This window comes from Leucoraja erinacea, chromosome 23 (assembly GCF_028641065.1).
Source record: "Leucoraja erinacea ecotype New England chromosome 23, Leri_hhj_1, whole genome shotgun sequence".
In the NCBI taxonomy this organism is placed as follows: Eukaryota; Metazoa; Chordata; class Chondrichthyes; order Rajiformes; family Rajidae; genus Leucoraja; species Leucoraja erinaceus.
In genome coordinates this window covers 9,040,001-9,100,725 of record NC_073399.1, presented here as the reverse complement: position 1 = coordinate 9,100,725, position 60,725 = coordinate 9,040,001, and the positions used below count along the sequence as shown (strand labels likewise).

General features: G+C 49.4%; 2 protein-coding genes across 3 annotated transcripts; both read right to left on the bottom strand.

Moving 5' to 3' along the window:
• Window positions 1-28,600: 28,600 nt before the first annotated feature.
• mcrip1 (MAPK regulated corepressor interacting protein 1) lies at window positions 28,601-42,386 on the bottom strand. Of its 2 annotated transcripts, none has more exons than XM_055653805.1 (4): window positions 42,277-42,386; window positions 35,919-36,043; window positions 33,062-33,160; window positions 28,601-30,100 (listed from the first exon to the last, which is right to left on the bottom strand). In XM_055653805.1, the coding sequence occupies exons 1-4, from the start codon at window positions 42,282-42,284 to the stop codon at window positions 30,036-30,038; spliced, it is 297 nt and encodes a 98-aa protein (XP_055509780.1). In that variant the 5' UTR covers window positions 42,285-42,386; the 3' UTR covers window positions 28,601-30,035. The 2 variants fall into 2 exon arrangements, with proteins under 2 accessions (XP_055509780.1, XP_055509779.1); XM_055653804.1 differs by lacking the exon at window positions 42,277-42,386 and adding an exon at window positions 36,290-36,324.
• An 11,589-nt stretch (window positions 42,387-53,975) lies between these two features.
• LOC129708189 (protein phosphatase 1 regulatory subunit 27-like) lies at window positions 53,976-59,546 on the bottom strand. The gene is made up of 3 exons (XM_055653803.1): window positions 59,260-59,546; window positions 56,314-56,464; window positions 53,976-55,069 (listed from the first exon to the last, which is right to left on the bottom strand). The coding sequence occupies exons 1-3, from the start codon at window positions 59,438-59,440 to the stop codon at window positions 54,946-54,948; spliced, it is 456 nt and encodes a 151-aa protein (XP_055509778.1). The 5' UTR covers window positions 59,441-59,546; the 3' UTR covers window positions 53,976-54,945.
• Between the last annotated feature and the right edge of the window lie 1,179 nt (window positions 59,547-60,725).

Genomic DNA, 60,725 nt, shown 5'->3' with positions numbered 1-60,725 from the left:
TTTATTGGCTTGGTATAAGGTGTAAAAATTGTCCCTAGTGTAGGGTCGTGTTAGTGTACGGGGATCGCCAGTCAGCACGGACTCAGCGGGCCGAAGGGCCTCTTTCCGCGCTGTATCTCTGAAACTTGCAAACAGCCCACTTCAATCAGCGCCTTCACACAAACACTGCTCCTTAAGCTTCTCTAAAGCAGGGAGCAAAATTAATTAGAGACACCGAACATAAACACACAAAACGCTGGAGTAACTCAGTGGGACAGGCAACATCTCTGGAGAGAAGGAGTGGGTGACGTTTCAGGTCGAGACCCTTCTTCAGCCTACACATTAATTAAAGACACGGAGTGTTAAAGGCCTCGCAGGGTGACGCACATCTAAACGGTGTGTGACACTGTGCCGTACAACTCTACCCAGCAGGCTGTTATAAGCTGAAGCTGGATGCCTGCCTGTTACAGTCTAGGGGAACGTTAGCTCTCCCTGGGCCTACAACAGCTCGAGAGGTAATGGTCCGCTAATCTGACAATTCTGGCAGCCTGCTATACAAACCCGGGCAATTGTGTGCAATTTTATAGAGGAATTCAGTAGCGTTTATTGCCTTTACAGCTGCGGGTCCCAGTAAACCAAGCCAAGACCTTCACTGTGAACGGAACGATGAGGCAGTCAGAATGTGCAGGAAGGAACTCCAGGTGCTGGTTTAAACCGGAGATGGACGCAAAAAGCTGGAGTGACTCAGCGGGACAGGCAGCATCTCTGGAGAGAAGAAATGGGTGACGTTTCGGGTTGAGTCCCTTCTTCAGAGAGTCAGGGGAAGGGAAAACGAGATATATAGATGGCTATATTGAGAGAAATGGAACAAATGAATGAACGATATGCCAAAATTAACGATGATCAAGAATAGGTGGAGCCCACAATGGTCCATTGTTGGCTGTGGGCTAGGTGAAAGGACAGTGAAACTCTACAGAACGACAGTGAAACTAGCACAACGACTATAGAGGGGGGGTGGGAGGGGGGGGGGATGAAAGGGTTACTACTTGGTTAGAGAAATCAATATTCATACTGCTGGGTGGCAGTTTTCTTAGTTGTTAGAGATACAGTACGGAAACAGGCCCTTTGGCCCATCGAGCCCATGCTGACCAACGATCACCCCGTACACTAACACTGTCCTACACTCTAGGGATAATTTATAATCTTTACCAAAGCCGATTAACCTACAAACCTGTACGTGTTTGGAGTGTGGGAGGAAACTGGAGCACCCGGAGAAAACCCACAGAGGTCACGGGGAGATCGTGCAAACTCCGTACTGGCAGCAGCCGTGGTCAGGATTGAACCCGGGTCTCTGGCGCTGTCAGGCAGCAACTCTGGAGAGAAGGAATGGGTGACGTTTCGGGTTGAGTCCCTTCTTCAGACTCGTTTTGACCCAAAACGTCACCCATTCCTTCTCTCCCGAGACGCTGCCTGTCCCGCTGAGTTACGCCAGCATTTTGTGTCCATCTTCGGTTTAAAGCAACATCTGCAGTTCCTTCCTACATCCTGCAGATTCAGCCACAGTTTCTTCCCAACTGTGATCAGGCAACTGAATCATCCTAGCACAACCAGAGAGCAGGGCTGAACTACTATCTATCTCTATGGTGACCCTCAGACAATCCTCGATCAGCCTACACTGGCTTTACCTTGCACCAAACGTTATTCCCTTATCATGGTTCAGCACTGCTCTCCCTTCCCCTCCTCCCTCTTCTGTTGTGGGGTAGATTGACTCCCCTCTCCCCCCTCTCCCCAATCTTTGCACATCCCGAATCACTTCACTTTAAACTCATGTATCATGTAGTTTGTGCTTTTTATGACTGTTGGCAGATCAATTTCCCTCCTGGTATAAATATTCTATCGTATTGTATGTTTCTGCACACTTTAAATGGCTCGATTGTAATCATGTACTGTCTTTCTGCTGACTGGTTAGCACCCAACAAAAAAGCAATAAACTGAACTACACTGAACTGATTCTGATCCCGCGGGCGGCTCCCACACGCCACGTGTCCAAACACCCACACTCCACATGTTATATCCAGTGATTGGGTACACTGGAGCCCAGGCACTGGCTGCTTACATCAGCCTCAGCACGTCACGGCTCAATTATCAAGGACAGACACAAAAAGCTGGAGTAACTCAGCGGGATAGGCGGCATCTCTGGAGAGAAGGAATGGGTGACGTTTCGTGTCTTAAAGGGTCTCGACACGAAACGTCACCCATTCCTTCTCTCCAGAGATGCTGCCTGTCCCGCTGAGTTACTCCAACATTTTGTGTCCATCTTCTGTTTTAGCCAGCATCTGCAGTTCCTTCCCACACACTTCAGATTCTAACCCTGCCTCCATTCTCACCTTGCTGACAGATGAACTGACTTACAGACTGTTACCTGATCTTATAGAGGTGTACAAAATCATGAGGGGGAATAGATCGGGTAGGCACGCAGTCTCTTGCCCAGAGCAGGGGAATCGAGAACCAGAGGACATAGGTTTAAAGTGACGAGGGAAAGATTTAATAGGAACCTGAGGGGTAACTTTTTCACACAAAGGGTGGTGGGTGTATGGAACAAGCTGCCAAAGGAGGTAGTTGAGGCTGGGACTATCCCAACGTTTAAGAAACAGTTAGACAGGTACATGGGTAGGACAGGTTTAGAGGGATATGGACCAAAAGCGGGCAAGTGGTACATGTTGGCTGGTGTGGGCAAGTTAGGCCGAAAGGCCTGTGTCCACACTATATCACTGCTCCTGCTCACCAACACTCTTAAATTTATAATTTACAAATTTTACCAATGCCAATTAACCCACAAACCTGTACGTCTTTGGAGTGTGGGAGGAAACCGGTGCACCCGGAGAAAACCCACGCGGGTCACGGGGTGAAGTGCAAACTCCGCACAGACAGAGCCCGAGGTCGGGATCAAACTGGGGTCCCTGGCGCTGCTTGGTTTTGGGCCCTTGGCCGTTGCCCCGGCGACCTTCCCAAGGCCCTAAGATGGCGTTGCCTCACGGAGCGCTCCCAGGCCAGACGAGTCGAGCCAGACTCTGCTTTTCAATCCCACCCCGTTGCCACGGCGACCGGGCCCGGTATTTGTGGAAGCTTTTAACAGATTCTTTTAATTAAATCTGACGCGGGCCAATGGTTTTAGTGCCAAGCGGGAGAGATTAATGGCCGTCATCTAAAACAGTTGAGTAGCACTACGGTTTGGAAACTGCGCAGACTAAACAATATCTTCACTTCCAAGTTCTTCAAAGGTAAGCTGTGTTGTTATGGATACGGACCAAAGTAGTATCCTCATCCAAACCTATCCCTGTTTGTGGAGTGGACATGTTAATCCCTCTGACAGAGAGAGAGGGGGAGAGAGAGAATGTGAGACAGAGTGTTTAGATAAGGGACACAGCACGAAAACAGGCCCTTTGTCCCACCTAGTCCGCGCCGACCAGCGATCCCCGCACATTAACACTATCCTACACACACTAGCGACAACCTACACTTACACCAAAACCAATTGACCTATAAACCTGCAGGTCTTTAGGATGTGGGAGGAAACCGGAGCGCCCGGAGAAAACCCACGTGGTCACAGGGGGTAACGTACAAACTCCATACAGACGGCACCTGTGGTCAGGATCGAACCCGGGTCTCGGGCGCTGTGAGGTGACGGGTCTACCGCTGCGCCACCGTGCCGCCGCAGAGTGAGGCTTCTAATCTGACCTCCAACTTTTCATAAGATGACATTATAGGATATACAAGGTATAAGTTATTCAATTAGGCCATTCGGCCCATCAAGTCTACTCCGCCATTCAATCGTGGCTGATCTATCTCTCCCCCCTAACCGCATTCTCCTGCCTTCTCCCCGTAACCCCTGACACCCACACTAATCAAGAATCTGTCAATCTCTGCCTTATAAATAGGCGATGACTTGGCCTCCACAGCCTTCTGTGGCAGTGAATTCCACAGATTCATCAGCCTACTATGCGGAGAAGGCAGGAGAATGGGGTTAAGAGGGAGAGATAGATCAGCCATGATTGAATGGCGGAGTAGACTTGATGGGCCAAATGGCCAATTCCACTCCTATTACATGTTCTTGTGACCAGCCCCCTCTGACTAAAGAAATTCCTCCTCGTCTCCTTTCTAATGGAACGTCCTTCTATTCTGAGGCTGTGCCCTCTGGTCCTAGTCTCTCCCACTAGTGGAAGCATCCTCTCCACATCCACTCTATCCAGGCCTTTCACTATTCTGTAGGTTTCAATGAGGTCCCCCCTCATCATTCTAAACTCCAGCGAGTACAGGCCCAGTGCCGACAAATGCCCATCATACGTTAACCCACTCATTCCTGGGATCATTCTCGTAAATCTCCTCCATCTCGCTCCAGAGCCAGCACATCCTTCCTCAGACATGGGACCCAAAGCTGCTCACAATAAATGCAGTCAGATGGTGGGCTGCTGAGGATGTGGCCATATACACTCACACACAGGCACACACACAGGTGTACACACACAGGAACACACACACATATATACATATACACACACACTCACTCACACACACAGGTGTACACACACAGGCACACACACACATATATACATATACACAATCACACTCACACACACATATATACATATAAACACGCACACACACACACATATATACATATACACACTCATACTCACACAAACAGATGTAAACACACACATACATATAAACACTCACTCACACACTCACATATACATATATACACACACACACACACACACACATATATACATATACACACTCACACTCAGGTGTGCACACACAGGCGCACACACACACATATACATATACACACACTAACAATCACACCAGCCACACACACACACAGGTGCACACACATATATACATATATACACACATGCACACACACATGTGTATACACACACAGGCACACACACATACATACACACACACACAGCAGGTCGAGGAACACACACTAACAATCACACCAGCCACACACACACACAGGTGCACATACATATCATATCGTTTGCTATGTCGCTCTTCAAGGGAGATGCTAAATGCATTTTGTTGTCTCTGTACTGTACACTGACAATGACAATTAAAATTGAATCTGAATCTGAATCTGACACATGCACATACATACACACTCACACTCACATATACACACACTCACATACACGCTCTCACACATATTCACATACACACTCACTCACATACACACACACACACACGCACATTCACCCACACACCCTTCCCGACCCAAATAGTCACTTATCCATGTTCCCCAGAGATGCCGCCTGCCCCGCTGAGTTACTCCTGCACTTTGAGTTTTTTCTCCTTGTAAACCAGCATCTGCAATTCGTGGTGTTGGGATTACTGGCAAAGACAGCCTCCCTCCCACTCCTCAGCCAGAAAATACAGATGGTAGTGAGCCGTTAAAGAGCGGCACAGTGGTGAGGAATGCCAACAAGATGTGTGTGGCCCGCAGTGACTGCGGCCGCCATCTGCTCCCGGTCTCCCCTTCACTCCAGCAGCTGCAGCATCGTGTCAGCGTTCCCACCCGGCTCCGGGATAGAAACATCGAAACATAGAAAACAGGTGCAGGATGAGGCCATTTGGCCCTTCGAGCCAGCACCGCCATTCAATATGATCATGGCTGATCATCCACAATCAGTAACCCCGTGCCTGCCTTCTCCCCATACCCCTTGATTCCGCTAGCCCCAAGAGCTCTATCCAACTCTCTTTTAAATACATTTTAAATTGGCCTCCACTGTCTTCTGTGGCAGTGAATTCCACAATCTCACAACTCTCTGGATGAAAACGTTTTTTTTCTCCTCTCAGTTTTGAATGGCCTACCACTTTATTCTTGGACTGTGGCCCCTGGGTCTGGCCTCCCCGAACATTGGGAACATTTTTCCTGCATCTAGCTTGTCCAGTCCTTTTATAATTTTACAGGTGTTTATAAAATATGTCGGGGAATGTGGGGTGTGATTCTCTGGCTGCTCCCACAGAGTAGACTCCCGATCCATCACATCCTCCCCTCTCCTCTCGCCCCTCTGCTGTGGACCACAGTCCCAGCATTCCCGGGATAGTCTCACTGACTGGCTACCACCTCACATTCCCAATCTCATCCAGAGAGTTGTGAATCTGTGGAATTCTCTGTGACAGACGGCAGTGGTGGCCAATTCACTGGATGTTTTCAAGAGAGAGTTACTGTAGACCGAGCTCTTGGGGCTAACGGGGAGAATGGGGAGAAAGCAGGAACGGGGTTCTGATTTTGGATGATCATATTGAATGGCGGTGTTGGCTCGAAGGGCCGAATGGCCTACTCCTGTACCTGTTTTCTATGTTTCTAATCCCATCCCATCACCGGAAGAGGGTCTGAACAAGGGCTCGGACCTGAAACGTCGCCTCTCCATGTTCTCCACAGACGCTGCCTGATCCGCTGAGTAATTCCAGCACTTTGTGTCTTTTCTTTGTAAACAAGCATCTGCAGTTCCTTGTGTCAAGCCTGGCTTCCACCGGGTGGCGCCGTACGATGGCTGCCTCGCCAACGGTCTGTCTCGTCCTCATCTTCTTTCGTTGTTTTTAGTCTGCAGCCCGACATCATGGAGCTGGCGGTCCCTCTGCCGGGGACCGACTTCGGGAGCTCCAACCGGCGGAGCTTCGACCGCCTCGAACACTGGAGCTTCGATCACCCCGACTGCGGGAGTAACTGAGGGAAGAAGATAATACGTTATTGCCTTCCATCACAGTGGGGAATGTGGGGAATCCGCTGTGGTGGATGTTTATGTTAACTTTTATGTAGTTGTGTGTCTTGCTGCTTTTTTAGTCTGACTGTACGGCAAATCAAATTCCTTGTATGTTCCTACATACTTGGCTAATAAATGAATTCCAATTTAGTTTAGTTTAATTTAGCTTATCTTAACTTAGCTTATTTTATCTTAGTTTAGTTTAGCGTAGCCTTAGTTACATTTATCTCAGTTTAGTGTAATTTAATTTACTTTAAGTGTCACGGGGTGACGCCTGTTTGGTCGTGAGTAGTCGCCAAAGAGTTGTACCTTTTTCTTGTCGTCGATGCGTTTCCAACATGTTGAACATTTTTGGCGACCTGCTGTGATGGGTGTCGACAATCGCCGAAAAAAATCACGTAAGTGGGACATGCCCATTAGTCTAGTCTAGTTTAGTCTTGTTCAATTTAATTTAATTTAGTTTAGTTTAAAGAGACAGCATGGAAACAGGCCCTTTGGCCCACCGAGTCCATGCCGGCCGTTGATAGAAACATAGAAACATAGAAAATAAGTGCAGGAGTAGGCCATTCGGCCCTTCGAACCTGCACCGCCATTCAATATGATCATGGCTGATCCTCCAACTCAGTATCCCGTACCTGCCTTCTCTCCATACCTCCTGATCCCTTTAGCCACAAGGACCACATCTAACTCCCTCTTAAATATAGCCAATGAACTGGCCTCAACTACCTACTGTGGCAGAGAATTCCACAGATTCACCACTCTCTGTGTGAAAAATATTTTTCTCATCTCGGTCCTAAAAGATTTCCCCCTTATCCTTAAACTGTGACCCCTTGTTCTGGACTTCCCCAATATCGGGAGCAATCTTCCTGCATCTAGCCTGTCCAACCCCTTAAGAATTTTGTAAGTTTCTACCCGTTCACACTAGTTCTATGTTATCCCACTTTCCCACACACACTGAGACTTGGTTTCCGCGCCGTGTCTCTAAACTAAACCGGTACAGCACAGGAACAGGCCCTTCGGCCCACAATGTCTCCGCCGAGCACGATGCCAAGACATTGCATCCGTCCCCACTCCCCCTTTACCTTCAGCACCTGTCCAGGGACTTCCACTCACAGCTGCTCCATCGCAATATCACTGCCAGACCACACTAAGCCAAGTTCTAAATTGAAATGAAAATTAAATTAAAACGTGTAAAACTAAGCAGATGGAAGAAAACAATAAACTATAATCAGAACGTGGAAGAGTAGAGCGCAGGGGCCCACAATGTCAGCGCCAGCCAAACATGATGCCGTTAAACTCATCTCTGTCATCCCTGTAATCATGTCTAGTCTTCGACTGGATAGCATACGACACAAAGCTCTTCACTGTACCTCGCTCGGTACATGTGGCAATAATAAACTACACTAAACTAAACTAAAATATGGGATATGAACATGAAATGGGATATGGATCACGTGCAGAGTCTCATCTAACTGCACTAAACCAAATTCAAGTCAAGTTTTATTCGTCACTTGCATATAAAGTGAAATTAATTTGTCAGCAGCGGTACAATAAATAATGAACACACAATACACAATAACAATTAACACAAACATCCACCACAGCATTCATCACTATGGTCAGTTTGGCCAGTCCTCCATTTCCCCCCGTGGTCGGGACCTCAACCCTCCGCAGTCGCCGCTGCGGGCGTCCAGATGTACAGACAAGGTAAGTCCAGATAAGTCCTGAATCGGTGTCTCCCCACCGGAGACCGCGGCTTCAAGTTGGTGTAGGCCGCAGGCCAGCGGTCGAAGATTTAAAGTCCCCACCGCGCCGCAGCCAGAAGCATCGCAGACCGCAGGGCCGGCGGTCGGAGCTCCCCTCCAGGGATCCCCGGCGAGGGACCCCGCTCAGGATGGTAAATCCACGCCCGCGGACCGGCGGTCAGAGCTCTTCTCCTCCCGGGTCCCCAACGAGGGATCCCAGGCACAGGACGCCGCCGGCTGGAGCTCCGCAGACCGCGGCTTCAGGCTACCGCGGGCCAGCGGACGGTGCGCTCCCCTCCGGCAACCCCCGGCGAATCTGTCCACCCTCTCCATGTGACTGATCCTGGCAGCATTCTGGCGAACCTCATCCCCGCACTCTCCACAGCATCCACGCCCTTCCCCTATTGAGGTTGGAGGAGTTACATGCATCAACTGAACATAAAGGCTTGACTACAAAGCAGAGATTCAGATTGAGATGAAGTGCGGTGACGGTGGTGCAGCGGTAGAGTCGTTGCCTCACGGCGCCAGAGACCCGGGTTCGATTCTGACTACGGGCGCTGTCTATACGGAGTTTGTACGTTCTCCCCGTGACCCGCGTGAGTTTGCTCCGGGTGCTCCCACACTCCGAAGACGTACAGGTTTGTAGGTTAATTGGCTTCTGTAAAGTGTGTAGAATAGATACTGTGTACGCGGGGATCGCTGGACGGTGCGGACTCGGTGGGCCGAAGGGCCTGTTTCCGTGCTGTATCTCTGAACTAAAACTAAACTGAGCATCTCCCTTAGACTCTGCCCCTCTCACCTCACCACTCTGCCCTCTAGTATTTGATTTTTCCCATCTTTGGGTAAAAAGGTTCTGACTAAAATTAACTTTTGATTAGAAAGTCGACATCTTTAGTCTCGATCACAGTCTCTGCACACATCTGGGGTTTGGGGGCACATCTGGCCGCGGGGCGATGGCGATGGCGATGGCGTCCACGGGTGGAAACTTTGTGTCCTGGCCGCTGCTGCGGCAACAACGCACTGCCCCTGGCCCGCACGGATCCCCTCTGTAAACTGCGTCAGCAAACAGGTCTCGTCCACACCTGCCCTCCACGTCCCACTGTGAACCAGCAGTCGATGTGGACAGGCCGGGTGTTTCAACGGCATCTCCACACTAAACTCTGCCTGTATGTGATCCACATCGTGTTTCACGTTCATCCCCCACCGGCTGAAGAAACGGCATCCATTCCTTCTCTCCAGAGAATGCTGCCTGTCCCGCTAGGACAGGTGTGGAGGGATGTGGGCCAAACGCAGGCAGGTGGGACAGGATCTCTTGCCCAGAGTAGGAGCATTGACAACCAGAGGTCAAGGGTTTAAGGTGAGGGGGACGGGGGGGGAAAGATTCAATAGGAACCCGATGGGCAACTTTGTTACACACTAAGGGTGGTGGGTGTATGGAATGAACTGCCGGAGGAGGTAGTTAAAACAGGTACTGTCACAACATTCAAAAAGCATTTGGACAGGTACATACATGAGAAAGATTTAGAGGGATATTGGCCAAACACGGGCAGGTGGGACCAGTGTAGCTGGGACCAGTAAAGATGGGATTATTGTAGATGGGGCCAGTGTAGATGGGGCATGTTGGTGGGGCCAGTGTAGGTGGGACCAGTGTAGATGAGGCATGTTGGTGGGACCAGTGTAGATGGTACCAGTGTAGATGGGACCAGTGTAGATGGGACCAGTGTAGATAGGACCAGTGTAGGTGGGACCAGTGTAGATGGGACCAGTGGGCCAACCAGTGTAGGTGGGACCAGTGTAGATGGGGCATGTTGGTGGGACCAGTGTAGGTGAGACCAGTGTAGATGGGACCAGTGTAGGTGGGACCAGTGTAGGTGGGGCATGTTGGTGGGACCAGTGTAGGTGGGACCAGTGTAGATGGGACCAGTGTAGATGGGACCAGTGTAGTGGGACCAGTGTAGGTGGGGCATGTGGTGTGTAGGGGGACCACCAGTGTAGGTGGGGCCAGTGTAGGTGGGACGAGTGTAGGTGGGGACAGTGGAGATGGGGCAAGTTGGTGGGGCCAGTGTAGGTGAGAACAGTGTAGATGGGACCAGTGTAGGTGGGACCAGTGTAGGTGGGGCATGTTGGTGGGACCAGTGTAGGTGGGACCAGTGTGGATGGGACCAGTGTAGGTGGGACCAGTGTGGATGGGACCAGTGTAGGTGGGACCAGTGTGGATGGGACCAGTGTAGGTGGGACCAGTGTGGATGGGACCAGTGTAGGTGGGACCAGTGTGGATGGGACCAGTGTAGATGGGACCAGTGTTGGTGGGACCAGTGTAGATGGGACCAGTGTGGATGGGACCAGTGTAGGTGGGGCATGTCGGTGGGACCAGTGTAGGTGGGGCCAGTGTAGGTGGGACCAGTGTAGGTGGGACCAGTGTTGGTGGGTGTGGGCAAGTTGGGCTGAAGGGCCTGTTTCCACATTGTGTGACTGTCTACAACTCACCCCCCAGCATTAGACCCCGTCCCACTCACACGACCGCTCTGGCCTCTCTCACACATCCAGCGACCTCGCTGTCTCCTTCACCAGTTGGCCGAGGGACAAAAGTTGATTAACGAAAGCCAGGAAGGAATTTCCAAAGTCGTCTGGCTGGGATCGGCCGGATTCCAGAGGAAAGGGGGGGTGGGGACAGGGGGAGGTCAGCAGCAGTAGCAGAGTGGACAGTGATGGATGGGGAGAGGGGAATGAAGCAATGGCCGTGACGTTCTTGTGAGCAGGGGGGTGGGGAGCTGAGGAAACGGGTGGGCCTGGTCTCCTGTGATAGCCAGCGTTAACATTGCAGTGTTTGCCAGCACAGTCTAGGGACTGTGTCCTTCCACAGACTACGTGCTTAAAGGAACACAGCGGTCCGCTCCAACTAAACACACAACTGTAAATATCCCTCGATATCCCAGCGGCCGGACATGCAGCTGCAGTCCGCACCTGACCAACCAACATTCCCATTCTCCCAGACTCTGGGACAAAGGGCGGAAGCTCGGGATCGCAGACCAGACTCCTGCATCTCCCAAATTTCGCCAAACATATCGCAAAAGCCTCTTGGGAGCAGAAATTAATGTCGGAGGAGCAGAATGAGGCCATTCGGCCCATCGAGTCCACTCTGCCATTCGATGGCGGCTCATCCATCTTTCCTGCTCAACCGCATTCTCCTGACCTCCCCGCCCCCCCCCTCCCCGTAACCTTTCACTCCCTTAGTAATAAAGAATCTAACAATCGCTCTCGAGAGTCCAGAGTCAAGGGTCGGCGCGGTGGCGCAGCGGTAGAGTTGCTGCCTCACAGCGCTTACACTGCGCCAGAGACCCGCGTTCCGTCCCGGCCACGGGTGCTGTCTGTTCCGGAGTTTGCACGTTCTCCCCGGCACCTGAGTGGGTTTTCTCCGGGTGCTCCGGTTTCCTCCCACACTCCAAAGACGTGCAGGTTTGTAGGTTAATTGGCTTCTGTAAAATTGTAATTGCCCCTAGTGTCTGTGTGTGTGTGTGTGTGTGTGTGTGTGTGTGTGTGTGTGTGTGTGTGTGTGTGTGTGGGTGTGTGTGTGTGTGTGTGTGGTGTGTGTGTGTGTGTGTGTGTGTGTGTGTGTGTGTGTGTGTGTGTGTGTGTGTGTGTGTGTGTGTGTGTGTGTGTGTGTGTGTGTGTGTGTGTGTGTGTGTGTGTGTGTGTGTGTGTGTGTGTGTGTGTGTGTGTGTGTGTGTGTGTGTGTGTGTGTGTGTGTGTGTGTGTGTGTGTGGAAGTGTGTGTGTGTGTGTGTGTGTGTGTGTGTGTGTGGTGTGTGTGTGTGTGTGTGTGTTTTGTGTGTTGTAGGATACTGTAAAAGGGCCTGTCCCACTTGGTGCTTTTTTTCGGCGACTGTCGGCGTCATATCAGTGTCGCCAAAAGATTTTGAACATTTCAAAATCCAGCGGCGACAAAAAAAATGTTGCGATACTTGAAAAAACAGCGCGCGTCAATACATCATCACGCCGTGAGAGAGGGAGGGAGAGAGAGAGGGAGGGAGAGAGCGAGGAGAGGAGGAGGCAGTGAGAAGATGGCCATGTCAAGCTTAAATCACAGGGCCAGCAGCCAACTCTCTGCGGCTTGCTCCTGTTCAATTCCCACTGGGGAACATATTAAAAATAAACCTCAGCTTTTAGATGGGGGTGAGCGTGAAATTACTGCAGGTTGTCTGATTCACTGTCAACACATCAACATGTGGAAGACTTTCGTAATAAGGCCTGAATTTGTCCACGTTAAGGTCCAGCCATGACTGACCACAGCTTAAATCACCCCAGTACCTGCAGCATTTCAAAAGTCCTCTAGTCAGGCGAGAGGTACAGAGGTGTGAAAACGCACACCTCCAGATTCACGTACCCGACAGTTTACAGAAGCCAATTAACCGACTAACCTGCAGGTCTTTGGAGTGCGGGAGGAAACTGGAGCACCCGGAGAAAACCCACGCAGGTCACGGGGAGAACGTGCAAACTCCACGCACACAGACAACACTCGCGGTCAGGATGGAACCCGTGAGGCAGCGACTCTACCGCTGCGCCACCGTGCCGCCCATGTTCTTCAGGGATGCTGCCCGACCCGCTGAGTTATTATTCCAGCACTTTGTGTCCTCTCCTGCGGTTCCTTGTTTTCACGAGAGCACCGTTTTACATTGGGAGGAGACGGGACCTGACCTCCTCGGATGTTGTGGACAATGAAGCCACCCGCCTCTGTTGTGTAGATGTAAACATCTCCGTGCCACATTGTATTAAAGAGCGTGGAATCAACATAAACAAGACTCCTGTCGTCAACACACTTGTGTTTACCTACAAACATCCGCCGGGCCAGGCGACCCATTGTCTAATTTAACTTAGTTTAGAGATACAGCGCGGGAAACAGGCCCTTCTGAAAAAGTTACTTTTATAACAACTTAACCGGTTCGCTGCTTAATAAACAGACAACACACAACGTTTGGTAGACCAGTTCAAAACTTTATTTATTATCGGCCAATGGAAGGGAGGAAGAACTAGTCAGTGAGCAATTACAGACACTTCACCGTCCTCATCCACTTCCCTGAACAACAGAATTACATCGTATTATATAGTGTTTTTTTGACACCTTAGCACATTCCACAAACATTAGTCATCGTCAGAGGCTCCTCTATAATCTTTGGTCAGAGATACAGGAAAATAAAGGTTTCCACAGAATGCATCACATCAAAGCCATTTTGTCACATGGTACAAGGTATATTAAAAACATTGGACATCTGGTATTGCCCCTTAGATCAATCTAGCTTCTCTCTTGTCACCTCCTCCCTCATAAACATCGGACACTTGGTGCAAGGCATTTTATACCAAAGAGATCAATCGAGCTACTTCTCTGCTTCCTCTCGCGTCACAACGTTATAGTATTCATTATCTCACACAGCGCAACCTGAGGCAAGCCTAATTTGAGACTAAATATAAGCTGTAAGCTAGCCCAGGAACCAATTTAATATCTTCTTATATTTTTAACTTAATTCATCCTTATCACTTCAGCCCACCTGGTCCGTGCCGACCAGCGATCCCCGCACACTAACACTATCCTACACACAATAGGGACAATTTTGTTACATTTTTACCAAGCCAATTAACCTACAAACCTACACGTCTTTGGGGTGTGGGAGGAAAGCGAAGATCTAGGAGAAAGCCCACGCAGGTCACGGGGAGAACGTACTAACTTCGTACAGACAGCACCCGTGGTCAAGATGGAACCCGGGTCTCTGGCGCTGTGAGGCAGCAACTGTACCGCTGCGCCACCGTGACGCGCCTCAATCAAACTAAACTAAATTAAAAATATCTGTCAATCCCAGGGTTAAATGAACAACGGGCCTTGTAGGAGACAGTTGCAAGCACCCAACACGCTCTCTGCGTAAAACTGCTTCCTAATTCACTCCCAGATGGATGGGCTCCCAGTATTTGTTGGACTCTGTTCTCCAAATCTCAATTTCTCTGACTAGAAGTAGTTTCTTGGCTGCCATCCTGTCATCTCCCAGCAGCATCTGGAGAACCTCCATCAAATCCCCTCTAAATCTTGTTCATTCCAGTGAATCCTGCTCCAGTCAGTGTAGTACTTTAACCTGTTAGGGTGCAGTGTTACTCAAGCAAAACCCAGGGCCAATTAATTCACCCTCATTTTAATGCTTCAATAGACAACAGGTGCAGGAGGAGGCCATTCAGCCCTTCGAGCCAGCACCGCCATTCAATGCGATTGATCGTGGCTGATCATCCCCAATCAGTAACCCGTTCCTGCCTTCTCCCCATATCCCCTGACTCCGCTATCTTTAAGAGCTACATGACCTCTCCACAACTAGTTTAAAGCAAGTTGGCAGAATCAATGACTGGGATGTTTGCAGGGATCATTGGGACATGTAGAGGCAGCACAGTGACACAGCTGTAGAGTTGCTGACTCCCAGCGCCAGAGGCACGGGTTCCATCTCGGAGTTCTCACTGTGACCGCGTGGGTTTTCTCCGGGATCTCCGGCTTCCTCCCACACTCCAAACACGTGCAGGCTTGTCGGCTAATTGGCTTCAGTAAAAATTGTAAATTGTCCCCAGTGTGTGTAGGATAGTGTTAGTGTACGGGGATCGCTGGTGGCTGCAGGCTCAGTGGGCTGAAGGGCCTGTTTCCACACTGCATCTCTAAACTAAACTAACAAATGTACCTGGGCGCAGTGAAATTACTTTTTGTTCACAATTCAGTAAAGATCTTATAATCCAGAGCTGCCGCCACACAGCGCCAGAGGCCCGGATTTGATCCAGAAATCTATAAGACATTGGATTCGATCCATAAGGCATGGGAGCAGAGTTAGGCCATTCGGCCCATCTATTATATTACATAGGTGGGGTGGAGGAGAGGGGAGGGTAGGAGCGGGGTCTTTCGCCCCCGATGAAGTGTCAGGGCAGTCAGAATAGAAGGAGGAGTGAAAGCTCATCAGGGGATTAGTTCGATTTGTTCAGAGAGAGATACAGCGTGGAAACAGGCCCTTCAGCCCACTGAGTCCGTGCCGGCCAGCGATCCCCGCACATTAATGCTGGGGTTAATGTATAATTACACCAAGCCAATTAACCAACCAACCGGTCAGGACCCATCATCAGACTGACCCCAGGTAGAAGATGATCTATTCTTCATTTTTCTCGATCTCCATCCGCTTTGTCCTATTTTCACGCCTTACGCTTCCTTATCTATGTACCTCCCTCTCTCCTGACATGAGTCTGAAGAAAGGTCTCAACCTGAAATGTCACCCATTCCTTCTCTCCAGAGAAGCTGCCTGTCCTCCAGCATACTCCAATGCCACTAGGGGCGGCGCATGATGGCAGCCTCTGCCTACAGTCTGTTTTTCCATCTTTTTTTAATTTTTATTCTGTTTAAAACGTATGTCTTGGTGGTTTCTTTGTATTTTTATGTGGGGGAGGTGGGTAGGGTAAGGGGGGAACTGTTTCCCAGTCACTTCCTGGCGAGGATGCGACTATTCTCCGAGTCGAGTCCCCACCCCCACCCCCCCACCCCCACCATCTGGATTGGCCGCGGCCTTTCCTGCTGGAGACTGGAGACCACCAGAGCTTCAGCAGCGGCGGCGAAGCACTGAAGTACCATCGCAGAGCGGGCGATGCCTTACCAGGGATCGCTTGTTGAAGCTCCTGAGTGTTGGGCCTGTTGCTTTGTCATCGTGGAGCTGTGGTTTGCGGAGCCTCTAGCCGCGGGCGGCGCTGACTTCAACATCGCGGAGCCCTGGGATCCCTTTGCCGAGGGCCACCAGCGTGAATCTCCACCCAGCTCGGCCTGTGATCTTCGGAAGCCGCGGTCCACTGTAGGAAGTGGCCAATTGGGAAGTCCAAGCCGCTGAGAATGTTCCTTCGTTCCGACATCTGGCCGCCCGTAGTGGCGACTGCGGGGGGGGGGGGGGGGGGGGGGGGGAGGGCTTGGGAGGCCCTGACCACGGGTGAACTACAAAGAGGAAGATGACTGAACTATGGTGCCTTCCCTCACAGTGGGAAACGTTGAATCCGCTGTGTGGGGATGTTTATGTTAAAGTCTTTCGTGAGCTGTGTTTTTTTTATTCGTATGGCTGTATGGTGACTGTATGGTGACCACAAATGTCACCACACCAATTGGTGCCGGGGGCTTCAACATCGGGAGCCCCAGTTCGCCTCAACGCTGCAGTTGGACTGCTGGACCGCGGGAGAAGAACAAAGGGAAGAGATAAGACTTTGCCTTCCATCACAGAGGAGGTGTTGGAGATCCACTGTGAGGGATGTTTGTGTAAAGTGTGTTAAGTGTGTGTCTTGGGCTTTTTTGTAACGTAAGACTGTAGAAAATGCAACCGTTCAATCCAAGCTGTTTGAATTACAATAATAAGCATTCTATTCTATTCTATTCTATTCTATAAATCTCTCTTGAATCTTGAATCTTTTATGTCTAACTTTTCCCGACTAAATTTGGCTACTATGCAAGATTATCCTCACTGCTGAAAGTTTTAATCCCTTTTCAGAAAGATTAATGTTGGTTCCCAGCAGATAGTTTCCTCAGTGTAAAGTACTGAGCGCTCTGATGTGCAGTAACGTCGTGCCAACCCGCTGCTCGTGTGCTGCCATCAGTAAGAAGCTCCCACCTCCCCAGTTGGGATGGATGTTGGCGACTCTGAACGGCCTCTGCCTGTGGTGAGTGTGTGTAACACACTGTGTAATACACTCACACACACTGTACTGAGTGAGAAGCAGTGTGAGTATGTGTGAGTGTGTGTGTGTGTGTGTGTGTGTGTGTGTGTGTGTGTGTGTGTGTGTGTGTGTGTGTGTGTGTGTGTGTGTGTGTGTGTGTGTGTGTGTGTGTGTGTGTGTGTGTGTGTGTGTGTGTGTGTGTGTGAATGTGTGTGAGTGTGTGTGTGAGTGTGTACGTGTGTGTGTGTGTGAGATGAATGTGAGTGTGTGTGTGTGTGTTTGAGTGTGTGTGAATGTGTGAGTGTGTGTGTGTGTGTGAGTGTGTGTGAGTATGTGAGAAGTCGTGTGTGAGTGAGCGAGTGTGAGTGAGCGAGTGTGAGTGTGTGCGTGTGAGTGTGTGTGAGTGTGTGTGTGTGAGTGTGTGTGAGTGTGTGTGAGAGTGCGTGTGTGAGTGAGCGAGTGTGAGTGAGCGAGTGTGAGTGAGCGAGTGTGAGTGTGTGTGTGTGAGAGTGTGAGTGTGAGAAGTCGTGTGTGAGTGTGTGAGAGTGAGAGTGAGTGTGAATGTGTGTGTGAGACAAACTGTAGTTTATTTTTGGTTTCGAGATACAGGGCGGAAACAGGCCCTTCGGCCCACCGGCTCCGTGCCTTACACAACCACTATCCTGCACACATTAGGGGGCAGTTTGCAATTTACAGAAGCCAATTAACCTACAAACCTGCCCGTCTTTGGAGTGTGGGTGGAAACCGAAGATCTCGGAGAAAACCCACGCAGGTCACGGGGAGAAGGTAAAGATTCTGTACAGACAGCACCCGCAGTATAGAAGTTGGGATGTAATGTTAAAATTGTACAAGGCATTGGTGAGACCAAATCTGGAGTATGGTGTACAATTTTGGTCGCCCAATTATAGGAAGGATGTCAACAAAATAGAGAGAGTACAGAGGAGATTTACTAGAATGTTGCCTGGGTTTCAACAACTAAGTTACAGAGAAAGGTTGAACAAGTTAGGTCTTTATTCTTTGGAGCGCAGAAGGTTTAAGGGGGGACCTGATAGAGGTCTTTAAAATGATGAGAGGGATAGACAGAGTTGATGTGGACAAGCTTTTCCCTTTGAGAATAGGGAAGATTCAAACAAGAGGACATGACTTCAGAATTAAGGGACAGAAGTTTAGGGGTAATATGAGGGGGAACTTATTTACTCAGAGAGTGGTAGCGGTGTGGAATGAGCTTCCAGTGGAAGTGGTGGAGGCAGGTTCATTGGTATCATTTAAAAATAAATTGAATAGGCATATGGATGAGAAGGGAATGGAGGGTTATGGTATGAGTGCAGGCAGGTGGGACTAAGGGGAGAAAAAAATTTGTTCGGCACGGACTTGTAGGGCCGAGATGGCCTGTTTCCGTGCTGTAATTGTTATATGGTTATATGGTTATAGTCGAGATCGAACCCGGGTCTCCGGCTCTGTAAGGCAGCAACTCTACCGCTGTGCCACCCTGCAGCCCCAAGTATGCAGAGTCGCCATGTGTAGGGTGCCTGCAGGTATGTGTAGGATAGTATGGGGATCGCTGGTCGGCACGGACACAGTGGGTCGAAGGGTCTATTTCCGCGTTGTATCTCCAAACTAAAGCTACAACATGTACCTGCTTACAATTCAGTAAAAATCTTATAATAGAGTTGCTGCCTCACATCACCGGAGACCCGGGTTCGATCCTGACCACAGGTTTGTACGGAGTTTGTACGTTCTCTCCATGGCCCGTGTGGATTTTCTCCGGGATCTCTGGTTTTCTCCAGAATTCCAAAGACGTACAGGTTTATTGACTAATTGGCTTGGTATAATTGTAAATTGTCCCTGGTGTGTGTGTAGGATTTGTGTTAATGTGCGGGGATCGCTGGTCGACGTGGATTCGGTGGCGGAAGGGTCTGTTTCCGCGCTGTATCTCTAAACTAAACTAAATCCCAAAGGCGTGCAGGTTTGTAGGTTAATCGACCCTTGTGTGAAGGGAGTGGATGAGAAAGTGGGATAACATAGAACTAGTGTGAACTAGCATGGACTCGGTGGGCCGAAGGGCCTGTTTCTATCAATACTTCCCATCGAAGCTGCAGACTGAATGGGCTCAGTCTACAGGAGCTGGCCACCACTGCCACACTGTGGCCACCACGACTCACTGCAAGAGCAGCCAACACAGTGCTGGAGGAACTCGGATCTGCATTATATAAAGAGTGGAGGAACACCCAAGAGATGTGCAAAGGACAGTTTCTCTGGGATACAAAGTGAGTCACTCACTCAACGTGTACCTGAACATGTAACACAGTCACACAAACCAACCTCCCTTCCATCGACTCCATCTACACCTCACGCTGCCTCGGCAAGGCCAGCAGCATAATCAAGGACCAGTCTCACCCCCGGTCACTCCCTCTTCTCCCCTCTCCCATCAGGCAAGAGGTGCAGAAGTGTGAAAACACACACCTCCAGATACAGGGATCATTTCCTCCCAGCTGTTACCATCCTACCATAACCAGAGAGTGGTCCTGAACTACTATCTTTGATCGGACTTTACTGGCTTTACCTTGCACTAAACTTAATTCCCTTTATCGTGTATCTGTGCATTGTGAACAGCTCGATTGTAATCATGTGTTGTCTTTCTGACTGGTTAGCACCAATTTATGGCCCCGAATACAGGTGAACAAGGAGGAGGACTGGCTGAACTTTGTTGCCTTCCACCACAGTGAAGAATACTGTGGTGGATGTTTGTGTTAAATCTTATTGTGTATATAGACTGTATTGAACAATTTGTATAGCCTCGCCTCCGAAAATGTCGGATGAATTCCTGGCACGGTTCACATATGGTATAAATTTATTACCTGAATAAAGTCTATTTTGAAATTAAAAAAATGAAAATATATATTGTGTGTTATTTTTAAGTGTATCGCTGCTGGCAAATTCATTTCACTGCACCTTCGGGTGTATGTGACGAATAAAAAATTGACTTTGACTTCGAACAAAAGCTTTTCACTGTACCTCGGTACACGTGACAATAAACTGAACTGAACACTCAGCTGCCTGAGCCGCTGAGTTCCTCCAGCACTTTGTTTATAGCTCAGGTTTCCTGCACCTGAAGTCTCTCGTCCACAGCTCACTGTGAGAGCTGATGTCACCCTGCAGTGTAGATGGGGCATCTTAGTCAGCACAGACACTGGGACTGAAGGGCCTGTTTCCGAGCTGCATGGTCCCATCTCACACAGACAATTTAGAGCCACAAATAGTGATACAGTGTGGAAACAGGCCCTTCGGCCCAACTTCCCCATGCTGACCAACATGCCCCATCTACACTAGTCCCACCTGCCTGTGTTTTGCCCATATCTCTCCAAATCTTTCTTATGTATATCCAATTGTTTTGTAAATGTTGTGATAGTACCTGCCTTAACTACCTCCTCTAGCAGCTTGTTCCATGCACCCACACCCTTTGTGTAACAAAGTTGCCCCTCAGATTCCTATTGAACTCCCCCACCCTCCCCCTCACCTTAAAACCTATACCACCCCTCACCCTCCTTTCAAATGTAGCTCTGCATTAGTTGGAAATAACCACCGCAAAAAAGCTCAGACACAAGGAACTGCAGATGCTGGAATCTTAGACAGAAAACAAAGTGCTGGAGGAACTCAACGGATCAGGCAGCATCTGGGGAGGGAATGGGCAGGCGACGTTTCGGTCCGTCTGAAGAAGGGTCTCGACTCAAAACACTTGTTTGTCCTTTTCCATCCACAGATGCTGCCTGGTAAAGCCTGGTGCTTCTGTGACCACAGATGGTGCAGTGGCTCCCTCCTGACACCAGCAGGCTGATCTCTGGTACTGCAGCCACAGTGAACAATGCAGGTCTCAGTGCAGTAACCCTTGTTTTTACCATCCTCTTTATAACGGATTTTGGTTATAGCGGAGGGACCCCCTGAACCCCACCGTCAGGCCGGGCTGCCCACCCCACCCCCTGTATTACTGTATTGAGATCTTGGAGCTTCATAGCTTGGGGATGGGTAAGGCTTTGGTTCCCATCAGAGAGGTTGAGAAGGAGTTTCTTCCCAGAGGCAATTCGGACTGTAAACGCCTATCTCATCAGGGACTAACTCTACAGAACGTTTTTCCTTCCATTATTTATTATGTAAAAGAATATGTGTGTTATGATTGTGTTTATAATTTGTTTGGTTGTTTTGTTGTTTGTCTTTTGCACAAAAGTCCGCGAGCATTGCCACTTTAATTTCACTGCACATCTCGTATGTGTATGTCACAAATAAACTTGACTTGACTTGACTTGACTTGAACTGCCCCCTCCATCGACTCTTTTAAGTTGAGACTTTAAACTCATCTTTACTCTCAAGCCTTTCTTGACGTCCTCTGAGGGAGGGCTATATGTATGTATTTATGTATGTACTTAATCTATGAACCAATCTTGTATAACGTTAGTACCTCCACCAATGTAAAGCACTTTGGCCAACGAGAGTTGTTTTTTAAATGTGCTATAGAAATAAAAGTGACTTGACTAATGTTTCAGCTGAGAAAAGGCAGCTCTGTCAGCGTAGTTCTTAATCAGCCTGAATCTTATTGTTGGGTCTCTACCATCCTAATGCCCGCTAGAGACCTGACCTATCATCCACTTCTATCACCTCTCCCTTGAACCTGTCTGAAGAAGGGTCTCGGCCCGAAACGTCACCCATTCCTTTTCCCCAGAGATTGCTGCCCGACCCGCTGAGTTACTCCAGCATTTTGTGTCCATCCATCATCCTCTTACTTGGAGACCCTTGGACTACCTTTAATCAGACTTTTACTGACATTAACTTGCAGTCATCGTTATTCCCTTTAACCTGTATCTGTAAACTGTGGACGGCGATTGTAATCATGTATTGTCTTTCTGCTGACTGGACAGCATGCAACAAAAAAGCTTGTCACTGTACCACGGTACACGAGACAACAAACTAAACCATACATTACACTCTTATTACGGACAATCGGCAATAACGGACAGCCCTTCCCCCCAATGGTCTCTTATAACGAAGGTTTACTGAGTAAAGAACACAGATTTCCAACGTAGACAAAAAAATGCTGGATAAACTCAGCGGGTGAGGCAGCATCTGTGGAGAGAAGGAATAGGTGACGTTTCGGGTCGAGACCCTTCTTCAGACTGATGGTGGTGGTGGGGTGGGGGGGGGAAGGAAGAGGCAGGGGACAGTAGGCTTGTGGAAGAACTGGAGAGGGGGAGGGGAAGGAGGGAGAAAGCAAGGACTATCTGAAATATTAGAGAAGTCAATGTTCATACCTCTGGGGTGTAAGCTGCCCAAGCGAAATATGAGTTGCTGTTCCTCCAATTTGCGCTGCGCCCCACTCTGACAATGGAGGAGGTCCGGGACAGAAAGGTCAGATTGGGAATGAAAGGGGGAGTTGAAATGCTGAGCAACCGGGAGATCAGGTTGGTTAACACGGACTGAGCGGAGGTGTTGGGCGAAGCGATCGCCGAGCCAGCGCTTGGTCTCGCCGATGTAGGGAAGTTGACACCTGGAACAGCGGATGCAGTAGATGAGGTTGGAGAAGGTGCAGGTGAACTTCTGCCTCACCTGGAAAGACTGTCGGGGTCACTGGATGGAGTCGAGGGGGGAGGGTTAGGGATAAGTGTTGCATTCCCTGCGGTTGCAGGGGAAAGTACCTGGGGAGGCGGTGGTTTGGATGGGAAGGGAGTTACAGAGGGACTGCACCCCTTGGGAACTGCTCAACATCATCATCTACAGCACTAACCCTTACCTTGCCCTTACATTAATTTGAACCATTTCCATCATCTCCCTCCGATCTCATCATGCCACTCATAGAAACATGGAAAATAGGTGCAGGTGGAGGCCATTCGGCTCTTCGAGCCAGCACCGCCATTCATTGTGATCATGGCTGATCGTCCCCTATCAATAACCCGTGCCTGCCTTCTCTCCATATCCCTTGACTCCACTAGCCCCTAGAGCTCTATCTAACTCGCCCTTAAATCCATCCAGTGACTTGGCCTCCACTGCCCTCTGTGGCAGGGAATTCCACAAATTCACAACTCTCTGGGTGAAAAAGTTTTTTCTCACCTCAGTCTTAAATGACCTCCCCTTTGTTCTAAGACTGTGGCCCCTGGTTCTGGACTTGCCCAACATTGGGAACATTTTTCCTGCACCTAGCTTGTCCAGTCCTTTTATAATTTTATATGTTTCTATAAGATACCCCTTCATCCTTCTAAACTCCAGTGAATACAAGCCTAGCCTTTTCAATCTTTCCTCATATGACAGTCCCGCCATCCCAGGGATCATTCTCGTGAACCTACGCTGCACTGCCTCAATGACAAGGATGTCCTTCCTCAAATTAGGAGACTAAAACTGTAGTCAATGCTCCAGATGTGGTCTCACCAGAGCCCTACACAACTGCACTCTCCCCATCTCAGGAAACAAACCATGACACCAACATCTGCTATAAACCCACCGAGGCTACACCTCCACCCACCCAGTCCTGGCGAGAACACTGTAATGTGATGTAATGTAAATGCCAGCACTCCCTGAGGCCAAAATCAGATGCTGGTTTATGTGCCTGTGCCTCGTGACTCAGGTCAGGTGACCTTCTAGAAGTTTCCGTTTGTTGTTCCGATTAAATCTTCCTTACAAGATGGCGGACGTGTATTCATTGTGCCAGTCGCAAACAGGGTCTTACAGCGGACATTACATGGTGAAAAGAATGGCTGGACTCAAGCCACCGGGACCACTCTCCATGCAAGGGAACTTGGCCAAGAATTATAAGGACTGGATAAGGATATTCCAGCTGTACGAGAAGCCAACAGAACTGATGAGTAAGTCAGAAAAGATTAGTTGTGCAACATTCCTCTATGTGGCGGGGCCGGCAGCTCAGGAGATTTATGAGGCCTTTCGGTTTCGCCCCAGAGGAATGTGACAAAATACAACCGCTGAAGAACAAGTCCCAGACATACTGTGAACCAAAAAAGAACGTAACTGTCACAAGATACATCTTTAATATACGTAATCAGCAGCGAGGGCAGATCTCCTCCAGCTACCTGACTGTAGTGAAGTCTTTAGCTAATGATTGCGAGTTTGGCCGTCTCCATGACTCGTTGATGCAAGACAGAATAGTCTGTGGCATGTGTATGATCACTGAAGCATCAGTCGAGCACGTGAAGCAGATTGCCCCAAAACGCCATCGACACCAAAGACACGTGAAGCAGATTGCCCCAAACGCCATCGACACCAAACACACGTGAAGCGGGGCAGCACCAGTCGGCCATGGGGCCCAGGCAGGGTTTCGTGACCCAGGCAACCACAGACAGAAATCCCTGATTCTGGTCAGGATACCGTCTGCCGGTCATGCACCCGCAGGCATAAAGGCAACTACTGCCCCGCTCAGTACATGAGATCGGACATTTCTCCAGATCCCCCGACTGCCCGGTAAATAGAGCGGCCAACAGCCGCCCACGTTCCCAACAACATCCCCGGCTAATCAGACAAAAGGCCGGGGACTGGAGCCGTGACGTCCGCGACATCGAGTTCCAGATGAACGCTTCACCGCTGCCTGAGCCAATGGATGACGACGTTGATATCTTCTACATTGATGCCGTGACTGAGTCGACCACATGAATGGGGACAGATGTGAGGCATCAACAATGTGGACATTGAGTTCAAACTTGACTCTGGCGCTCAAGTCAACATCCTGCCACAGCACTTGTTCATAAAGTGGTCTTACCTTACTGAACCCGAACGTAACAGTGAGGTCATACGCTGGACATACAATGAAGCCTGTGGGACAGGCAAAGGGGAACGTTAAAGTCGGTAAGAAGGAATATAGGTTTGTCTTTCAAATAGTGAGGGAGAATGTGAAACCGATATTTGGGAAACTGACGTGTGAAAAGTTAGGGCTTCTTGTGCGAAAGGAGGCGGTTGATGGCGTGAGTGCGAACCCATCATACACTGCGAGGTTCATTGAGGAAAACCGCAAGTGTTTCCAAGGGTTGGGAAGGCTAAAAATACATGAGTACAACACAGCGTTGCAAGGGAACGTGCAACCTAAGCAAAACCCGCCCCGCACTATCCCCTATAAGATCAGGGATAAGGTCAAAGCCAAATTAGAGCGCATGGAAAGCTTGGGAGTCATAAAGCCCGTGAGCGAACCGACGGATTGGTTGAATTCAATGACTGTGGTTAGCAAGCCTAATGTTGAAGTCCGCATATGCCTTGACCCACATGACCGCAATGCGGCCATTCGTAGGGAGCATTTCTCAATGCCGATGTTCGAGAACATTGCAGCTCACATGCCGAAGGCAGAATGGTTCTCGGAATTTGACGCTACAAGTGGGTACTGGCAGTTCCCACTGAGCGATGGCAACTCGTGTCAGACCACATTTAATACTCCCTTTGGGAGATACCGATACCTCGTGCTTCCATTTGGAATCTCATCCGCAAGTGAGATTTGGCAGCGGGCGATGCAGGAAGAGTTTGGCGATTTAGAAGGGCTGGAGATAGCCGTTGACGCCATTCTCGTTTGGGGTGTGAATGTAGCACAACATGACGCAAGGACGAACGCCCTACTCGAACGGACTAAAGCTCAATCCCAGAAAGTCGGTGATGCGCTCAAACGAGATTGAATATGTGAGACACGTCATCTCGCAAAGCAGGCGTGTCACCAAGCCCATCTTGTGTCAGCAGCATTACAAATGCCATACCCGACAAACAAGGCTGAAGTGCAAACGTTCTTGGGGATGGTGACATATACGTGGCCAAGTTTATTCCAAACCTCTCGCAATGTGCCTGTGCCCCGTGACTGAGGTCAGGTGACCTTCTAGAAGTTTCCGTTGGTTGTTCAGATTGAATCTTTCTTACAAGATGGCGGACGTGTATTCATTGTGCTGGTCACAACAGGGTGTTATAGCGGACATTACAGACACCGCCCCCGTCTCACGCTTTCTCCATCTCTGCCGCATCGGTTTGCAGGACGCAGGCTTTCCACTTCATGCTGCCTGGCGAAGCCTCGGCGCTGCAGCGGGTAGAGCCGCTGCCTCACAGCGCCAGAGACCCGGGTTCAAACCTGACTACGGTTGGTGTCTGTACGGAATTTGAGGTTCTCCCCGTGATCGCGTGGATTTTCCCGAGGGCTCCTGTTTCCGCCCACATCCCAAGGATGTGCAGGTTTGTACGTTATTTGGCTTCGGTAAAGATTGCAAATTGTCCTTGGTGTGTGGGATAGTGCAAGGGGATCACTGGTCAGTGCGGATTCAGTGGGCCAAAGGGCCTGTTTCCGCACTGTATCTCTAAGCTAAACTAAAACTAAGCTGCAGGATTTCAAAGAAAATTAAGGGCTAGGACAATTATTCAGGGAGGTGGAGTTACACTAGTCCCACCTGCCTGCATTTGGTCCATATCCCTCCGAACGCCTTATATATATATCTGTCTAACAGTTTCTTAAACATTGGGATAGTCCCTGCCTCCACTACCTCTGCTGACAGCTTGTTCCATACACCCCACTATCTTTTTAATAGGAAATTAAAAGATTCCTATTAAATCTTTTCCCCTTCACCTTGAACCTATGCCCTCTGGTCCTCGATTCACCTACTCTGGGCATCTACCCGATCTCTTCCTCTCATGATTTTGTACACTATAAGATCACCCCTCATCCTCCTGTGCTCCAGGGAATAGAGTCCCAGCCTAGTCAACCCCCCAAGAGGGTGAAACGCCCTGTTTCTAACGATGACGGGACAATGGATGTGGATGTCAGGTTTGTGGATTTTGGGGAGAAGGTAAAATCGGGTCGTGCGGGACTGGGGAACAATGAGGTTGGAGGCTTGGGGGGGGGCAGGGTGCCGGAGTGGATGAAGTCAGTGATGGTGCTGGAGCTGGTGGCCTGGTGCTCGTCTGTGGGGTCGTGGTCCAGGGGTAAGTAGGAGGAGGCGTCTGACAGAAGTATTTCGGCCCGAAACGTTGCCTATTTCCTTCGCTCCATAGATGCTGCCGCACCCACTGAGTTTATCCAGCATTTTGTCTACCCTGATGTCGGGTCAATGCTGTGTGTGCAGCAACCTGCCCGCCCGCCCGCCCTCTATTCAGAGAATTTCTGATGGCATGAAGGCTCACCTTGCTTGTCTCCCCCCCCCCCCCCCCCCCCCCCCCCCCACACCTGGTCTCCTGCACTGGTGGACCAATGCCCTGTAGCAGTGGGTAGATGCTCTACAAAGCCCCTAGATTTAGCCCTCCCTTCCCCATAGCCAAAATCTGTTAACTCCGAGAGCCATAACCTGGTGGTCTCTTGCACGCGGGCTCAGTGAGCTGTTCTATACTTTCTGTACCTCATCGGGGATTGTATTTATGCATGGCAACGTTACTGTGTGAGGGAAAAAAGGAATCTCACTGTTCATTGGTACTTGATAACATAGCACCATAGAATTCAAGATGGCGCCCAACACAGGCGACCTTCTGTGTGCTAGCCAGCAGAAGCAGATTGACAATCACATCATTACTATCGCTCCACACTTTTAAATCTCTACTCCTGCAGTAATATTTCTTACTTCACTAAAGGTTATTCCCTCATCATGTATGTGTACACTGTAAATGGCTTGCAACTAAAGCTTTTCACTGTACCTCAGTACACATGACAATAAACTGAACTGATTGAACTTACCATAATTGTCTGCCTCAGAGGACGGTGGAGGCAGGTTCTCTGGAAGCTTTCAAGAGAGAGTTACATAGGGCTCTTAAAAATAGCGGAGTCAGGGGATATGGGGAGAAGGCGGGAACGGGGTACTGATTGGGGATGATCAGCCATGATCACATTGAATGGTGGTACTGGCTTGAAGGGCCGAATGGCCTACTCCTGCATCTATTGTCTTGTTTTTGGTCCTGCTTGGGGTCCACAGCCCCCTCCTCACCTGGCAAACCAGGTGTGGGAGACGGTTTAGTCGCCGACTATCTGACCATGGACCAGGTGTGTAGGGAGTGAATGAGAAAGAGGGATTACACAGAACTGGTGTGAACGGGCGATCGGTGGTCGGCGTGGACTGAAGGGCCCGTTTCCATGAGGTTTCTGCAAAACTAAAACCACAACATGGTCTCGCATGTAGAAAATCCTGAAGATAAGACACACAATGCTGGAGTAACTCAGCGGGACAGCGAGCATCTCTGGCGAGACGGAATGGATGACGTTTCGGGTCGAGACCTCTTCTTCAGACATCCCAGCATGATGATGAGAAAGTCCCAACACAGGTACATTGGGCTGAGCCTCTGTGCTGTACACAGTAGCCGTAAAGATCAGAGTTAAAAGGTTTTGTGGCATTGTCCACAACTTCACACACACACACACACACACAAGTGCGCGCGGAGAGTTTAACAACATGGACACAGATAGGACCCATAAGTGAAGTTGTTTTATTTACAATTCCACCCTCACTTACACATCAGGAAGATTGCTAAATCGTACAATTCTTCTGACAAACACCATCCCTCCGGGTTTGAATCGGATGTGTCCCAAGGTAGAGTGGAGTACAGACAGCAGCTTTCCAACATCATTCTTCACTTAGACAGGTTGCCAACATTAAAAAACAATTTCTCGCCCGCACCTTTTAGTGAGTCCTGATGGAAGCTGAAGTGGGTTTTAAAAAGAGAAACTAATACTTTGGGATCTTCTGATGGAAAGGCGGCACAGAGAGTGGTGTACGGACTGTTTTAAGATGCTGCTTGTCTCCAGGCAGTCCCGTCGGGTGCCTGCTCACAGCATGCCCGCTCAAACCCAGCCCGTGTAGGTGCCGAGCGGCAATGCCCGAGGGGAACACGCTAATTTCTGATGATCAAATGGGGCCGGAGCGCTGCCGGCAGGTCTGCATTTCCAGCCCGCCGTCGCCCCCGACAATGTCGGTGCCCGTGTGTTGAAGGAGTGTAGAAATACGAAAAACATTCAAAAAACAAACACACGCACACAAACAAGTTATCCTCTCCACATTCCCCCCCTCCCACCTCCGCCAATCAACCACACTCCAAAATTATTACTTTTTTTTTTAAAGTTAAGACTAATTTGAAAGATAACCTCTGGAACACAAACTCCAATTTGTGGTCTGTATAACAAAGACATTTGCAGTCCTATCACACAGCCCGCTGCTCTCATTCACGTCAGTTCAGTTGGGCTTTTATTTACCCCCCCCTCCCCCCCCGCATTAGTATGGGCTCTGTCCAAATCCGACAGCAGGCTTCACCAGTTGCCAAGGCCGTCGCCAACTCCCAACTGGGCAGATGGGATTTTATTATTTAAAAAACAAAAACAAAACTTAGTCGTTAAGTTTACTGGAGCTTACTATGGATTGACTCCTTCCCTCCGACCTCCACCACCTCCAGGCAGACGGTTCAGCAGAGCTGAGGCCAAGCTAGTGTTGGACACCATACAATCCGGGGACAACGTGTGCAGTTCGTGACGCGGGCAGCAATGAAATGTGACCTTAACTTGTCAAATGGAGCATTGTTCTTGACAGAAATGGGGGAAGGAGGGAGGGAGGGAGGGAGGGAGGGAGAGAGGGGGAGAGAGGGGGAACGAGAATGAGAGAACAAAAGAACGAGAGAACGAGAGAGAGAGAGATGGACAAAATTGGTTAAAATGCACGCCGCCGTCGAGCTTTTTCCCGGCGTGCTGGATGTGTGCATCCTTGCATCCTTGGACGGAACTGGCAGGCCTGCGATGGTGTGGGGGGAAGTTGCCCGTTCCGCATTCCTCTCCAAGTCAAAGATGAAAGAAAACAAACTTCAAAAAGGAAACTCCTGCTGGACGCTGAAGGGCGATGAACCGCGGCCAGCGACATCCTTTACGATTTCTTAGCATCCGACAAACTCCTCTTCCTCAGGTCACTCAGATCGATGGGTGTAAAATCTGAAAATCAAATTGACCGACTTAGGCAACGGCACCCGTTTGGTAAATAGAGGCAAAGAGCAGGAAGGGGAGGGGTAACTAGTGTTCCAAGGGAAGTGAAGGACAGTGGATCGGGGAAAGATATTCCAAATAAGGTTTTGTGGAGACACAAGACTGTAGGTGCTGGGATCTTGAGCAAACCACAAGTTGTAAGGCAGCAACTCTACCGCTGCATCACCGTGCTAATTACACGGTCTGATCGGAACTGGGTAGGAAGGAACTGCAGATGCTGTTTTAAACTGAAGATAGACACAAAAAGCTGGAGTAACTCAGCGGGACAGGCAGCATCGGTGGAGACATGGAATGGGTTACGTTTCGGGTTGAGACCCTTCTTCAGTCTGAAACACCACCCATTCCTCCTTCTCTCCAGAGATGCTGCCTGTCCCACTGAGTTATGCCAGCATTTTGGGACAGACAGTTTCTCTTGAAAAGGAATAGGTGATGTTTTGGGTCGAGACCCTTCCACAGACTGAGAGTCAGGGGAAAGGGAAAGGAGAGTAAGGAGAGTATATTGAGTAATGAGGAAGGGTTAGTTAGTAGTCTTGTTGTGCGTGGCCCCTTGGGCAAGAGTGACCATAATATGATTGAGTTCTTCATTAGGATGGAGAGTGACATTGTTAATTCAGAAACAATGGTTTTGAACTTAAAGAAAGGTAACTTTGAGGGTATGAGACGTGAATTGGCCAAGATTGACTGGCAATTAATTCTAAAAGGGTTGACGGTGGATATGCAATGGAAGGCATTTAAAGACTGCATGGATGAACTACAAAAATTGTTCATCCCAGTTTGGCAAAAGAATAAATCAGGGAAGGTAGTGCATCCATGGATAACAAGGGAAATCAGGGATAGTATCAAAGCAAAGGATGATGCGTACAAACTAGCCAGAAAAAGCAGCATACCGGAGGACTGGGAGAAATTCAGAGACCAGCAGAGGAGGACGAAGGGCTTAATTAGAAAAGGAAAAATGGATTATGAAAGAAAACTGGCAGTGAACATAAAAACTGACTGCAAAAGCTTTTATAGATATGTGAAAAGAAAGAGATTAGTTAAAACAAATGTAGGTCCCTTGCAGTCAGAAACAGGTGAGTTGATCATGGGGAACCAGGATATAGCGGACCAATTGAATAACTACTTTGGTTCCGTCTTCACTAAGGAAGACATAAATGATCTGCCGGAAATAGCAGGGGCCCGCGGGTCAAAGGAGGTGGAGGAATTGAGTGAAACATCCAGGTTAGTCGGGAAGTGGTGTTGGGTAAATTGAATGGATTAAAGGCCGATAAATCCCCAGGGCCAGATAGGCTGCATCCCAGAGTACTTAAGGAAGTAGCTCCAGAAATAGTGGATGCATTAGTAATAATCTTTCAAAACTCTTTAGATTCTGGAGTAGTTCCAGAGGATTGGCGGGTAGCAAACGTAACCCCACTTTTTAAGAAGGGAGGGAGAGAGAAAACGGGGAATTACAGACCAGTTAGCCTAACATCGGTAGTGGGGAAACTGCTAGAGTCAGTTATTAAAGATGGGATAGCAGCACATTTGGAAAGTGGTGAAATCATTGGACAGAGTCAGCATGGATTTACGAAAGGTAAATCATGTCTGACGAATCTTATAGAATTTTTCGAGGATGTAACTAGTAGCGTGGTGGTTAGGGGAGAACCAGTGGATGTGGTGTATCTGGACTTCCAGAAGGCTTTCGACAAGGTCCCACATAAGAGATTAGTATACAAACTTAAAGCACATGGCATTGGGGGTTCAGTATTGATGTGGATAGAGAACTGGCTGGCAAACAGGAAGCAAAGAGTAGGAGTAAACGGTTCCTTTTCACAATGGCAGGCAGTGACTAGTGGGGTACCGCAAGGCTCAGTACTGGGACCCCAGCTATTTACAATATATATTAATGATCTGGATGAGGGAATTGAAGGCAATATCTCCAAGTTTGCGGATGACACTAAGCTGGGGGGCAGTGTTAGGTGTGAGGAGGATGCTAGGAGACTGCAAGGTGACTTGGATAGGCTGGGTGAGTGGGCAAATGTTTGGCAGATGCAGTTTAATGTGGATAAATGTGAGGTTATCCATTTTGGTGGCAAAAAGGGAAAGCAGATTATTATCTAAACGGTGGCCGATTGGGAAAGGGGGAGATGCAGCGAGACCTGGGTGTCATGGTACACCAGTCATTGAAGGTAGGCATGCAGGTGCAGCAGGCAGTAAAGAAAGCAAATGGCATGTTGGCTTTCATAGCAAGAGGATTTGAGTATAGGAGCAGGGAGGTTCTACTGCAGTTGTATAGGGTCTTGGTGAGACCACACCTGGAGTATTGCGTGCAGTTTTGGTCTCCAAATCTGAGGAAGGACATTATTGCCATAGAGGGGAGTGCAGAGAAGGTTCACCAGACTGATTCCTGGGATGTCAGGACTGTCTTATGAAGAAAGACTGGATAGACTTGGTTTATACTCTCTAGAATTTAGGAGATTGAGAGGGGATCTTATAGAAACTTACAAAATTCTTAAGGGGTTGGACAGGCTAGATGCAGGAAGATTGTTCCCGATGTTGGGGAAGTCCAGGACAAGGGGTCACAGCTTAAGGATAAGGGGGGAAATCCTTTAAAACCGAGATGAGGAGAACTTTTTTCACACAGAGAGTGGTGAATCTCTGGAACTCTCTGCCACAGAGGGTAGTTGAGGCCAGTTCATTGGCTATATTTAAGAGGGAGTTAGATGTGGCCCTTGTGGCCAAGGGGATCAGAGGGTATGGAGAGAAGGCAGGTACGGGATACTGAGTTGGATGATCAGCCATGATCATATTAAATGGCGGTGCAGGCTCGAAGGGCCGAATGGCCTACTCCTGCACCTAATTTCTATGTTTCTATGTTTCTATGAGAGATATAGATGGTGAGACCTAGTGCTGGGGGATTTGTCCGATACTCACTGTTCAGGTTTGGGTTTGGGTTCTTCTCTACATACTGGACAGGTCCTCGTTCATTTCCTGACATCTGACTCCTCAGCTCTCTCTCCACGCACTGCCAAGCTGCAAGCAAAAACCACACGTCACGCCACGGGTTAGCTGATTGATTGAAAGTCACAGCCTGGAAACAGGGTCCGTCAGGCGACTGGGCCCACGCCGACCACCGATCACCCCAGTCACGGTGGCGCAGCGGTAGAGTTGCTGCCTTGCAGCAAAATGCAGCACCGGAGACCCGGGTTCGATCCCGACTTTGGGCACAGTCTGGACGGAGTTTGTACATTCTCCCCGTGACCTGCGTAGGTTTTCTCCGAGAGCTTTGGTTTCCTCCCACATTCAAACCGTACAAGTTTGTAGGTTAATTGGCTTGATAAATGTAAACATTGTCCAGTATAAAATTGTCCAACTGTTCCTGGTGGACTTCGCAAGGTACAAGGTACTAGTTCTGTGTTATCCCGCTTTTGCAACCACCCCCTACACACTCATTTTATTTTTAGCCTAGAGATACAGCGTTGAAATAGGCCCTTCGGCCCATTGAGCCCATGCCGACTAGTGATTTCCGTACACTATTCTACACACTGGGGACAACTTACAATTTTTGCCGAATCCTATTAAACTACAAACCTGTACGTCCTTGGGGCGTGGGAGTTAACTAGAGCACCCGGAGAAACACATGCGGTCACAGGGAGAACGTGCAAACTCCGCGTGACAATAATAAACTAAACTAATACTTTATCCAGGAACACACCAGTGCAGCAGCACAGTGGTGCAGCTGGTAGTGCTGCTGCCACACAGAGCCAGAGACTCAGGTTCAATCCTGACTGCAGGAGTTAGCGCATTCTCCCAGTGACCGCGTGGGTTTGCTTCAGGTATTCCAATTTCCCAAAGACTTGCGGGTTTGTGGGCTAATTGATCCTCTGTAAATAGACAATAGACAATAGGTGCAGGAGGAGGCCATTCGGCCCTTCGAGCCAGCATCGCCATTCAATGTGATCATGGCTGATCATCCCCAATCACTACCCCGTTCCTGCCTTCTCCCCATATCCCCTGACTCCGCTATCTTTAAGATTGCCCCTAAATGCACAGGAAGTGAATGGGACAATGGGATGAACATAGAGCAAGTGTGAACGGGTGATCGATGGTCGGCGTGGTCATGGTGGGCTGATGGTCCTGTTTCCGCGCTGCGCCTCTGAAAGAACTTAACATTACAGCGAGATCCTACAGGCACAGACTATGCAGCTTCACGGAACGCTCTACAAGACTGTAAAGCTGTGGTAGTACGGAGCAAAACTCTCTTCAGATGCAACAACTGAAAAGCAGAACTGAATTAATCAAAATGGCGTCACACAAAGAAGGGATTAAAATCCCGCGAGAACAACAGATTTTGGCACTCTGTCGAAATATGTGCTTACGTGTACTTCTCCAAATCTTTCATACTTATCTACGAAGAGAGCAGGCAAGAATCACTGAAGCAAAGGGCAGCTGCTGAGACAATACTGTTACTTCCGACTAAACCACAGGATATTGGTCTGCAGGTTTTCAGAACACGGAGAGCTGAGCATTTAATGTTTGTAGTTAATCCAAATATCTTTACCAGAAACCAAGAACAAAGCCACTTCTATCCTTTGGGGATAATGTGCATGAGTCAGCTTAAACTAGGGCCCAGCTAAACGCTTCCATTTGACAGCTGGGAACAATTGCAGCTAAGAGGTGGCCAAGAGCCATTGTGTAATATAGCAGAACAAAATGCACTCTTCACCACAACAAAAAATCTTTAGTGATGAACTATCGAGTGGACTCTTCTTCTGTGTTAAGACACAGAAGGCAAGGAACTACCTCAGGCATGTCACAAAGGGGCAGTTCCATTTGCTGACCCGTCCTGAAGCAACGATCCGGGCCTCTTCTCTCTCTTGTGCCACGTGCACTGACACTGCCCCCCCCCCCACCCCGTGCACTACAAGCACGAACAAACCGCCTTGTCTGAAACCACTCGAGATTTTCTCTCGCTCAGTAACTTAGTTAATGGTTACATTCAGATTGTTGTTTCGTTTTCTGGTTTAGTTTAGAGATACAGCGCAGAAGCAGCTGAACTCGGCCCATCAGGTCCATGCCGACCAGCGATCCTCATACCCTGGTGCTATCCTACACACTGGGGCGGGACAAGTTACAATCTTTACCAAAGCCGATTCACCTGCAAACCTGCACGTCATTTTAGTGTGGGAGGAAACCGGGACACCCGGAGAAAACCAACGCAGTCACATGAAGAACGTACAAACTCTGTATAGACAGCACCCGTAGTCGGGATCGAACCCGGTTCTCTGGCGCTGTGAGGCAGCAACTCTACCGCTGCACCAGCCCGAAGACAACTTGGTTGTCTTTTGTTGCGCATATGAATTAAGGAGTTGGTGCCTTACAGCACCAGAGACCTGGGTTCAATCCCCACTATGAGCGCTGTCTGTACGGAGCTTGGACGTTTTCCCCGTGACGCATGTGGGTTTTCTGGTTTCCTCCCTCACTCCAAGGACGTGCGGGTTTGTAGGTTAATTGACCGTTAAAAATTGTGGACGACCCCTGTGAGTACAGTGCAAGTGTACGGGGTGATCGCTGGTCGGCACGGACTCGGTGGGCTGAAAGGCCTGTCCCCGCGCTGTGACTCCAACCTAAAGTTAAAAAAAAAACTACATACAAAAAGGAAGGCAGATTACAAGCTAGATGGGCAGGAGGTAACATGTAATGTACAGGAAGCCAAAACCCCACACAAGGTTGCAATGTTGACTCCACTTGCAGTACTGAGAGTCGGATCTTCTCACCGAGCTCTACGTACCTTCATGGATAAACCTGACATTCTCTTCATGTGCTGGCGTATAAATCTCCTGCGGTGCAGTGTTCGTTGGAGACCGTGGTCCATTGTTTCGTTTGCCATTATAAACGATCCTTGATGCAGGTGAGCTGGAGGCAGAGATTGGGATCGTGTTTAGGTAGAAAACAAAATCTTTCGGGCTCTGGGCTTCCTTCCTTCCCCCCCCCCCATCCCCACCCCCACCTCCCCTCTCGCCATCTGAGCTACTCCAGAATTTTGTGTCTATCTTCGATTTAAACCAGCATCTGCAGTTCTTAAACCAGCATCTTCAGTCTGAAGAAGGGTTTCGGCCCGAAACGTCACCTATTTCCTTCGCTCCATAGATGCTGCCTCACCCGCTGAGTTTCTCCAGCATTTTTTTCTACCTTCGATTTTCCAGCATCTGCAGTTCCTTCTTAAACATTAATTTACACAGTGTCTGATTACTCTGCTACAATTTGCCTGGTTTTGATTTTGTTACTTTGAGGTTTAACTTTGAAATAGGCAGGCAGGCTGATTTTGAATGGAAGTGGCCCTTCAAGCATGGAATTCAAATCAGATAAGGTCACTAGATGCTTCCAACATTCACCTTCCAATTAAACAAGCAGGAGTAACCTGTTCCACGTCACCATAGCAACAGTGCACAAGGCTGGCTTCTGTGGAAAGGAATTTAGTCGCAAACAGCAATACTCAATTACAAAGGATAGACACAAAGTGCTGGAGTCACTCAGCGGGTCAGGCATCATCTCTGGAGAACATGGAGAGCTGACGTTTCAGGTCGAGACCCTTCTTCAGACTGGTTTTGATAGGGAGTTTTTCCCCCCCACTCTCCGTCTCAAGTCTCAAAAAGGGTCCAGACCCGAAACGTCGCCCATCAATTTTCTCCAGAGATGCTACCTGATTCGTTCCGCTGAGTTACTCCAGCATTTTGAGTTTACCTTTGGTATAAACCAGCATCTGCAGTTCCTTTTCATTACATTAATATTCAATTACAATTCTTTATGTCCACCAATTTATATAATAGTATTTACTCCGAACCATTCAGATCATATATGTGCAGGAAAGACCTGCAGATGCTGGTTTACACTGAAGATAGATACATAATGCTGGGGTCACTCAGCAGGTCAGACAGCATCTCTGGAGAGAAGGAATAGGTGACATTTTGGGTTGAGACCATTCTTCGACTTCGACTAAAGGGCCTCTCCCACGTGGCGATTTTTTTGGTGCTGCCGGCGTCATTGACTGACGTATCAGGGTCGCCGAAAGATTTTGAACATTTCAAAATCCAGCAACGACAAAAAAAATGTTGCGACACTTGAGGAAACGCCGCCCGTCAGTAAGTCATCACGCCGCGACTTTTTCAGTGACCTGATACATCAGTCAACAATGCCGGCACTCACCGAACAAATTCGCCAAGTGGGACAGGCCTTTAACGATCCGAATGACAGGCCTTTAACGACAGGCCTTTAACGAGTCTCGATCTGAAGCTTCACCTATTCCTTCTCTCCAGAGATGCAGCCTGACCCGCCAAGTTACTCCAACATTTGTGTCTACCCTCAAATTATATAACAGGTACACAGGGAAATTGTTTTTATACAATGTTGAAGCTGCAATCAAATGCAGGCCCCCTCTGCTGTATAATTAATTACATTAATCCATTTACAATTCTGATAATACAGGTATTTATAAATTATAATGGCTATCATGGGTGACTTTAATCTACATATAGATTGGGCCAACCATATTGGTAACAGTGCTGAGAAGGAGGATTTCCTCGAATGTTACGGGATGGGTTTTTAAACCAATATGGAGAGCAACCGACTAGAGGGCAGGCCATCCTAGACTGGGTATTGTGTAATGAGGAAGGATTCGTTAGCAATCTTGTTGTGCAAGGCCCCTTGGGCAACAGTGACCATAATATGGTGGAATTCTGCATTTGGATGGAGAGTGACACGGTTAAATCAGAGACTAAGGTCCTGAACTTGAATAAAGGAGACTTTGAAGGTATGAGTCGGGAATTGGCTGGGATAGACTGGCAAATTATATTTAAAGGGTTGCCAGTGGAGATGCAATGGCAAACATTTAAAGACCGCGTGGATGAACTCCAGAAATTGTTCTTCCCTATCTGGCAAAAAAAAAAAAACTGGGAAGGTGGCTCAACCGTGGTTGATGAGGGAAGTCAAGGATAGTGTTAAATCCAAGGAAGAGGCATCTAAATTGGCCAGTAGAAGCGGCAAACCAGAGGACTGAGCGAAATTTAGAACTCAACAATGGAGGACAAAGAGGGGGCAGTGGAAGAACATGAAAGAAAGCTTGCAGGGAATATAAAAACTGACTGTATAAGTTTATGTAGGTACAGTGCTCTCCATAATGTTTGGGACAAAGACCCATCATTTATTTATTTGCCTCTGCACTCCACAATTTGAGATTTCTAATATAAAAAATCACATGTGGTTAAAGTGCACATTGTCAGATATTAATAAAGGCCATTTTTATACATTTTGGTTTCACCATGCAGACATTTGGTTTCACCCTAGTACCCCCCCCCCCCCCCCCCCCCACCCCCACTCCGTAATTGCTCAGGTGTGTTTAATTGCCTCCTTAATGCAGGTGTAAGAGAGCTCTCAGCACCAACATGAGGACCAAAGATTACAGTTTGCCAAGAAGTACTTAAAAGAGCAACCACAGTTCCGGAAAAAGGTTGTGTGGACAGATGAGATGAAGATTAACTTATATTAGAGTGATGGCAAGAGCAAAGTATGGAGGAGAGAAGGAACTGCCCAAGATCCAAATCATACCACCTCATCTGTGAAACACGGTGTTGGGGATGTTATGGCCTGGGCATGTATGGCTGCTGAAGGTACTGGTTCACTTATCTTCATTAATGATACAACTGCTGAGGGTAGTAGCCTAATGAATTCTGAAGTGTATAGACACATCCTATCTGCTCAAGTTCAAACAAATGCCTCAAATGTTAATGGCCAGCGGTTCATTCTACAGCAAGACAATGATCCCAAACATACTGCTAAAGCAACAAAGGAGTTTTTCAAAGCAAAAAATGGTCAATTCTTGAGTGGCAAAGTCAATCACCTGATCTGAACGTAATTGAGCATGCCTTTTATATGCTGAAGAGAAAACTGAAGGGGACTAGCCCCCAAAACAAGCATAAGCTAAAGATGGCTGCAATACAGGCCTGGCAGAGCATCACCAAAGACACCCAGCAACTGGTGATGTCCATGAATCGCAGACTTCAAGCAGTCATTGCATGCAAAGGGTATGCAACAAAATACTAAACATGACATTGCTGTATCCCAAACATTATGGTGCCCAGAAATGAGGGGACTATATATAAACACTGCTGTAATTTCTACATGGTGAAACCAAAGTGTATAAAAATGGCCTTTATTAAAATCTGACAATGTGCACATTTCTTTTTTTAATATTACATATCTCAAATTGTGGAGTACAGAGGCAAATAAATAAATGATGGGTGTTTGTCCCAAACATTATGGTGGGCACTGTATGTAAAAAGGAAAAGATTAGTGAAGATGAATGTAGGTCCCTTACAGTCAGAGACAGGTGAATTCATCATGGGAAACAAGGAAATGGCAGAACAGTTGAACGAGTACTTTGGCTCTGTCTTCACTAAGGAAGACACAATCTCCCGGAAATACTAAGGGGCCGAGGATATAGTGGGAGGGAGGAACTGAATTGAATGCACATTAGTCAGAAAGTGGTGTTAGGTAAACTGTTGGGACTGAAGGCAGATAAATCCCCAGGGCCTTAAGCTCTGCATCCCAGAGTACTCAAGGAGGTGGCCCTATAAATTGTGGATGCATTGGTCATTTTCCACTCTTCCCTTGACTCTGGATTAGTCCATGTGGACTTGGAGGGTAAGCTACAGTGAAAGCTTTTGTCGCGTGCTATCCAGTCAGCAGAAAGACAATACATAGACAACAATTGAGCCATTTACAGTGTATGGATACATGATAAGGGAATAATGATTAGTGCAAGGTAAAGCCAGCAAAGTCCAATCAAAGGTCGTCCAACAAGGGTCACCAATGAGGTAAATAGTAGTTCAGGACTACACAACAACATTGCTGGAGTAACTCAGCAGGACAGGCAGCATTTCTGGAGAGAAGGAATGGGTGACGTTTCATGTCGACACCCTTCTTAGGTAGCTTCATTGGCCTCTGTAAATTTCCCCTAGTGTATTGGAAGTGGATGAGAAAGTGGGATAACAGAGCTAGTATGAACGGATAATTGGCGTGGACTCGGTGGGCCGAAGGGCCTGTTTCCGTGCTGTGTCTCTAAACTAAACTATTGCAGCAGTGACCTAAGCCGTGATTTACAAATGACTATGAAATGAGGGTCCACAACATAAAGATAGGCAGAACGGAATGTCGAACAAAACTGAGCAATTTATGTTGAGTGCAAAACAAGCAGAAGATAGATGTTATAAAAGAATTAGGAACACAACTAAATATAGAACCTACATTAATTAAAACAAGTTAATTAAATCCCTGTCAATTTTCACTCATTCAGCATAACCACACATGTGTTTGTACGGCTCTTTCCGTAAACCATTGGCGTTTTACATTTTGTGAATAAAAATTAAGTCTCTTTTTTTACTCCAGATTACAGCATCTGCAGTCTCGTACGCAAGTCTGTAGGGTTTTTTGGGAAAATAGTTGAGTTTAGTTTATGAGTTTAGTTTATTGCCACGTGTACCAAGATACAGTGAAAAGCTTTTGTTGTGTGCTAACAAGTGAGCAGAAAGACAATGCATGATTACATTCGAGCCGTACGCAGTGTAGATACATGATGAAGGGAATAATGTTTAGTGCAAGATTAAGTCCAGTAAAGTCAAATCAAAAGTAGACCGAGTGTCTCCAATGAGGTAGATGGTAGCTCAGGACTGCTCACTAGTTGTTGGTAGGATGGTTCAGTTGCCTGACAACAGCTGTGAAGAAACTGTCCCTGAATCTGGAGGTGTGCGTTTTCATGCTTCTATAGCTCTTGCCCGATGGGAGAAGAGGGAGTGGCCGGTGAGCAACTTGTCCTCGCTTATGCTGCTGGCCGTGCCGAGGCAGTGTGAGGTATAAATGGAGCTAGCTAATAATCACAGCCCCCGCAAATCCAACCATTGGCCCAAACATCAATGACACATTGGCGCAGCCTTTCACTGTACCTCGGTGTGCAATGGACACTAATAAACTAAACGCCTAACTCTATCCAAAAATAAGACACAAAAAGCTGGAGTAACTCAGCAGGGTCAGGCAGCATCTCTGGAGAAAAGGAATAGATGACAATTCGGGTCTCGATTTCTCAGTCTGAAGAAGGGCCTCGACCGGAAACGTCACTATTCTTGTCTCCAGAGTTGCTGCCTGGCCCGCTGAGTTACTCTGTAATATTTTTCTCAGAATATCTTTTCTCATAAATGCTTTCCCTGACTTCAACTGTACAATGTAGCAATTGCATATTGTATTATAAACACTACGCCCACAAAAAATCTATCCATGCAACTTTGCCATTTGAATTGAAGACAGACAGGGGGGGGGGGGGGGGGGGGGGGAAACAGCCCTGAATCCTAACACAGCAGCATTGAAACAAAGCAACAGTTCTAGGTGGTCAAAAAATGCTGGAGAAACTCAGCGGGTGAGGCAGCATCTATGGAGTGATGGAATAGGCAACGTTTCTGGGTCTCGTCGAGACCCAGAAACGTTGCCTATTCCATCACTCCATAGATGCTGCCTCACCCGCTGAGTTTCTCCAGCATTTTTTGACCACCTTCAATTGTTCCAGCATCTGCAGGTCTTTCTTAAACAGTTCTACATGGTTCATCTGTTAAACACTTCATGCAAACAAAGCAAACTGTAGATGTTGGATTGCAAAGATATATAGTACAAATGTCTACCACTCTGGGTGGAGGGGGGGTGGAGGTGTGGAGTGGGTGGTAGGGCTGGTCTGGGAGGGGGATTAGTTGGGTGGAGGGAGGTTTAGTGGGGGATTAGTTGGGTGTGGGGAGTTGGGGGGGGGGGGGAGGGTCAGTTGGGGGGGGAGAGGTGGTGATTAGTTGGGGGGGGGGGGATCAGTTGGGGGGGGCTGAGGATTATTGGGGGGGGGGGGGGGGGGGGGGAAGAGGTGAGGAGCCGCCGCGGTAACAATGGGCCGGGGACGGCAGGGCCGGGACAGGGCCTTGTCCGGGGGGAGGGGGGGGGGAGGGGGAGCATCGGTCTCGGGGCCCGGCCGCCGTCTCATTGTTTATCTCCCCTCCACTCCGGCCGGGCCTGTCCGGGAGCCGAGCCCCATCCCCGGCCTCAGGCCCGGCGCCGCCACCCACCTGGTCATCGCGCCGCTCCCTCCCTCGGGCCGATGCGGCGCCGGTGACGCGCGCTCCCGCCGGCCCCGCCCACACTGACGTCACCATGCGCGCTCCCGAAGGTCACTTCCGGTCAGGGAGAGGGAAGGAGAGGGGCAGGTCTGAAGATAAAGGAAGGGAGGAGATTATGGATGGAGAGGAGTGTGAGGGATGGAGAGGGAGTGAATGACTGGAGTGAGTAAGGGAAGTATGGAGAGGATAGAGGGAGAGGGGATAGGGATGAAGGGGAGGGAGAGAAGGATGAAGAGGAGGGATGGGAATGATGGAGAGGGACTGGAGTGTGAGGGATGGAGGGAGGAAAGTGGAGGGAGGGAATGATGGAGACTGAGTGAGAGATTGGAGAGGAGGAGGGATGGAGAGGAGGGAGGGATGGAGAGGAGGGATGGAGAGGAGGGATGGAGAGGAGAGGAGGGATGGAGAAGTGGGTACGGTTGGGGTGTGAAGAGAGGGGTGTGCGAGGTGGAGAGGGTGACCCCTTCGCTCAGAGTCTTGGCCAAAACAAAGTGCAGGGGCGACTCAGTCGGCCAAGCAGCATCTGAAGAGAGATTGGACAGCCAACGTTTCAGGTCGGGACCCTTCTTCAGACTGTCTATTCCCCCACAAATACCGCCTGACCCGCCGGATTCCTCCAGCACTTTGTATTTTGCTCTAAATAGCAAGAGTACAGAAAGGAGATGGGGACTGTAAAGAAGTCTCAACAACACATTGTCTTAACTGTAGCTTTTATTAACTGTTCACATAATTGCTATACTAGCTGTACGTGGTCTGTCACTGGAGCTAGAGAGAGAGACCCCAGGGAGGGAACATGCAATTATACACCTAATAAGGGGAGTGGTTAAGGGTGGTGAGGTCACTATGTTAAAGGCACATGCACTAGCTATCTACATCCTTCCTCTTGGAACAAAGCAATATAACAGTGACAGGGCGACCACGTCTCATGCGCTACAAGCAGGCATACAATGATTACAGAGCTAAACAAAATCCCCGTAGCGAACAGGCGGCTTGACCAGCCTGCCTGACCGGGTGCGAAGCTCGCCACCTCCTCCCCCTGCAGGAACAAGAGCAGCCGGGGCCGGGGCAGGCGAGCGAACCGGGGATACAGGGGAAGAAGAGGCAGGAGAAGACCCACCCGCCGGCGGGGTAGAGGGAGAACGAGGGCTGGGAGGCGGAGACGGGGGCTTAATCAACGGCGACGGGAGGGATCTGGGCACCTGCGGAACGGCAGGAGCGGAAACAGACAAGGGAGGGGAGAAGGGGGCAGCAGGCGGAGGTCGGGGCTCGTTAACGAGCAGCAGATGCTGGCGGGAACGGCAGTAGATGACCCCGTCGTGGTCCACCAAGTAAGACCGCGGTGAGCCGGCATCACCGACCACCGTGGCGAGCTTGTAGTGGCCAGAGGCAGTCTGCATCCGGACGATCTGGCCGGGAAACAGGGGCGGCAGGGGGCGGCAGGACTGGTCGTGGGAGCGCTTCTGCGAGTCATGCTTGGTGGTGATACGCTCCTGGACAGTAGCAGGGGGGAGAACAGAGGGAACAAGGGATTGCTGGGCAACAGGGAGGGGGGGGCGAGTTCTGCGAGACAGCAGTCGTTGTGCCGGCGAACCCAGGGCAGGGTCGCGGGAGATGTTGCGGAGATTAAGTAGGGCCAGGTGGAAGTCCGACTTGGACAGCCGACAGTGCTCCAGCAAACCCTTAGCACTGCGGACTGCACGCTCCGCCAGGCCGTTGCTTTGCGGGTACTCAGGGCTGCTGGTAAAATGTTTAAAGTTCCACTGAGAAGCGAAACGCTGGAACTCGGCACTGGTGAACTGGCTGCCGTTGTCGGATTGGAGGCGAGCAGGGGAGCCAAACGTGGCAAAGTGGCGACGCAGCCTCCCGATGACAGCCGAGGAGGAAAGGGAGTGGAGTTGGTCGACCTCAAACCAGTTGGAATAGGAGTCGACGAGGACCAGGAAGTGTTTCCCACGCCACTCGAAAATGTCAGTAGCGACCGCCGTCCAGGGGAGATCAGGGGCAGGTTGTTGCAGCAGCGGCTGACGTTGTTGATGTGGGGCCAGGCTGTTGCAAGAAGGGCAAGCAGAGACCCACTCCCGGATGTCGTTGGCCATGCTGGGCCAGTAGAACTGGCCCTGGGCGCTGGACAGAGTGGCCTCGGCCCCAGGATGACCGTTGTGGGCAGACTGAAAATAGGCAACCCTCAGTGACTCGGGCACTACGACCTTGTGCCCCTTAACCACCACGCCGTCGTGCAGGACGAGCTCATCGCGGACCAGGAAGTATGGGACTACACTGGCCGGCAAGGAGGAGTGGCGTTCAGGCCAACCCTGGATGATGATGTCGGACAGTAGCTGCAGGGTAGGATCCTTGGCAGTGTGGGAGACGAGGGACTGCATCTGCTTGGAAGGCACAAAGTTGACATTAAGCACCATTAGGTCCGACGACTCGTAGGGGTGCCGGGCAGAGGAAGGCAGAGGGGCGCGGGACAGTGTGTCGGCAACGAACATGTCTTTGCCTTTTCGGTAAACGATGGTAAAAGTAAACCGTTGCAGCTGCAACATCATACGCTGCAACCTGGAGGAAGCAGCGTGGATCGGCTTGTTAAGAATGGTCACTAGCGGCTGGTGATCCGTTTCAATCGTGAAGGTATTGCCCAGAATGTAGTCCTTGAACCTCGAGCAAGCAAACACCACAGCAAGGAGTTCTTTTTCAATTTGAGCGTAGCGCTGCTCGGCAGGGGTCATGGTGCGGGACGCATAGGAAACGGGCAGCTGCTGACCGTCGTGGAGCTGCATGCAAGCGGCGCCGAGGCCAAACTTGGAAGCGTCACAGGTGAGAACAATGGGGTGCTGTAGGTCAAAAAACTTGAGTGTGGGGGTACTGACCAGTCGGGACTTCAGGACGTCAAAGGCGCGTTGGTGTTGCGGGAACCAAGCCCAGGCAGTGTCCTTTTTGATGAGCTCCCGCAGGGGCGCACTCAGTTCGCTGAGGTCGGGGATAAACTTCCCCAGGTAGTTCACCATGCCCAGGAAACGCTGCAGAGCGGGCACATCGGTAGGAGGGGACATTCCAGAGACGGCAGCAGTTTTCTCCGGGTCGGGCTTCAGCCCCGAGGCGGTAAAGACGTGGCCCACGTAAGTGACTTCTTTAACGCGGAATCGACATTTCTTTGGGTTAAGTTTCAGATTAATGTCCCGGGCCCGATCTAGGACTTTACGGAGGTTCAGGTCGTGTTCAGCCACGTCCTTGCCATAGACCAGGATGTCGTCAACTATGATAGCACACGGCAGACCGGCGAACAGCTGCTCTATGGTCCGCTGGAACACCTCACTGGCAGAGTTGATGCCGAATGGCATGCGCAGAAATCGAAATCTTCCGAACGGTGTGCTGAAGGTCGTCAGGTAGGAAGAACGTTCATCTAACGGTATCTGCCAGAAAGAGCTTTTGGCATCGAGGACCGAAAAGACAGTGGCCGGGCCAACCTGTGCAGCGACGTCCTCTACTGTGCGCATCGGGTAGTGCGGGCGTTTGATTGCCAGGTTCAGGTCCTTGGGGTTGATGCAAATGCGAATCTCAGATTTGTCCTTCTTGGCCGCCACCACCATGGTGGAGACCCACCGGGTGGGCTCGCTCACCTCTTTCAGGATGCCCTTGGAGACCATGTTCAGTAACGCAGACTTCACCTTGTCCTTCATGGCGAAGGAGACGCGGTGTGGCGGGCGGACCACAGGCTCTATGCTGGAGTCGACAGCAATCTTGTAGCAGCTGGGCAGCTTGCCCAGCCTGTCATCGAAGCGATCAGGGTATTCACGCAGGGGGTCCATGAGGGTCTGTACCTGATGGATGTCGTGATGAAAGGAGACCAAACCGAGGTCCTGGCATGCTCGGGCGCCGAGTAGGGTCACGTTGTCGGAATCTAGCAGGTAGAAAGTGAGGGGGCCGAGAGGCCTCCAGGACCTTGCAGTGCAAAGTTGTCTTTCCCACAGGAACGAGTACAGCTCCCCCATATGCATGCAGGCGGGAGTGAGCAGGAGACACTTTCTCACCAGACCTTATCTTGCGAAACAGGCTTGTTGACATAACATTTCCAAAAGCGCCTGTGTCCAACTTAGCTGAGAAGGTCGTACCATTAACGGTCACACGGACAGAAGGGTTAGCAACCAAAGCATGAGAGTCTAGAAGCGAAAACACGCTGGCCTCCCCTTCGGAGGAACTGATATCAGAAAGGGTGAGATCATCAGGCAGGTGCTCTGAGACAGTACTATCAGCCTGAGCAAGGTTGACCGGTACTCTCCGAAAAGGGGGGGCTTGATTCCCGCGGGCTCGGCAGGCTGCAGAAAAATGATTTAGCTTTCTGCAGAAATTGCAGGTCTTCACCAGGGCAGGGCACACGTTGAATTGATGGGTAGCAAAGTTGCAGTTGGGGCAGCGGCGGGCGACTCCTGACCTGGGTGGGGGTGGACCCTGTTGTCGCCGCGGGGCAACGTTTCTTGGGCGGCCGGTGGCAGAGGCTAAGTCGACATGAGTGTCCTCGGGTGGCAGGGTAGAGGCGACAGCTTCAGCCATGAGTGCAGCGTGTAGAGCCGCATCCAGAGAAAGTTCGGGCATTCTGAGAAGTTCTGCTCTCAGTTTGGTATCGCGGAGGCCGTATACAAGGATATCACGAGTCAGCTGCTCGGGGGTCAGGGCATCAAGGCGGCAGCGCCGAGCCAGGTGCCTCAACGCGGCGATGTAGTTAGTGACGGACTCGTCAGCGCTCTGCCGACGGCCAAACATTTTGAAACGCTCCAAAATAGAGTTGGTGGGAACATCACACAGGGCAGTGAACTTAGCAATGAGACATAGCGGATCGAGGGCACTCTCACCAGCAGCATACACAAACGACTCGGACCGTTCCAGGGCGTCGGGACCGGCCAAGTTGAGGAGCAGAGATGCACGCGTCTCAGCGGTGGCAGCAGGGTGGGCGATGGTCACATAATGCTGAAAATCACGTCGGAAGACATCCCATCGATGGGCAATGTCCCCATCAAATACAAGCGGGTCGGGCTTGCGGCACGAGTTTGCCATGGCACGAGGGAAGGAAACAGGATAAGGGTACTGGGGTATAAACTAAAAGAAAACCGGCAAACAGGAGGCGCAGGGTCTCACAGCTGAGACACCATGTAAAGAAGTCTCAACAACACATTGTCTTAACTGTAGCTTTTATTAACTGTTCACATAATTGCTATACTAGCTGTACGTGGTCTGTCACTGGAGCTAGAGAGAGAGACCCCAGGGAGGGAACATGCAATTATACACCTAATAAGGGGAGTGGTTAAGGGTGGTGAGGTCACTATGTTAAAGGCACATGCACTAGCTATCTACAGGGACGGAGGGAAGGGAAACAAGATTATGGATGGATAGCAAATTGGCTTCATGGAAGGAAGCAGAGGGTAATAGTGGAAGGTTGCTTCTCAGACTGGATGCCTGTGAATAGTGGTGTGCCTCAGGGTTCGGTGCTGGGCCCGTTACTGTTTGTCATCTACATCAATGACTTGGATGAGAACATATATGGGAAAATTAGCAAGTTTGCTGAGATAACCATATAACAATTACAGCATGGAACAGGCCATCTCGGCCCTTCTAGTCCGTGCCGAACACTTATTCTCTCCTAGTCCCATCTACCTGCACTCAGGCCATAACCCTCCATTCCTTTCCCGTCCATATACCTATCCAATTTATTTTAAAATGATAAAATCGAACCTGCCTCCACCACTTCCACTGGAAGCTCATTCCACACAGCCACCACTCTCTGAGTAAAGATGTTCCCCCTCATGTTACCCCTAAACTTCTGTCCCTTAATTCTCAAATCATGATACAAAAGTGGGTGGTTTTGCAGATAGTGAAGATGGTTGTGAAAGATTGCAGCAGGATCTGGATCGATTGGCCAGGTGGGTGGAGTAATGGTTGTTGGAATTTAATACAGAGAAGCGTGAGGTGTTGCAATTTGGGACATCTAACAAGGGCAGGACCGACACAGTGAATGATAGGCCTCTGGGGAGGTTTGTAGAGCAGAGGGATCTAGGAGTACAGGTGCATGGTTCCTTGAAGGTCGAGTCGCAGATAGATAAGGTGGTCAAAAAGGCATTTGGCACTTTGGCCTTCATCAGTCAGAGTTTTTAAAGTTGGGAGGTCATGTTGCTGTTGTACCAGAAATTGGTGAGACCACATTTAGAATATTGTGTTCAGTTCTGGGCACCATGTTATAGGAAAGATATTGTCAAGCTTGAAGGGTTCAAAGAAGATTTACGGGGATGTTGCCAGGATTACAGGGTGTGAGCTACAAGGAGAGGTTGAGTAGGCTGGGTCTCTATTCCTTGGAGCACAGGAGGATGAGGGGTGATCTTATAGAGGTGTACAAAATCATGAGAGGAATAGATTGGGTAGATTCACAGAGTCGCTTGCCCAGGGTGGGTGAATCTAGGATCAGAGGACATATGTTCAAGGTGAAGGGGAAACGATTTAATGGGAATCTGAGGGCTATCTTTTTCCCACAGAGGGTGGTGGGTGTATGGAACAAGCTGCCAGATGAGGTAGTTGAGACTGGGACTAGCCCAACGTTTAAGAAACAGTTAGACAGGTACATGGATAGGACAGGTTTGGAGGGATATTAACCAAGCGGAGGCAGGTGGGACTAGTGTAGCTGGGACATTGTTGGCCGGTGTGGGCAAGCTGGGCCAAAGGGCCTGTTTCCACACTGTACCACTCTATAAGGGAGACCCTAACCCTACAAATGACAACACGTTAACATTGTGTAGGAAGGAACTGCAGATGCTGTTTTACACCGAAGATAGACACAAAATGCTGAAGTAACTCAGCGGGACAGGCAGTTCTCTGGAGAGAAGGAATGGATGACATTTGGGGTCGAGAACCTTCTTCAGACCTGAAGAAGCATCTCAACCCAAAATGTCGCCCATTCTTTCTTACACTAACATTGTGTCTTCTATGAAGATCAATACTGTCCACAGTACTCCAGAGGTGTTCTCACCAACATCCTCTGTTTAGTGAAGTATAAAAATCTCTTGCATTCTTTTGCATTCAATTCCTCGTGCAAAGAGAACAACATTGTGAGCTTACCTGCTTGCAGCTGTACATGCAGACTCGTCCTCTGGGAATCGTGTACAAAAACACACACAGATCGCCCAGTCTGTAACGGGTTGGATCTTAATCTTTCTTTCCTGGCCAGATGAATAACTTCACATTTTCCTCCTTTACCCTCTAATTGACTCTCCCCTCTCCCATCGGGCAAGAGGTGCAGAAGTGTGAAAACGCACACCTCCAGATACAAGGACAGTTTCTTCCCAGCTGTTATCAGGTAACTGAACCATCCTACCACAACCAGAGAGCGGTCCTGAACTACCATCTATCTTAATAACCAAAAGTCTGTGGCCTCCTTTTGCTCTGGTATTTTATTTAATTCACATGTTTAAACTATAATGTTTTATTCTTAATGTTTTATGTGTCATTCTTAATTGTTATTGTATGCCGTGTTGTTGCTTGCGAGCGGAGCACCAAGGCAAATTCCTTGTATGTGTACATACGTGGCCAATAAACTCATTAATTCATTAATTTAGTCATTGGAGACCCTCGGACTATCCTTGATCGGACTTTACCGTACTTATCCTGCACCGAATATGATTCCCATGTCATGTATCTGTACATGGTGTATTGTCGTTCCGCTGACTGGTTAGCACGCAACAAAAGCTTTTCACTGTACCTCGGTGCAGGTGACAATAAAATGAACTGAATTCACTTAGCCTTTCTACATCTCTTTGCGGTGAGTTCTCCTCGGCTTGCTTCACTACCTCTGCTTGCCGTCAGCAAGTTTAACGAGCATCCCTCGGGTACCTTCATCCACATCATTGATGTCAATATTTGAGGTGCCAACACTGGCCCCTGAGGCTCATTGCTCATAACATCTCCCCAGCTGCAAGAAAAAGACACTTTTATTCCGCCTCAGTTCCAACAGTCAGTCCAAAACAATTCAATATTTACTTATCGTCTAGAAGGCCAATCGGCCCATCAGTTCTATGCTGGCTCTCAGTGCAATCCCATCGACCCCACCCCCCGTTTTTTTCCCCTGTAACCTTTAGTTTTAGCAGTCCTGAGCTACTATCCGCCTCATTGGAGATCCTCGGACCATCTGTAATCGGACTTTATCTTGCACTAAATGTTATTCATGTTATTCCCTTTATCCTGTACCTGTTCAATGTGGACGGCTTGATTGTAATCACGTATAGCCTTTCTGCTGACTGGTTAGAAAGGGACAAAAGCGTTTCACTGTACCTCGGTACGCGTGACAACAAACTAAACTTAAATTTAAGGATGGAAATCGAACTCCAAATAACTGGGCCAATAGCCAGCCGTAACGGCTGTGCCCACAGTTATGCAATTTGGGTGAAAATACTCAAGCCGACAGCTCAGATAAAGATCGACACAAAATGCTGGAGTAACTCAGTGGGTCAAGCAATAGGTGACGTTTCGGGTCGAGACCCTTGTTCAGACTTCAGATGGAGTTATTTGGCAGGGCTAGGATTTGAAACCACAACTTTGTGGAAGGACTGCCCACTAACAGCATTATTGGACAGTCACAGAAAATTCACTCTCGGCATAATATGTACAAATGTGTGTGTACTTGTGAGTTTATATACACACACTGAACTTTTTTTCTCTCTCGTTTATCATATTGTTTACAGTGTACTATGTGTACATATTCTGTTGTGCTGCAACAAGTAAGAATTTCATTGTTCTATCTGGGACATATGATAATAAAACACTCTGGACCCTCGCCAGAGCCAGCACATCCTTCCTCAGATATGGAGCCCAAAACGGCTCACAATGCTCCAAATACAAGTAACCTCCAGTTTAAATTCCATTTGGACATATTTTGGAGGACCAGGAAACCAAGAACCCTTGCATCCTCTCTCTCTCGCTCTATGTCCCTCTCCCACCCTAGTCGTTGTAGTAGTTTCATTGTCGTCCTGGTGAATTTCATTGTAACTCGTTTTCACCTAGCAATGGCTTATTTCCATTATCATTGTTACTTTTTCATTTCTCTTTCATTCGTTCTTCTTCTTCTTCTTCTTCTTCTTCTTGCGTATGGCGTGCACAGCCTAAAGTTGTAGGACAACTTGTTCTGTTTGATCTTATTTGATTGTGCACGCCGGGTTGATTGCATTCGTCGAAATAGGGCGGACCACGTGAAGGTTGCAACCTCCCACCCCTCTTTCATTCATTCATTTCTCTCCATAATCACCATCTATATCTTCTCGTTTCCCTTTTCCCCCCGACTCTCAGTCTGAAAAAGGGTCTCGTCCCGAAACGTCACCCATTCCTGGTCTCCAGAGATGCTGTCTGGACCTGCTGAGTTGTTACTCCAGCATTTTGTGTCTTCACTTTGTTCCCTTGTGTCTCTGCGGAGCAACACTTGCAGCCGGTTGCCAGCAGGAGGCGCAAGGCATCCACCTTGAGTCCCAACTCTTCAGCAGTAGTTGTGCCTCCACAGTGGAACTCACTCACAGAACCATTTCTCAACCCAGTGTCTTTCAAAAAAATGAGGAATAACGGCAGAAATATAAGTGCACAAGCTACTGAATATGTAATAAATAAATAATAATCCAAAATCCCGGTCCACCACCAATTTTCCATCACCTTTGGTTCCAGAGCCTTTCCGGATTAGACACCAAATGCTGGAGTAACTCAGCGGGACAGGCAGCATCTCTGGAGAGAAGGAACGGGTGACGTTTCTCGTCCAGTCCCTACTACAGATGCTTCTTCCCAAGAAGGGAAGAAACACCACCCGATTCCTTCTCTCCAGAGATGCTGCCTGTCCCGCTGAGTTACTCCTGCATTTTGTGTCTATCTTCAATGTAAGCCGGCATCCTGCAGTCCCTTCCTGCAACCTCTCAGGATTGTCCATTTTGCCGGACCAACAGAGGTCACGGCCTCTGAGAGGAGTCCAACGGTACTGAGACACCGGCCCGCAAAGTTGGCCTCGGAAGTTGGCTATGGGAACAGATCAGCCGGCTGGACCGAAGTTCCAGAGCCCCGGCCACAGGGGCTGCAGAAGTCCCAATGAGGTTGAATTTGAAAATGGTTCCAAAACCTGGTAACTCTTGCATGCGGTCTCAGTGGATCACTTCTATGCACTTTGTACTACAAGAGTTGTGCAGCACTTTACTGAACTGCATGCAGGAAAATAATTTCACTGTACATCTGAGCACATGATACTGAGGAACCGTTCTCCATCATGGTCTGGTTTGGCTCAGCCACCAAGCACAACATCCGGAGGCTGCAGCGAATCGTCCGATCAGCTGAGAAGGTTGTTGGCTGCAACCTTCCCTCCATTGATGAACTGTACATTGCAAAGGCCAGGAGGCGAGCGGGCAAGATCATCTCTGACCCCTCTCACACCGGCCACAAACTCTTTGAATCACTCCGGGGTGAATCCTACGATGATGGCCCATCAGTGGCCCTAACGGTCAGAGAGCAGAGTCTCCCCGTGTAGCTCGGGCTATTTCAGACAGCCGGTGACACAGAGAGGGTGATGGGCGACTTTATTGCACAGGCAGCTGTCAGTGAAGCAGCTGTCAGTGAAGCATCGTTGCCACAACAAAACACCTGTGGCCCCCCCCCCCCCCCCCCCCCCCGTCTAAGGAAGGGCGAGCAGCGCATTCCTCGGCCGCCTCAGCACTGCCAACCTGCAGCTGTCTCCCTCAGCACCCCAGCCCTTCCCCCTGGCCAGCTTCACACATTGGAAAAGGGGTAGTACAACGGGATCTGGGGGTCCGTGCACATCAGTCTATGAAAGTAAGCATGCAGGTACAGCAGGCAGTGAAGAAAGCCAATGTTGGCCTTTATAACAAGAGGAATCGGATATAGGAGCAAAGAGGTCCTTCTGCAGTTGTACAGAGCCACAGTGAGACCACACCTGGAGTATTGTGTGCAGTTTTGGTCCCCTAATTTGAGGAAGGACATTCTTGCTATTGAGGGAGTGCAGCATAGGTTTACAAGGTTAATTCCCGGGATGGTGGGACTGTCATATGCTGAGAGAATGGAGCAGCTGGGCTTGTACACCAGAGTTTAGAAGGATGAGAGGTGATCTCATTGAAACATATAAGATTGTTAAGGGTTTGAACACGCTAGAGGCAGGAAACATGTTCCCGATGTTGGGGGAGTCCAGAACCAGGGGCCACAGTTTAAGAATAAGGAGTAAGGCATTTAGAACGGAGACGAGGAAACACTTTTTCTCACAGAGAGTGGTGAGTCTGTGGAATTCTCTGCCTCAGAGGGCGGTGGAGGCAGGTTCTCTGGATGCTTTCAAGAGAGAGCTAGATAGGGCTCTTAAAAATAGCAGAGTCAGGAGATATGGGGAGAATTGAGGATGATCAGCCATAATCACATTGAATGGCAGCGCTGGCTCGAAGGGCCGAATGGCCTACTCCTGCACCTATTATCTATTGACACGAAATACTGGAGTAACTCAGGGGCTCAGGCAGCATCGCTGGAGAACATGGATTGGTGACGTTTCGGGTCGAGACCCTTCTTCAGACAGATACATGACCACATTCCCCATTCTGGGAACAGCACATGCAGCCTACAAAATAATGGAACATTTGCAACTCTTAATAACAAAATGTATGACTTTATTCATTATAAATATATAAAGCATCGTCCCTCACATGCAACTGTAAGTCATAACAATTTCAACAAATTGGTAAAATATTTCAATTTGCATTACATTAGAATACTCAGACATTGGTGGATGGGGGGTGAATGTGTGAAGACTGAGATGGGATTTGAGGAGTTTTTCAGGGAACATGAGGTGAAGATATGAGGGAGAATGTCCCCAATATATTTGGGAAACTTGTCTTTAAAAATCAGTAAACATTATTCACCAGGAAGATTGGAAACTTTGCACTTGAATAAGCGAGATTATGTGAATGATACGTTTTACAATGGAAACTCGTACCGTGGGACAGGGCTTTAAGGAACTGCAGCCGCTGGTTTACACCAAAGATCGACACAAAACACTGGAGTAACTCAGCGGGACAGGCAGCATCTCTGGAGAGAAGGAATCGGCGACGTTTCGGGGCGAGACCCTTCTTTCTTTGCCCCGAAGCGTTACCCATTCCTTCCCTCCAGACATGCTGCCTGTCCTGCTGAGTTACTCCAGCATTTCGTGTCTACCTTCGATTTAAACCAGCATCTGCAGTTCTTTCCCACACATAGGGTTAAGACTCCAATGCATATAAGACTCGGTGTAAAGGCTGGAGCAGGCGATAGTGGCCAATCCTAAACATCACTGGCTGAAAGTCTAAATGTAACTTGCAGTAAAAATGTCCTTTAAAGTCGACAAACTTTTTTTTGATAAAAAAAGTTTAAAATGAAGGAAGCAACAGCATTGGTAAACACCAAACCAAGGCACAAGAGAGGGCAAGGCCAGGGAGTTGAGTTGTGCCTCACAGTCCAGTCCTTGCTGCAGTTCACCATCCACAAGTTGCAGCTGAGGGTTTGGAACAACTCAGCGGGTCAGGCAGCATCTCTGTATCTCTGCATTCCTCAGCTGGGGAATTGGGTTGACACGTCTTCTCTTCAGACGGATCTTCGAGGCTCAAACAGCACCTGAAGCTCGATATCGTCCGGATCAATCAGGTCCCTGGGCATCTCGCCGTCATCGTTGACCACGTCCACTTGGGCTCCTTGGGAGAGCAGATACCTGGCGGGGTGAAGGTGGAGAGGTCAGAGTGAGGCGAGGACTTACGGGCAAAGATCCTATAGCCAGCAAGATAGTCTACTCGACGAAAAGGACGTAGTACGGTCATGGGCAGATTCATGGGTCATTTTCGGCCCCATTTCCGTAACTTCCGTAACTTGAGGAGGAACTTCTTTAGTCAGAGGATGGTGAATCTGTGGAACTCATTGCCACAGAGGGCTGTGGAGGCCAAGTCAGTGGATGTTTTTAAGGGCAGGGTGATTGACAAATTCTTGATCAGAACGGGTGTCGAGGGTCATGGGGAGAAGGCAGGTAAATGGGATTAGGAGGCAGAGGTCAGCCATGAGTGAATGGCAGAGTAGACTCGATGGGCCGAATGGCCTAATTCTATTCCTATAACCTCTTGCATCGTTGGACACCAACCCTGAAACTCCAACGGTAGGAGTTGCCGCCTCACGGCGCCAGAGACCCGGGTGCAATCCTGACTACGGGTGCTGTCTGTACGGAGTTTGCACGTTCTCCTTGTGACCCGCGGGGGGGGGTTCTCCGGGTGCTCAGCGTCCAAAGACGTAAGGGTTTGTAGGTTAATCCGCATTACATTCCCTTATCATGTATCTATACGCTGTCAATGGCTCGATTGTAATCATGTATAGTCTTTCCGCTGACTGGTTAGCACGCAGCAACAAGCTTTTCACTGTAGCTCGGTACACGTGACAATAAACTAAACTGAAACTGGTTGGCACGGACTCGGTGGGCCGAAGGGCCTATTTCCATGCTGTATAAGGCATATATTGAAAGAATGGAGCGGCTGGGCTTGTATACGCTGGAATTTAGAAGGATGGGAGGGAATCTTATTGAAACATTTTAAGATTATTAAGGGATTGGACAGGCTAGAGGCAGGAAACGTGTTCCCGGTGTTGGGGGAGTCCAGAACCAGGGGCCACCGTTTAAGAATAAGGGGTAGGCCATTTAGAACGGAGATGAGGACATTTTTTTTCACCCAGAGAGTTATGAATCTGTGAAATTCTCTGCCTCAGAGGGAAATGGAGGCCAATTCTCTGGATGCTTTCAAGAGTTAGATAGGGCTCTTAAAGATAACGGAGTCAAGGGATATGGGGAGAGGCAGGAACAGCGTACTGATTGGGGATGACGGTGCTGGCTCGAAGGGCCGAATGGCCTCCTCCTGCACCTATTGTCTATTGTCTAAAGTTGCTTGAAACGTTGGTGTGGGCCATGCTGGTCGTCACCTGGCGATCTCGGCGTGTCCGTCGCTGCAGGCGATGTGAAGGGGTGTCCAGCCGTTCTCGTCTTTCTGACGAACGTCCGCCCCGTATTTGACCAGCAGTTTGACGCAGTCCAGACTTCCCGTCAAAACAGCCTCGTGTAGCGCCGCCATGCCTGGAATCAAAACACAAACCAAACTATAGTCTCCTAGACGCAGCCTGCCAGCCCCATCACTTCAAACACCAGGAACTGCAGATGCTGCAAACTCCGTACAGACAGCAGCGCCCGTAGTCGGCATCGAACCCGGGTCTCTGGCAGCAGCGGTAGAGTCGCTGCCTTTACAGTGAATGCAGTGAATCCTAGGTTTCCGGCGCTGCGCCAGAGACCCGGGATCGAACCCGACTGCGAGCGCTGCTGTCTGTGCAGAGTTTGCACGTTCTCCATGTGACCGCGCAAATGTTTTTCCGGGTGCTCCGGTTTCCTCCCACATCCCTAAGACGTGCGGGTTTGTGGGCAAATTGACTTTCGGTAAATTGCCCTTCGTGGGTGGGGGAGAAGAACTGGTGAAATGGGTCGGCATGGACACGGTGGGCCGAAGGGACTCGGTGGGCTATCGGCCAGTTAGTCAGCCAGTCTCCTTTTCTGAAGGGGGGGGGGGGGGGGGGGGGGGGGGTGGGAACGTCAAATAGTTGAGGGCCAGGGATTAAGGCGGGGGATGTGTGATTTACAAGGCATCTTTTATTTTAATTTTAAACAGAGAGTGATGGGCGCCTGGAACACACTGCCAGGGGAGTCTGAAGAAGGGGCCCCGACCCAAAGCGTCGCCCATCCATGTCCCCCACAGATGCTGCCTGGCCCGCTGAGTTAATAGACAATAGGTGCAGGAGCAGGCCATTTGGCCCTTCGAGCCAGCACCGCCATTCAATGTGATCATCCCAAATCAGTACCCCGTTCCTGCCTTCTCCCCATATCCCCTGACTCCATTATTTTTAAGAGCCCTACCTAGCTCTCTCTTGAAAGCATCCAGAGAACCTGCCTCCACCGCCCTCTGAGGCACAGAATTCCACAGACTCAGCACTCTCTGTGAGAAAAAGTGTTTCCTCATCTCCGTTCTAAATGGCTTACTCCTTATTCTTAAACTGTGGCCCCTGGTTCTGGACTCCCCCAACATCGGGAACGTGTGTCCAAGCCCTTAACAATCTTATAGGTTTCAATGAGATATCCCCTCATCCTTCTAAACTCCAGAGTGTACAAGCCCAGCTGCTCCATTCTCTCAGCATACGACAGTCCCGCCATCCCGGGAATTAACCTTGTGGAGCAACACAGACTGCCAGAGGAAGTCGATGCAAGAGCAATGTTTAAGAAGCACTTAGATGGACACATGAACAGGCATGGAGCGGAGAGATATGGACCATGAGCAGGCAGGTGGAATCATGGGTGGCACGGACTTTGTGGGCCGAAGGGCCCGCTCCTGTGTTGTAAAACTCTTCCATGTTATTGACCAGCACATGGAGAGACAGGCAGAACCTATCCAGTGGATATCACCGAAGAGTTAGAAAGCTAAACAGTCAGCAAAAGTCTAAGTTTAGACTCTGCTTATTGTTGGCATTGTACCGATGTACAGTGAAAAGCTTTGCTTTGCCGGCTATCCAAAAAGCCCCAACATAAATACCACCAAGCCAAACTCCAGTACAACAGGTAGAGAGCAAAGTGGAAGATACAGAGTGCAGAATATAGTTCTCAGCATTGTAGCGCGTCAGTTCCCAGAGATAAAGTCCAATGTCCACAATGGGGTAGAGGTAAATCGGACAGTGCCCCCCCCTAGTTTATGGAAGGACCGTTCAGAAGCCTGACAACAGAGGGGAGGAACCTGTTCCTGAGTCTGGTGGTGCGCGCTGTCAAGCTTCTGTACCTTCTGCCCGATGGGAGCGAGCGGGGAGAAGAAGGAATGACCGGGGTGGGACAAGTCTTTGATTATAGACATGGAGTGATTCAGGGAGTACAACCCATAACTAGTCTCCCACGCTGGTCAGGTATACAGCCCCCCACTCTTCCCCTCACTTTAACCCAATGTCCTCTGGTTCTAGACTAAATGTTCAGGAAGGAACTGCAGATGCTGGTTTACACCGAAGACAGACGCAAAATGCTGGAGTAACTCAGCGGGACAGGCAGCATCCGTGGAGAAGATGGATCGGCGACGTTTGTGGGGGGTCGGGAACTTTCTTCACCTGCTCCTTTTCTCCAGAGATGCTGCCTGGCCCGCTGAGTTACTCACTTTAGCTTTATTTGGGTCTGTCCTCTGTCCTCTGATACAGGGTCTTGGTGAGACCACACCTGGAGTATTGCGTACAGTTTTGGTCTCCAAATCTGAGGAAGGACATTATTGCCATAGAGGGAGTGCAGAAAAGGTTCACCAGACTGATTCCTGGGATGTCAGGACTGTCTTATGAAGAAAGACTGGATAGACTTGGTTTATACTCTCTAGAATTTAGGAGATTGAGAGGGGATCTTATAGAAACGTACACAATTCTTAAGGGGTTGGACAGGCTAGATGCAGGAAGATTGCTCCCGATGTTGGGGGAGTCCAGGACAAGGGGTCACAGCTTAAGGATAAGGGGGGAATCCTTTAAAACCGAGATGAGAAGAACTTTTTTCACACAGAGAGTGGTGAATCTCTGGAACTCTCTGCCACAGAGGGTAGTTGAGGCCAGCTCATTGGCTATATTTAAGAGGGAGTTAGATGTGGCCCTTGGGGCTAAGGGGATCAGAGGGTATGGAGAGAAGGCAGGTATGGGATACTGAGTTGGATGATCAGCCATGATCATATTGAATGGCGGTGCAGGCTCGAAGGGCCGAATGGCCTACTCCTGCACCTAATTTCTATGTTTCTATTCTCGATTCCCCTTTGCTCTGGGCAAGAGAGACCTCCCTCCCCACCCCCATCCCACACACACCAGCCGCTCGCTCACCCGAGATGTAGATAGTGTCCAGTTTCACCTTGCTTGCTCGGATGAACCGTCCCACCTGCTCCAGGTCTCCCTGGCGAATGTGATCCTGGAAGACGATGTCGTGGGAGAAATGGACGGCGCGGGTGGTCTTCAGACGGGCGGGGGGCGCAGCGTACCTGGACCGGCCCGTGTAATACTTCATGGCAACGGCTAGGACCCGGTAAAGTCAAGCGGGGGGAGAGAGAGAGAGAGACGGGCACCTTGCAACGCTGGCTCCTTTCTCGGCAGTCACTGTCCTGCGCTCTAAACGCACTCGCCTTTATACCTCCCACTGCCTCTATTTATACCACCCTTAGTCATTGACCCGGGCTGGTCCGGGATTCCCACCCCACCCCTTCACTCCCCCGCCACAGTCGCTGAGCGGCAAGGGCGAGGAGGCGTTTACAACATTAGCCAAACGCCCTTCAAAGGGAATAGTTGAAGATGCAACATGTGTGTAGGGAAGGAACTACAGATGCTGGTTTAAACCGAAGATAGACACAAAATTCACCGCACTCTGAGGCAGAGAATTCCACAGACTCGCCACTCTCTGTGAGAAAAAAGTGTTTCCTCGTCTCCGTTCTAAATCCTTACTCCTTATTCTTAAACTGTGGCCCCTGGTTCTGGACCCCCCCCCCAACATCGGGAACATGTTTCCTGTCTCTAGTGTGTCCAAGCCCTTAACAATCTTATATGTTTCAATGAGATACCCTCTCATCCTTCTAAACTCCACAGAGTGTACAAGCCCAGCTGCTCCATTCTCTCAGGGTATGACAGTCGCCGCTATGCAGTCAGATCAGTCCACATGGGCATCATTGGTCGGTATAAACCTTGTGGGCCGAAGGGCCGGTTCCTGTGCTGTTCTAAATTCTATCAAGGGCATGGTTAGAGGAAGGAGAGAGGAGGGGGGGGGGGGGGGGGGGGGGGGGGGGGGGAGATAACATTCATTGCAATCTCTTCCTTGGAGGCCAAACAAGAACATTGGAGGCAGATAAAAGGGCTTGAAAAACTTGAAAAGAGTTTCTCCAGCCCTTTTGTCTACCTCCAATTTTCTCCAGCACTTTTGTCTAACTTCGATTTTGCAGCATCTGCAGTTCCTTCTTGAGCAAGAACATTGGACCTGGCTGCTTCTCCGACGCCCCGTGACCCTGAACGCGTGATCTTTGGCATCGCCCTAAGACTCACGCTGGAGTGAGACAGAAAGCTGCTCAGAGTTGACTTCATGCATCAGATGTCCCGTCACATTGCACTGTGTTGCAAGCGGGCCTGTTTACAGGTCGGTCGGCGTGTGACTGCGTTCCACGCCGTGTACACCTGGAGGCACCTCCAGAACCGGGGGCCAGTCTTTTCTGTGTTTCTACCTCGATGCAACTCTACCCCGTTGCAGAGAGAGCGAATAAGGTCAGAAGAAAAGGGAGTAAAATTTGGCCGTTCGGCCCATCGAGTCT

Coding starts and splice junctions, on each gene's coding strand:
- mcrip1 (XM_055653804.1), bottom strand. CDS start 36,309: ATGCTGGAGAAACTCAGCGG. Junction 33,161..35,918: donor TGTCAGGTTTATCCATGAAG/GTACGTAGAGCT, acceptor TTTTGCTTGCAG/CTTGGCAGTGCGTGGAGAGA. Junction 30,101..33,061: donor CCCAAACCCAAACCTGAACA/GTGAGTATCGGA, acceptor TTTGATTTTCAG/ATTTTACACCCATCGATCTG.
- LOC129708189 (XM_055653803.1), bottom strand. CDS start 59,440: ATGAAGTATTACACGGGCCGGTCCAGGTACGCTGCGCCCCCCGCCCGT. Junction 56,465..59,259: donor GGACACTATCTACATCTCGG/GTGAGCGAGCGG, acceptor TTTTGATTCCAG/GCATGGCGGCGCTACACGAG. Junction 55,070..56,313: donor GGACACGCCGAGATCGCCAG/GTGACGACCAGC, acceptor TCACCCCGCCAG/GTATCTGCTCTCCCAAGGAG.